Source organism: Gossypium hirsutum, chromosome A13, assembly GCF_007990345.1.
Source record: "Gossypium hirsutum isolate 1008001.06 chromosome A13, Gossypium_hirsutum_v2.1, whole genome shotgun sequence".
Classification (NCBI taxonomy): Eukaryota; Viridiplantae; Streptophyta; class Magnoliopsida; order Malvales; family Malvaceae; genus Gossypium; species Gossypium hirsutum.
Genome location: NC_053436.1, coordinates 73693270 through 73764316, shown reverse-complemented (window position 1 = coordinate 73764316; position 71047 = coordinate 73693270). Strand labels below are relative to the sequence as shown.

Genomic DNA, 71047 nt, shown 5'->3' with positions numbered 1-71047 from the left:
GCCTGCGATGATCTGGGTGATAAAGCTAATGTCTGGCTATTTTGTAATGTTGTAATTTTTTTATTTCCATTTTTATGAAGTGAAAATTTTTTTGAGTTCAATTATCAATATCACTATGTTCTATCTCTTGGCAAACTTAAGAAAATTCTTGACTTAAGCAAATTTTAGAACTGAAAGCAAACTTTCAAACTCAAGCAAAATTTTAGACCTAAGAAAAACTTTGAATTCACAGAAGTTTTAAGGACTTAGGCTATTTTTGAACCACTTTTAAACTTATGCCACGAGCCTTAACTCTGTGAGCTATTGTAAATCTACTAACTATTTTAGAGGTTATAGTCATAAAGTGGCAAACCTTAAGATTACAGCCGGAAGTTTGAGCTCGCGCTAATTGTTTAGAGGCTATGATATCAAACCTATGAGCCTTAGAATGACAACGAGCCTTAAAATAACAGCTGGGAGCTTTTAACTCTCGCTAACTATTTAAAAGCTGCAGTATTAAACCTACGAGCCTGAAAATAACAACTGGGAGCTTTTAACTCTCGCTAACTATTTAGAGGCTGAAGTACTAAACCTGTGAGCCTTGGAGTGATACTTAGGAGCTTTTAACTCTCGCTAATTATTTGAAGGTCGTAATATTAAACCTACGAGCCTTAGATTGACAATTGGGAGCTTTTAACTCTCACTAACTATTTGGAGGCTGCAGTATCAAATCTACGAACCTTAGAGTGACAATTGGGAGCTTTTATCACTAGCTAACTGTTTGGAGGTTGCGGTATTAAACCTACAATCTTTAGAATGATAAATACAAATATTATTTAAGAAAACATTTTTATTCAAAGATGAAGGGATTATACATAATACTTCTTAAGATGTCGGCCATTCCATGTTCATGATACAAGCATGCCTTCCATCCTTGCTAACTTATATCCTCTGCAATCAATTTTTCTATGGCTTTATATGGTCTCTCCCAATTTGGAGCCATTTTTCCTTACTACGAAGTGTAAACTAGCCTTTGTACTTCTTAAGACGAGATCACCCACTTGGAACTATTGTTTTTAACATTGGAATTGTAGTAGCGAGCCACTTGTTGAGCGCGTGTCGTGTTTTTTACTTTAGTTGTTTCCTTAACCTCATCAATTAGACCAAGGTTGAGCCTGACAGCCTTATGATTAGCTTCCTCATTAAAGTGTTGTGTATTATGCGACCTCATTCCAATCTCTACAGGGATCACAGCTTCTACACCATAAATAAGAAATAAAGTTATTTCTCCCGTTGTAGTGTGGGGTGTAGTTCGTAGAGCCCATAAAATTCTAGGTAGTTCCTTTAACCAAGCACATTTGGCTTCTCCCACCTTCTTCTTTAAAGCTATCAAAATCTTCTTGTTCATAGCTTCAACTTGTTCCTTGGTTTGAGGTGTTTTTACAGAGCTTTGAGCAATGGAAATATGAAGATTAGCACAAAATTTCTTAAAATTCCCTTGGAATTGTGTACCATTTTTCGTGATTATCAAGCGTGGTACACTAAATCTATACACAATTAACTTTCAAAACAAATATTCTATTTGCCTCTCGGTGATGAATGCCAGAGCCTCAGCTTCGATCCATTTTGTGAAGTAATATATCGTGACTACTATGAATTTCTTTTATGTTGTGGCTATAGGGAAAGGGCCAAGGATGTAAACTCCCCAAGTTTCAAATGGCCAAGGGTTAACATGATCTGAAGGGGTTCTGTTGGCTGTTGTTGTACCTAGGCATGCCTTTGGCAAAAATCGTATGTGTGAACTAGCTCGTGTGCATCTTTCTGGAGTGTGGGCCAATAATATCCCCGTCTAATGATTTGTTTAGCAATTAATACCCTAGTGTTCGCTACAAATACCTTCATGTATCTCTCTCGTAACATACTCAACCTCCGATGGTGCCAAGCATTGCAGTAGTGGCTGTGGGAATTGTAACACCCCTAACCCATATCTATCGCCGAAATAAAGTTACAGAGCATTATTGGACTTATTACTTAAACAAAAATACATTTCTCATGCATTTTTCATATCCAAATAAAAGTTATTTGCAATCAATCATATTGTCCTTAATACAAGCCTTTGAGGCCTAAAACAAGCATTTGAAGTAGTTCGGAACTAAACCGAGAACTCAGAGAAATTTTGGGAAAACATAGAAAATTTTCAAAGTACAGGGGACACACGCCAGTGTCACAGGCCGTGTGGACATTCGAAATGGAATCACATGGCCGTGTCCCATCCCGTGTCCTAGCTTATGTAACTCTCTAACTTAGGTCACATGGCCAACCACACGCCCGTGTCATAGGCCGTGTGGACATTAGAAATGGAATCACATGGCCATGTCTCAGCCCGTGTCCTACCCCGTGTAACTCTCTGACTTAGGTCACATGGCCAACCACACACCCGTGTACCCTTCGAAATGGCCTCACACGCCCATATGCCAGGTCGTGTGCTAGGCCGTGTGAAAACAGGAGGGTATACTGGCTTATGCCACACGGCCAAGTCACACGCTCATATGCTAGTTAGTGTGAAGCTACAGACTTAGTTTCTAATTAAGTAATCGGGGACACAAGGCCGTGTCACCTTGCCGTGTGTCACACACGGCTGAGACAAACGCTCGCGTCTCTGCCCGTGTGGATAAAAATAGGTTCTGTTTCAAGCCACATTTCTCACCCAAAATGTTGTCAACCTAGGTTCAACAATGCACACACAACTAATACATAAATAGGCACTTATAACCAACCAATTTCAAGCCAAAATCATATACTACCAATACCAACAACCAAAATGCTCATAAGCATCCCAAATGGCCATTCAAATTCATACCAATTTCACATCCAAAAATCACCTAAATGATCAAACTTACCTATTAGACTTTGTGCCTAAATCAACATGCATACCACATTCTCAAATTCCATCATTTGTACTTAGAATATGAATTATCAACAAGGCATTCACATAGCAATTATAAACCAAGTATCAAAGGCCATTTACACATATATGCATAACCAAGTATACCAAAATAAGCCAAATCACATGGTTATACATATAACCAAAACATACATCATTTACAAGCCAAATCAATTGCCTATATACATTACAAACATATAGGCCATATTTAACCACAACACCTATATATGCCATATAACCAAGAACACAAGTTCAAAAGTACCAAAACAACTGCTGGATAGTGTGATGAGATCTCCGACAACTCCCAATCCGAGCAAGCTTTGAAATCACTATAAAACACGGAAAAGTCAATAGAGTAAGATATTAAGCTTAGTAAGCTTGTATAACTAATAAGTATAACTTACCATTCATTCACAATTTAAGTAATCTAAACATAATATAATTCAACTTAACTTAATTAGAAGGTTAACATATATTTATCTACATAATAAATCATGAAACTCACAAATTTTATTGATTCAATGCTTATATGGTTTACGTACATACCTGCACTGTTACGTTTCAATCTCTTACCCTTTCATATCTTCAATATACCCGTTGAACCATTTGGAATAATATTGGATACTCCGGAATCTCGCACCCTAAGTGCCAATACATAGTCGAAACCATCTCAATCTCATATCTCATAGACAAATGCTCATCTCGAGCTATCACTGGGTCTGCTCACACAAGCTGACAGTTAAGACATAGTTGCACGGTGTTGTTCACACAAGCTGACGATAATCTAAAACACGATAGAAAACTCAGCCACCAGTAGAACGTATGGACCAGCACCCAAAACACAATAACCCCTAATGACATGTCATTTGTATTCTATCTATTCCTAAGGTTCAACCGGGATTTCACTCGTTGCCAAATCTTTAGCGAACATTTTCGTGAAGTCTTATTTATCAATAATGCAATAATAAAGCATTTAAAGCACAAGTACATTCATGCTTATTAACATACGATCTTACCTCGATCACAAAAACGAGGAATAGGATCGACTAATCCAAAACTTTAATTTTCCCTCGATCTAGATCCGTAAGTTGCTTTTATTGATCTTTATTATCAAATTTAACTCATTCAAAATGTATTCTATTCAATTTAATCCAACATTCATATTATGACAAATTTATACTTTTACCTCTAAACTTTAGACTTCTTTACAATTTAGTCTCTAGCTCACATAAACACAAATTCATGCAATTTAACCCACACCCATGCTAGTCGAATTTCACCAATACTCATAGCAGCCCACACATTTCATTATTTCACACTTTTATCACACTATTTATTATATTTCACAATTTAATCCCTAATTTACAATTTCATTAAAAATTACTTAAAAAATATTGTTTATCTAAAAACAATCATTGCTTTTCTACCATCAAGCATCAAAACACATACACATTCATCAATGGTAAAACCCTAGACTTTTAACAGTTTCATAAATTAATCCCTGGGCTAGCTAGATAAAGCTTCAACAATTCCGAAAACATAGAAATCATTAAAAACAAGACAAAAATCAATCTCCAATTAAGCCTCAAAGTAACCGAACCCTAGTTGAACAAAAATGGCTTCCTTCCCTTGGTTATTCGATTGAAGATGATGAATAAAAAGATGATAATTGGTTTGTTTCATTTATTTAATCTTTATTAATTAATTTACTTTTATAACCTTTTAAAATATTACAAATTTCAAATAAACCAATATCATAAATGTCCACTAAAACTAATGGTATAATTACCACTTAAGGACCTCCACTTTAAATTTTTATAGCTATTAAACACCTTTAGCTAATAGAACTCAACTTTTACACTTTACGCGATTTAGTCCTTTTTATCAAATTGAGCATGCAAATGATTAAATTTATTAACAAAATTTTCATACAATCATACTATCATGCTGTAGACCTCAAAATAATAATAAAATAAATATTTCAACATCAAATTTATGGTCCCAAAACCACTGTTCCGATTTGACTAAAAACGGATTGTTACAAGAATCATTTTTTGTATAGTACACCCTCTAAAAGGGTATACCTAGCAATTGTAGAGCACAAATAAATCATTTTAAAGTGCTATGCAATCAAGTAGTTTGATGGCTAATCATTTGTTATTTTGTTATCTAATTTGTGAATTGAAATTATTGAGATATGTGTGACATGTAACATAGATATACATACCTCGCAGCTTTACGTTACAATTTTGTGAACTCTTTTTTATCTGGGCAGTCATTTATCCCCTACAATATGTGAACTATAGGAGTTACCATGTGTCTTCTTGATCTTTAGCACATACTTGGAGTGTATTGTAACTTGGGGATTCCCAGTGCTCCAACAAAATCTTTCCCCTTTGCTCGATGATAATGAATGTTACCAGCTTGGAAAAAGTGTCTACTCACGTGTTATCTCTCTTTGGGACTCGCTTTACTTGTATTTTATCAAACCCTGCTAGTAACTGGGTTGCAATTCCATGGTACTTCTTCAATCCTAACTCATTGACTTCATACTCGTCGTTCAACTGTTTAGAAACTAATTGGAAATCTGTATGAACTATAAGCTGTCTCATTCCAAGCTAACGAGCTAACTGTAATCCTGATGACAATGCCTCATACTCTGCTGCATTATTAGATGTTTAAAATCTAAAAGAGAGTTCATATTGCCACTCGTTTCCTTCAGGGTCCACTATGAGTACTTCTACACCTGATCCAATTTTTTCCATAGATCTATCAATGTATACCAACCAATCTTTTGATTTTTCAGTGGTCATAATTTCCTTCTGTTACGGACTAACTACTATGTTGTATGCCAATGCAAAAAAAATTTCAATACAAATTGGAAATTTGTCGCAAGCTACTATAGAGATGATGTAGTAGACCAAGAACTATCATTAACATTTGCAGTGGATTAGAGTTTAAATATATTATTTTTCCTTACGTAATATAGATTTTTCATTTATAAGCTGGGTTACCTGAGGAATTGGCAGGTGGCTCAAAAGAACATTCGACCATGAAATCAACTAGCACTTGCCCTTTTATTGTTGTTCGTGGAGCGAACTCCAAATTCAGCTAGCTCAATACTCCATTTTGTTACCCTTCTTGAGGCGTCTACCTTGGACAACATTTCTTTAATAGGCTGATTAGTCACAACAACGATTGGATGGGCCTAGAAATACGACCGCAACTTGTGAGCTACAACAATCAAAGAAAAAATATACTTTCCTATTTTCAAGTACCTCAGCTCGTCGTTTTGGAGTACTTTGCTGATGTAACACACTAGAAATTAGTGAATACCTTTTGATCTGATTAACACTGCAGCAAATGTCTCCTTTGAAGTAGCCAAATATAGATAGAGGGTTTCTCTTACCCGAGTGACTTCAAAAGCGAAGGGGAGGTAAAATACAACTTCAATTCTTCAAAGGCTTCCTGACACTCCTTAGTCCACAAAAAAAAATCAGAGCTTTGGCACTTTTCAGGGTTCATGTAACATCCTATTTTCGGTAAAATCAGAACAGTGGTTTTGGGACCATAGATCCGAGTCTGAAAAGAAAAATTATTTTAACATTATTTTATGACCTACAGTACAATAATAATGTCATGTAAAAATTTCGTAAAGAAATTTTACTGATTACATGTCTAATTTGATAAAGGACCAAATTACACAAAGTGCAAAAGTTGAGTTCTAATAGTTAAAAGGATTAAATAGCCATGGAATTCAAAAATTGAGGTCTTTATATGATAATTAAACCATTAAAAAATGCTTAGTTGTTAAAGATGATGATTCATCCATCGAAAATTAATTAAAGAAAAGGGCAAAATTAGAAAGATGGAAAATGAAGATGATAAATAATAAAATAAAGAAATATCATCATTTTATAATCATCTTTCCTAAATGAAATATGGAAACCCTAGCTATGGAGAATGGAAGAAAGAGAAAACTTATTTGGCCAAATTAGGTAAGTATTCAAGTCTCGTTTTTTTAGTAATTTTTATATTTTTGAGATCGGGAGAACTTAATCTAGTTATTTTGGGGGTCAATTTGTAAAGTTATCAAAGTATAAAAGTTTTTCCATGGATGAGTATGCTGCAAAGATATTTATGGTAGAAAATGAAAGGTTGTTGATAGATAAACGACTTTTGTAAAGGAAATTTTCATGAAAATGTGATTTAGGGACTAAATTGTAAATATGTAAAAGTCACGAAAAAATTCTAAATTTTTTTGACATATATGGGATGTAAATGTTACACGTAAAATATGTCTAGGCTTGGAATAAGGATTAAATTGTATGAATTCCATTTTCCGAGCCTAAGGATGAAATCGTCATTAATTAAAAGTTTAGGGGCAAAATGGTAATTTTGCCTAAGATGTGAATTGGACTGAATTGAGTATGAATTGTATTAAATTTTTGTTAAATTCATTCATATAGATCCGGATAGACCAAATTCGGAGTTAGAATGAGGAAAATAGAAAATGTCATATTTCTCTATTTTTATGTACATGAACATTTGTCGAGGTAAGTTCGTGTAACTAAATTGTGTATATTTATATGCTTGTATTGAATGTATTTATGTGAATTGTATAAATGTTATAAATATATGAAATGATCATGTATTCGACAATGTTAGAAAAATGTCAAATCTCGTGTGAATAGATGAAAGTTAATGGATACAGGATTTCTCCATATTAGTTGCGCTCCAGCATATGTTGCAGACACACCACTAATCTTACAAGCTTCCCGTTGTAAGCCCTCTCAATCTTCCCGTTATATGGTTTTTGCTAGCTTCCCTATAATAGCTCTTCGGAGTGTCCTGATAGGTTGTGATCCTACATTTGTTGTGGACACACCTTAGCTTTTATGACCATCCCGATTATAGGCTCTTCATGAGCTTCCCATTAATTGGCTCTTTGTGAGCTTATCGATAGTGCTCGCTTAAACTTCCTGATATTGGCTATGCGGAGCTTCCCGATACATGGCTCTTTACGAGCTTCCTAATAGGCTCTTCGTGAGTTTCTCGATCTGGTTCTTTGTGAACTTTCTGATTATGGCTCTTATGAGCTTCCAGTTATATACCCCGGATAAGCTTCCCGATAGGCTCTTTATGAGCTTCCCGAAATAGTTCTGTGTGAGCTTCCCGTTACAAGGCTCGAGAGTGTGCTTCCTAATTATGGGCCCTAAATGGGTACCCCTGAATATGAATTGACGGATCCTTATTTGTACACCTCAAGTGTTCTACTTGTATATCCATCGATATTTCGAATAAATTCAACGAGTAAAATCCTGGCATGAGAAAATCTGAATACAAAATGAATTATTACACGTATCTGCCGGAAATACATGAAAATGATGAAACATGATATATGGAAATATGAGATGATGATATATGTGAACATGGAATTTGTTTGATGAATATGTTAATCCATGATTATAGATTTGTACACCTTGAGTATATTACTCGTGTGACACTGACTATAATATCCCGAATTAGGGCCTAATGAAATAGTGGTTTCGTGACCACAAATCCGAGATAGAAATAATTATTTTATGATTATGTTGGGGTCTATGATATGATTGCATGATTGTGTGAAAATTTCGTGAAGAAATTCTATGCATAAAGTGTTTAATTTGAAGTTAAGGACTAAATTGAATAAGTTACAAAACTTGCATTCTAGAAGTTTCTAGTATGAAATTGCTTTAAAATATTAATTAGGAGGTCTTAAATAGCAATTTGACCAATTTCAAAGTTTATGGACAAATATTGGACATGAATGAAATTTTTGGAAAGTTTAGTAGTAAGGGCATTTTGGTCATTATGTTTGATGGAAGATTTGATGATAAGATTTATATGATACTATTTTCTACTTCTACTGGTTAAAGTTCTGAATTGCAAATATGCAATTTACATTGTCTCTACCACAGTTGTTTCTACTGTGTATATACGACATTACTCTTCTGGATTTTTTCTGAGATATCATCAATTTCTTTATTATTCAAACATGGTTTATCTGTGAAAGATATTCATTAGCTGGAGGTAATTGCATTTATTATTATTATAAGTCTTGACTCGATCATGGGAGTTTAGTAATATGAATCTTAGATTATAGAAATTATATTACCGCACTGATTACTATTGGGACTACTTTCGGTTTTTCTCTTTTATTTTGGAAAGTACTATTGATGTTGAGGTATTGTTTTATCTATACTGTTGAAATGTCAGATCTATTATGGCATTATGGTTTTAATCTATCTGATGATTGTGGCTTCAGAATAATTTAAAGTTTCGATGTTAATAATTAAAACTTTTATATTGATGACACGGTTATTACAGAAAGATATAAGATTTGAATGGTTTGTTAAGTGTTAACAAAACTTTAACCAGATAAAAGTCCTATTGACTGAAGCATCAATTCTGGTTCAACCTGAATCGGGTAAGGAATTTATAATTTATAGTGATGTATCATTGAATGGGTTAGACTGTGTTTTGATGCACAAAGGCGAAGTAATAGCCTATACTTCTAGACAGCTAAAACTGTATAAAAAGATTTACCCAATACATGATTTAAGATTTACAACTATTGTATTTTCATGGAAAATTTGGCGACATTATCAGTTGGTGAAAATTGTTGCATATTTACTGATTGTAAAAGTTTAAATTATTTGATGTTGCAAAAGGATTTGAATTTGAGACAGAGTGGATAGCTAGATGTAATGCCCCAAATTTGGGCCTAGTAGTATTGGGCCTTGAGTATGGGTCCGTAAGGAGGTTGTATATAAGCATTTAATTGTGCAAGGAAATGACACAATTAAATGTCTGCTTCGGTGGTTAATGGCTCTGAGAAGTGTTGGAAACATATTGGGTTCAAACCTAGGCTTTTGCAAAAATTTTTGTTTTAAGTGAATAAAACCCTGGGTGCTTGGATGAAGGCCTTTTAAATTATTGTGGTAAATAAATGACACAAGGAAGCATGTAGTCTAGTGGTTGTGGCGTCATTAGGGTTGCAAGGGAGCCTGGGTTCAAGTCTTGGCTCTTGCAATTTATTTTGGTTTTTCTTTTAAAGGAACCTGAACTTTGGCCTATAAATCTTATAATTAATTGAGGCTAAAATGGTGACACAAAGAGCATTATGGTGTAGTGGCAAGGTGGCGTGTTGTGTAACTGTGAGGTCTAAGGTTTAAGTCTTGGGATGCGCAAATTTATTTTGCTGTTTGAGCTATGTAGTAGGTATTGAACTAGATCTCTGTGGTTGAAGTGATCATATAAAAATAAGGAATTTTCCTAATGGTTGAAAGTAATCCCACATCGGGAAGCTAACATGGGAATTGGTGAGAAGCTTACTTTAAATAGAGCGAACCAGATGAGTTGGTGAGGAAAAAAGTGATTAAGACTCAATGCAGGATGTGCCAAGGTTAGTGATTGTGGACTTCGGTGCGCTCTCATAAACAGATGTGTATTTATGCCCTTCTTTGTTGGAAGTCGGCAAAAGTTGAAAAGCTGAAACCTCGGTATTCGGGGCCTCACGAACGTGCGAACGCACGAGGGGCGAACCAAGCCCACAAATCATGAGCGATAGATTGTAGAGGCCGCCACGAGCGTTCTCATGTGTTGGGGCTGTTCTGGGCCTCGATGGGCCCGATGGATCCGTGAGCCTACTTGTGTAAAATTTATTGTTAAGTGGGATGTAGATAGACTTGTCATGTTGGGCCCAATGGGCTTGTGGGCCCCACACGGATTGAATTTGTAACTTGTGATAGTTATTGGACTAGGCTATGTAGGTCACATAGCCGTAACTGAAATTGGGCTAAATGGGCCACACGAGCGTGTGGGCGCACTTGGGTTGTTATGCCTATTTAAGTTACTTAACTCGCTCGAGGCGATGGTGAACCTTCTGTTGGGTCATTAAGACCCCAGTTTGTAAAATCACCGAAATACCCTTGTAGTGCAAAATAACCATAATACCCCTATATGGTAGAATGACGATTATGCCCTTATATTTCGTATGACTGATGTGCCTATGATTTAAATATATGATTGTGCTGAGTATGACTTTGCATGCATGTAATATTTATGACATGACATATTGCATGGGGTTGGGTTATTATGGACGGAAGTGTACGGCCTACAGCCGTCCTGTATAAGGCTTTCAGCCTTTCTGTGATACTTATGGCTTATAGTCGTTCTGTTAACTAGCAGCGTTGCTGCGATATTTACAGCCTTTAGCCGTCCTGTCTACGATGTTGACTCGTCCTGTCTATGACATTGAGTCATCCTATCTACGACGTTGAGTCGTCCTGTCTACGGCGTTAAGCTGTCCTATTGACTTAGTATCGCAACCAGTACTAAGCTTGGTGTGTTGGCTGGGTGGGTCGATTTTATCCCCACATGGTGAGTTGGTTGGTACGGATGGTGTGTTGGTTGGACTGGGCTGGGAATCTGTCTGCATATCTGCATCTGATACTAATTCTGTACTGGGCTTAGGCCAACCTGATTCTGTTAATAGGCTAGGCCCAACTATTACTAATTTTGAGAATGGGCTAGGCCCAATTGATTCTGATGAGGGCTGAGACCCAAGTGAAATTGTACTGGGCTTTGGCCCACACACATTGTTCTGTTACTGTAATGGGCTCCAGCCCAGACTGATTTTGAATTCTGTCTGTTTACTAACTGTTTTAGTTTAAGAGGGGATTACACACTGAGTTTTCATAAACTCACCCCATTTATTAACTATGCAAGTAATCCCCAATATTAGGAGGATCGGTGCTACGAGGGACTCGGAGCTGGCCACACAACTGCTATTGTTTTCGATTTTCTTTTAAGTTTATCTATATACAAGTACTTATATTTGATCTGGGTTGTAACAAGGCCTCTTTTAATTTCTGGTTCTAAATTTGGAATTTTATATATTGTTTTATAACTGCTGAGTAGAACACGGTTTTTCTTTCCAAAACAATAACAATTTTTCAAAATATCACGTTTTCGTAAAACTTTAAACTAAGCTTCCACAGCAAATAAAGTTTTAAAGGTAATAATATTTTACAAGAATATGACTTTTAATAAACCAACGGAAACTGAGGTTTTCACAAAGTTTTAAAATGGCTAGAGGTTCTAAATAACAAGAAAGGTTTTCAATGAGAACATGGTTTTCAAAAACCACTTCAATGTGACACGCCAAATTTTGGCCATAACGTTTAGGCCGGGTTTGGGGTGTTACACTAGAGCTTATGATTTCATAAGTGATTTTTATTTGGGAAAAGCAAGTGTAATTGCTGACACTTTGAGTAGAAAATCTTTGTTTTCTTTACAAGTAATGAATACCCGATTATTATTATCTGATGATGGCTCAATTTTTAGCTAAGCTTAAAGCTAAATTGATGTTTCTACAACAGATCTGTGAAGCTTAGAAAAGTGATAATAAGTTGCAACTTAAACGGATACAGAGTGAGTCAACTTTTGATTTAGAATTTCAGAATGGATCTAATAGTTGTCTGTTATTCAGAGGTAGAGCCTATATACTAAAGGATTCAGAGCTTGTATAGAAAATTTTGCACGAAGCTTATAATAGTAATATGTTTTTCATCTAGAGAATTATAAAATGTATAATGATTCAAAAAAGATATGTTGACAACCTGGACTGAAATGTGATATTTTTGAATTTGTATTTAAATGCTAGACATGTCAGCAAGCTAAAGCTGAATATCAAGTACTGATACCTTCAAGACTGTTATAGCTAGTGACAATACCAGAACAGAAATGGGATAAAGTTACTATGAATTTTATACTGGGATTACCCCTGTCTCTAAAACAATAAAGATGCTACTTAGTTAATCGTTGATCATTTGACGAAGCCTGCATGTTTTATCCTGGCATGAATGGATTTCTCATTTAATAGATTGTCTGAATTATATGTTTATGAGATTGTCAAAGTACATGGCATACCAATTTCCATTATTTTTTATTGAGATCCATGGTTCACATCCCGATTCTGGAATAAGTTACAAGAAGCTCTGGGTACGCGGTTATATTTTAGTACAGCATTTAATCTTCAGATGGATGATCAATATGAATGTGTGATTTAGATTCTTGAAAATATATTTTGGTGTTGTATTTAGAATTTGAAAGCAATTAGAAAAGAAATAATTTTCGTTAGTCAAATTCGCATACAACAACAGCTATCAGTCAAGTATTAAAAATGGAACCGTACGAAGCTCTATATGATTATGAATGTAAAACTCCATAGTATTGGACTGAGCTTAATGAGAAAGAGAATACATAGAATTGATTTGATCTATAAAACTGAAGAAAAAGTGAAAGTGATCCAAGATAGTTTTAATGCAGCTTCTGATCGTCAGAGATCTTATGCGAATATTAAATGAAAAGAAATAGAGTTCCAAGCTAGCGATAAAATATCCTTGAAAATTTCACCATGGAAGAAAGTTCTCCAGTTTGGCCATAAAGACAAATTAAGTCTGCGGTATATCTGGCTATATGAGATTATTGAAAAGAATCTGACCTTTTGCATATCGATTAGCATTATTGCTAGAGTTTGATAGAATTCACAATATTGTTCATGTGTATATATTACGATGGTATCGATCATAGTTGTCATATGTTATTTCTCTAATAGATGTTGAAATTCAGCTTGACATGACTTTTGTGAGGGACTGACTGAAATTCTGACATGTAAAGTGGAAGAAATTATGAGAAAACAATATCAGAACCTTTTTACTGGTAAGATTTTCGAGGATGAAAATTTTTAAGGGGGAGAATTGTCACTATCCGTTTTCGGTAAAATAAGAACAGTGGTTTCGGGACCACAGATCCGAGTTCGGAAAGAAAAATTATTTTAATATTATTTTATAACCTACAGTACAATAATAATGTCGTGTAAAAATTTCGTAAAGAAATTTTACCGATTACATGTCTAATTTGAGCTTGTAGTTTGGCAGTGTATCCCCTGCATCTATAAAATGTCAAAACAAATGCTCGAAATTAATCACACAGCCTAGCACACTAGCGTGTGGCTTGGCCATGTGACCTTTGCACCCACACATAGCCTAGCACATAGACATGTGGCTTGTTCGTGTGACCTAAGTCAGAGAGTTACACGGTCTAAGACACGGGAGTGTCCTTGGTCGTGTGAACCTCACGGCTTGACCACACGGGCATGTAACCCCTGCACTTAGGAAAAATTTTGAGATTTTGCGAAAAATTCTCTAAGCACTCGGTTTAGTCCTGATTCGTTTCTAATACATGTTTTGGGCCTAGAGGACTCATGTAAGGAACTACATGTATGATTTTGATTAATTTCTAATATGATTGAGAAACGCTATGAAATATCTACATTTGATCTGTAAATTCTAGTAATACTTTGTAACCTTGTTCTGGTGACGGATTCGGGTTAGGGGTGTTATAGTTCAGCCTCATGTTGTGAGCCCTTAGGACCGCAAATGAATTGGATAGGCTGCACACATGTTCCCCTGTCGACCCACGTTTTACCAATATTTCATCCACATAGATCTCAAGTCCATGACCTATCTAGTTTTTGAAAACTCTGTTCATTAATCTCTAATAGGTTGCTCCCGTGTTTTTAAGGCCAAAAGGTATAAACCAATAACAAAAAAACCCTTCTTTTGTGATGAAAGTTGTTTTCTTCTAGTCACCCTGATCCAACATAATCTAATTATAGCCCGAGAAAGCATCTATGAAGCTCATGAATCTGTGACTTGTAGAGTCATCAACTAAACGATCAATCGAAGGTAGAGGAAAACTATCTTTAGGGCACACTTTGTTGAGGTTAGTGAAATCAATGCACATTCTCCATTTTTCATTTGCTTTCTTCACCATAACCATATTCAAAACCCAATCCGAAAACTCTACCTCCCTAATGAAGCCTATTGACAACAGTTTAACTACTTCTTACCCTAGTGCTTTTACTACCTATGGTGCGAATTCCCTTTTCTTCTATTTCATTGGCTTTGCTTCTAAGAAGACTTTCAACTCATGGACGATTACTTGGGGATCTACTCCCAGCGTATCCATTACCGATCAGGCAAAAATGTCTGAATTCTCCTTTAAACATCGGACCAACATGCTTTTTTCTTCTGCCACCAACGTTGACGAGATTCTGATAGTTTTTTCTTCGTTGTCATAAAACAGTTGCAAAGTTTCGGTATGCTCCATGGCCTTGGGTTTTTTGCTTCTCTCCTCGTCCTTTACATTCAAATTCTCTAAATCTAAAACCTAACTTACCAACTTTACTCCCTGCGAACTCTGCCCTTCAACCACATGCTCTCACACCTACTTAACGGACAACATATGGCACTACCTTGCAATTCGTTGATCTCATCGCAAGAACCCAACCCTAATCCTTATCGAGAACTTGATCTTCATGTAGAATGTTGCAATAACCATTTTTGCCATCCTCATTATCGACCGTCTGAAAATAGCATTGTACACCATTGGGTGATCTATAACAAAAAAATAAACATACTCCATAGTCGTGTGCTTACCATCCCCTAAGGTGACTGGCAAAGTAATCGAGCCCTTTACCTCAACGGGATGGGTCACAAAATTATACAACAGATTAGCCTTAGACAACACATGTTCCTTCTGCCTCATCTTCTAGTATGCATCCCAAGACAACACCTTAACTATACTTCCATTACCTACAAGTATCCTTTTAACTTCAAAACCTGCAATTGTCTCTGAGACAACCATCGGATCATTACCCTCTTCATCATAGACTAATTATTCATCATCATTATCGAATTCAACACTCCATCTTCCCTACGAATGCGATCTTTTAGAGTCACTGATTGACATTACACTTCTCATGTGTACCTTTCTCTTTGTGTTGGAACCAACCCACTCTTCATCCCTACCCACAATCACATGGATGATACCTTTAACTTTTTGCTTACCTTTAGGGTTACTACGCGAGCCCTGACCCTATTGGGAACCACTCTGATTCACAAACTCTATGAGCTCGCCATTTCACATTACCCCTTCTATAGCATCCTTCAGTGTGAAACAATCCTCAGTTTTGTGTCCCACATCATCGTGAATGGAACATTTTTCCCTCGAATTCAGCCTTCGACTGAGACCTCTGAGGAGCCCTGAGGGAATTGTCTTGAGCTTGATTTCTCTGCGGCCTATCACTTTTTACTTGCAATGATTGGTCAGGAGGGCCTTGCCTACTGCGAGGTCATTCTCTATTCCTAAACTATCTATTCTTCCTCTAGAAGGTGCCACACGACGCTCTTTTAATCTCCTCTGCCTTTGGGAACTTGTGAGCTCGCTCATACAAGTCAGCCAAACTTTGTGGTCTGTTATCTGTAAAGGAGTAATGTACATGATCATTTTGTACTCCCATTATAACGGCATCAATGGCCCACTGGTCCCCCAAATTCTTCGTATTGAGGGACGCTACATGGAACCTCTTCACATAATCTTGAAGGGACTCACCCTCTCTCTACTTCAGTAACATCAATCTTACAGGTGTACTCATGATTGCTTTGTGAGTCCTGAATCTTCCCAAAAACATCTGTTCTAACTGCCAGAAACTTTGAACTGAACCCTGGGGAAGGGACAGGTACTAATACTTAGCACTTCCCTTAAGCATCCTAGAAAATGCCTTACAATTTTGCTGCATCTGATGCCCCCAGTGCGTTCATGTAGTCATTGTATTGCATCAAGTGGGCTCGCGGGTCCCTCCTTCCCTCGAACATATCCTTAAGAACCTTGAAGTCACGCGAAAAATTCATCATTACAATCTTAGGGGCCAACGAATTGTTAGAACAGAACAACCAATCCATGTCTTGAGATTTAGGGTGCAATGCCCTTACATCCCTCCGCAACTCATCCATCTCGCTCTACCACTCTTTTACCTGCATGCCTAGGACATTGTCTTATGTGTTCACATTATCTCGGGAACCAAAGTTGTCAGAATGCACCTTCCTTCTCAACTCCTCGTTTTGCTTCAGCAGGTCCTGCTGAAAAGCCTGTTGCTGTTCAAACCGCGCCTCCTAAGCATCCACCTACTCCTTCATGAACTCATTTGCTCTTGAAGAGCAAAGAACTACTACTGTGGTGCCTCTTGGTTAGAAGGAAATGACAACCCTTGATTAATGGGAACATTCAAGTCTAAAGGACTAGAAACTCCTTGATAAACTGCATTGCCAAAGTTTTTAGGTCTATCGGTGAACCATCTGGCAAACAAATCAGCTCTACTGTGCTGACTGTCGGAACCTGATGCTCTAGCTTGTCTTAATGGAAGATTGAAGGGGAAATTCTCGTTTGGATGAGCCATTTCTACTCTGAAACTGAAGAAAACTAAATCAAATTTGAGAAATCTAATGATCGAAAGTCTTTCCATGCTCGGTGCACCAACTGTTGAGTAATTTTATCTTGTATCTTATTAATGGGAGCATTCGGGTATTTATAGATACTGTTACTGTTCACGACATAACCCCATTGCTCATAACTTGACTCCCACTATTCCTAGGACTGACATTCTGAGCAGACTTCAGGCATGCTGAACACGTGTTTCACTCTGGGTTGCCTGCCAAACCATGCAGTCTCCCTTCTACAAGCTCCTTGAGTATATACGAACTGAGACAACGACCTTCCCTTGGTTCGTGCAAACTCTCCTTGCAAGTTGGGTCTGCGAGCTCCCCTCGCTGTCCTCTCATGGTTTGCCTCACACTCAATCGTCTAGTGGGATCTATCCGGGTCACGGGTAGGCAATCCGGATCCTACCTAGGATTCGGGTTGGTAATCACTTATATATAACAATAGGCTTAAGTTTAGAATAGTATATGATTGTAGGTATTTATAAGCCTAAACATAATTTTTGTATTTGCCAATACTGTTGAAGAATTATTATCCTGGTTGTTGCTTTTTACTTCTTATTTCAATGATACGATGATATTTAAACATTATAGGTTGTTGATGTTTATATATCATCAAGCGAATGGTTTACTGTCATTTCCTTGTAAAACATTTGTGAGAGCGTGAGTGTTTTTTTTATTGCTTGAATTCAAATGGTGCAACTTCATCAAATTGTTCAATTCTTATACAAGATAGCAAAGTCAAAACAAATGGAGCCAAGCGGTTGCTAAAATTACCAAATAATTTCCAAGGTGAATCAAAGAATAAAAAACTAAGCAAATAAACTTTTATGCACCCTTGGATTATAAACTTGAAAATTAGAAAATATTGGAGGAACAACTTCTTGTTATCATTGTATATTGGTTGAATTTGAGATTTTTAATATTTATCAGAGGACAGTGCAATTTTATTATAATTATCTATACCTATATCACAGTTATTTTCCATGATGTTGTTTTGGAAAAGTGATGAGATTTTTTTTAAATTTTTATCTAATACATTAAATTTCTCTAGTTGGAATCCAATTCTTATTTTTATAACCTTTGAACTGTTTTTCTATTTTCTATCGTCACTAACTTTGTTTTTCTATCATTCAGGTATAGCACCGATCTAGTAAGCAGCTAACCTATTCTTTGAACCTGTAATAACCATTGCACGCCTAAAAGCATGGTTTTAGTCTCCAACAATAAGCCATCTGCGATACCAAAAAAGGAGCAAGTCTTGGCTGCTAAAAGGTGGGACTGCCCAAAGCCAGCTTTCATGTTTGAATATGCATTAATTATGAATATCCAACATAAATATTTTAAGCAAAATCAAGAAGCCCAACAACATAGTCTATAAATCTATTTCATTATCTTAATAGGAAAGCTTAATGTTGTAATACACAACAGAGGCATTCTGTATATAATTGCCACCAAACAAAGTTTACGGAAAAGGCGTATGAAAAAGTGAGAATTGGTTCCCTAGGAAGCACTTAACTCAATGCTTAAGTCGAACAATATGGTCATCTCTGACAGTGTTGCTTGAGCCACCATTTTTTCTGTTTTCTGGAATAATTTTTCGTTGGACGAGATGGTTTCATAGCAAGTATTTACAGACACAATACCTCAATACCTCAATGCCCCAACAACATTTATAGGGCTGCTTTGTGTGTATTTATAGACACATGACTGCTGGATGGTGATCTCGGTATTGGTAACGTAGTATTGATCAGTGTTACCGTTGGTAGTGTAAGACATGATGGGCTTCCGCCATCGATCCGCAACCTGATCAGTGGTATTGATTGTTTTGCTGCCACTGTATGATCTTGGAGATGCGCCTGTATGGCTGCTGCTGTATGTATAGCCACCGTAACCAGCCATTGCCTTCTCTTTCTTTGAAATCCTCGACTTTTTCCTTGCTTATCTAAGATGTTTGAATTGAAGCTCTCTTTATATAGAAAAATAAAAACTTATTCTCTTTAGCTTGACGGAAAATTCAACTTCGAAGTCTTTCGGTTTGTATATTCTCAATATTTTTTATAAGTTTTTCATTAGGGAGGATTTTTATTAAAATTTGGGTCTCAAATTTTTAAGATTTATAAATTTCTTTGTTTAAGAATTAAAATAATTAAAATTCAAGATTTTGAATTAATCCAAATTCACTATTTAGAAAATTCAAGTGTAGATGATTTAGATAATTCAAAATTAGATTTAGAAATTTAAAAAACAATTTTAAAATTTAATTATTTAGGAAGATATTGAACATAGTTATTTGAACCGAATAAGATTGGTCAATCGGATTGATTGAATCAGAAATCAATTGGAGTATCAATCCGGAGAAAGGTATTACATCAGTTTGTCTGAAAGTTGGTACAAAACGATTGAATAAAAAAACAACTATTGATCGAGCGGTTGAACCAAAATTAATAATTTATTTAATGGAACCATATGGACTAATCAAATCAGTCATACCATTCAAACATGTTGGATCAACAATCCAGTAGCTTGACTGATTCGATCACCAGTTAGTACTGAAAATTTTGATTTAGAAGGAAAAAAAATACCCTTCCCACTCTGTCATATGAATAATTTAAGATAAAATTGATTACTTTTGTGTATTCTTTCAAAGAGATTTTTTTTTTTAGAATTACGCCCTAACCAACCAAATGTAAGTTTTCATTTCATTATTTTTATAATTTTTTTAGGTTAATATATTAAAAAAAACTCTCAACTTTATCGTATTATTTATATAAGTCATTTTCTTTATACAATTTATACAAGTCATTTATACTTTGTTTACACCTGAATAAAATCATATAATTTGATTTGTACTTAAATAAGTGGACTTACTTACATATAAATTAAAAGTTAGGAGTTTGTAAATTAAAATTGTGAAAAGTTATGGTATAAATGAAATTTTTGAATATTTATATTGTACTAAATTAAATGTATGAAGCTTCGTCACTGTTTTTAGAATTAAATTGGACTGAGAATTGATCAAGGTACTAGTCCAAAATAAAGGGTCAAATCAGTTGACTTTTGAACCAGTTGAACCAATCAATCGGACTGGTCAAACTGATTTTCTCAATTTTTTATTTTTCTAATAATTCATTCAATCGAACTAGTCAAACAGGTCGAACAGAGCTAATTGATTAGTCCATTAGTCCAATTCTGAAAAGTTTGAGTTTCGTTGATGACACATTATAAGTACAATTGTTTATTTATTGTTTGAGTTTTGAAGGTAGTGTAAAAGAAGATAAAATAACAAAATTCTCATGTTTTAAAAATCAATCTTGGATATTAAAAATTTAAAGTTTTAAAATAGATTTTAAAATCCAAAATTTAACTCATATGAAATTCAACTTGAATTTGTCAAATTCAAATTCAAATTTTTATTTGTTATCCAAACAAAAAAAAGAATTTAAAATTTCAAATCTAAATCTAAATTTTTTTTTACCAAATTATGTTTTCCAAACATGCCATTAATGTATTTGATATATCATAATTTTCATATTTGTTTTTAAAATATGTGTTAAATTCCATTTTCGAATATAAATATTTGAAGAAAAATAATACGAATCAGAAGAAAGTAGAATCGAACAATGAGCACTTTGAGATTCCCCATTTTTTGTCATTGAGAAAACTGCTTAAGGAATCATATTCTTTTGGATAATGACTGGCATTAGCTGCCTGAAATATGCAAATCTAATAGGATCTTGATAAGAGTAGGTCTTTCACTGTGCAGAATATAATGTACAGTCTTCTGGGAAAAAAACCACTTCAATGTGATGTGCACAAAACAGTTAACAGTCCAATGAAATCATATTGAAATATAAATAAATTTAGTAGCAAGATAGATGTAAGAAAACTAGCACTAAGAAAAAAGATTTGGTACCAAGATATTATTTTACTTACGGGTCAATACTAGGCAATATTCAGAGATTATGCCACCAGCTGAAGATTGGATATACTCATCCACTGGCTCAACTACTTATGAATTTTGCAAAATATGCATATGTTAACTTTGTAAGCTCTACTTATCCCTAGGCTATCAAGATATTTGTTCCTAGTGTATTTTTAAAAAAGACAACCCTTGAATTCTGAAAATTATATTTATAAACTATTTATTTCAACCATAAGGTGGCGTAATATACAAATTTTTGCTTGTGTATTAAAAGACAAAAATGCCATTCGCATCATATATATTACTTTTTTTATTTTTATTTTTAAATTTAAGTAACTCAATCAAATACTTTAAACTAATATAAAGTAAAAATATTTTTATATATTGTATAATTAAATTTAAACAGAAATATTCTTATCAAATAAATAATAATTCAAACTCATATTAATAAGATCTTATACTCATACCCAAACCCGAATATACATAATATAAATAACGAAGTAAACAGTATTGCAACAAATGGAAAGTAGAGACAAACTCATCGGTCCATGTCTTTACATACTACATTGATGGGAAAATGATTCAACTTTTTACTTTACACCTACGGAATTAAAGCACCAACATAAACAAAATTTTGCTTTTCTAATTTGATTACAAATACATAAATAAAAGAATAAAAAAAAAAACAATTAGCATTACTTTAGCAAAGGCATCTATCGGCTACATGAAACCCTCTCCCCAGAGTGTAACTAACCTAACACGGTATGAAATCTACCGAATCATGCACAAAAAAGAAATAAGCATTGAGAGAAATTTTCAAGAAATATACGGATTCAATGCAAATTGATTGTCTTATTTCGAAGAATAATAAATGAAGAAAAATTCAACTTCACAATAACAGTTTCTATGACTAGATTATCATCCCCCATAAAACAAATCTACAGAGCTTCCGAAATCATTAAGCCTTAATGTTTTTTGTCCCAGAAAGTACCCGGTTTTCGTTGTCCACCCGGAATAACAAACTCTTCAGTTGATTGCATTGCCACCCTAGAACCTTTTTTTCTGCTGTATGGCGAAAGCATGCATGCATGCATGTCAAAATAAAAAATTCATCATAGCATCTGCCTATCTATGAAAACATTAATCATGACCCTCCGGAAAAAGTCTGGAGAACGCCCCCAGATTGAAACCTGTCGTCTTTCAAAATATAGAAGAATCCCACCAACACTTTCAGACCACGAAGGCTATCTCAGATGAACATAATAAGTCCCAACACTTTACCAAAGTAATAGATTTTCATCCCAATATACTGAGACCAACCTGCAGCCCAATAGATAAAGAGAGGATATAATTCAAACACTATCTTAGCTGATTTCTTGCTAAGGATATCCAATGGGTAGACATGCTCAAAGAGAAACTGTACGACGTTTCATCACAGACCAAAAAGAAACAGACACTAAATGTTAAATTGACAAAATTATGGGCAAAGAAAAAATTACCGGCATGCTTCCTCTAAACAAATAACCACCTTTTTTTTTTGCTTTCAGAAACCATGAAACAAATCCAAGAAATACAACATAATAAGCTGCCACTCACCTGCTCCCAGAAGTCCATAAGATCATCTGCCTTGTATCACTCTATAATTAAGTACCAAGTCCTCAGGTTTCTTCCATACATAAGCCCGGACAGTAGCTAAGCTCATGTCTGGAGATAATACCTAGAACACATAATAATAGCAAATCAAATAAGTGACCGGAATAATACGATTGAATAGAACAAAACAAGTTAGTCAAATTTAGTTTACTATGTTGAATTCAATCACAAACAAAGGAAGATCTAATACTGGTGCCAGAAAATGAGATCTTAGGTTGTTAGCCAATGGCATTATAACATCAAACATGCAATTGGCTTGCCTGATTATTGCATAAAATCTCGACTGAAGGTCGAGGCTTTTGCCAAGGCTTCAATCCAGACCGAAAAGATCCATCCCCAACTACTAAATGCTGCAATCGTCCTCCAAGTCCAGGCGAAAATGTCCCATCAGTATTAGCATTATCAGATGGTTTGTCAAGCTTTTCTACGACGTAATTAACAACCTACATAACCAAAACATAATGAATATACATTATAATACCTAAGAATCCATAAAATAATGATACAAAAATACAACCTAGAACCAGCTGTTTGGCATTAATATTATAAAACCAGAGAAGAAAGAATCTAACAAATCAGAGCCATCTCCTCTAACATACATGTAACCAAGTTAAAGGTCCTAATCCTATCAATGTATATGCACCTTAAACTAACATTTTCAGTAATCTAACATTGCTCTTTTGGCCATTATGCCATTCAAGTTCCAAAATATGAAAGAGATTCTACTGTATTAGCCCAAGTGATCTAAGTTTCTATACTAACAACATTTGCTATTTTCTACAAACATATTCGTGCAGACGCATATACTAAGAAAACTAAACATGCATACCTTATGTATTCTCAAGATGCGAGGTGCACTTAACTTCCCTTGTGTGAGGATCTGAACAGCTGAACCTTCACAAGGATAAAGGTAGAAGCTACACCTGCAAAAATGAAAAGTAAAACTATCAGGAGAGTGAGGAAGAAAGGAAGAAAGTAAATCCTGCTCAATACCCAAGAAGTAAAATTAATAAGTATCAATGGTTCTGAATAAAGTACAATGATGTCAAAGAAGTGTGGTTTCTTTAAGTCATAGCAAGCATATAAACAAGCAGGTCAACCAATAAGCAGTTCAATGTATGTGGCGTTCCTCGAAAACCTTAAGATTTAATTGAGTAAAGGAAAAAAAAAATTCTGCAAGAAGCAGAGGAAAGTTTAATGAGGTCACAGAAGTTACTTGGTGTTCTCGCGAGGTGGAAGCTTGTTACTCAACACACAGTCCAAAACCCAACCAGGGAAATCCTTCTCATCCTCGGTTCCATCCAATTCAGTAATTTTCTTTCTCCAAGGACCTCCTTGGGAACCCTCAGTGATAATTGAGGGAGGGGAAACTGTAGAAAACTCAAAAGAAGGATAGACCATGGAATCATTTTCAGCATTAACATCTACCTCAATTCTTGAATGAGTAAGACTTTTTGTAGTAATATCTTTTCCTGATAAAACATCTCCATTAACCGAAGCCTGGGAGCCAAGTCTTTGCCTTCTTTTAGTCATCCAATGAGCCAATAGGCCTTTAAGGGTTTCACGAGCTAGATTGACCTGGCAAAGACAAGTCAACACCAGATGCATGTACTAATCACAGCGATTATTTTCAGAGATATCCGTGTCTGAAGATTGCCACGATTAATGGAAAAATCTAATACCTTATCATCCTCAGGTTTGCCAGTTATGTTCAGATCTGCAGAGTACATTTCTGCAGAAAAGCATTGAGGGGTGTCCAAGTGAACAGACAAGCTCCCAAGCCGGGTATCCACAGAGAACCATGCAGGAATGCTTACCTAGAATGGTTTTAAACAAAAATTAAATTTAAAATCCATAAAGAAAAAAGAAAAGATGCAGTATATTCAACTACTACGATCCAATAAATAGTTATCGCACCATCTCAAACAACTGCTCCTTTTTCTCATCAAACGAAACCTGGACATTAAATTAAAGAAATGAATAAATACATACAACTAAAACATAACCTTGCATATGCAGGAGTGTCTCTACGTGTACCAAACCTGTAAATGAAAAGCAAAGTGCAAGCACTTTTCCTTGAGGGGGAAGAAAAGAAAGAAAATAGCAAAAGAATCTAGTGTACCTGTCCATAGTCTTCAATCACAACACCCTTGGTTATCTCCCAGAGCTTTACCGAACCAGCAGTATCCTGTTAAAGACATTAATATCATTTATGCAAAAATAGATCTCCCAAAATAAAATCGTAGGAACCAAAATCCATAGAAGTTGAACAAGTTTTAGGAAGAAGAATGATTCTCTCTTATTACTTCTAATCTGAATACAGCCTTTTAAAGAATAGCAGGAAAAATAAAAAAGGAAATAATCTCTAGAAATTAGCCTATCCCTAAAAATTAGTAATTTGATTATGGCTAATAGTACAAGGAAATTCCTAGCACTAATGTAGAAAATCTGCTTAATTTAAGGAATTCCAACACTCCCCCTCAAGCTGGAGTGTAGATGTGAATCAAACCCAGCTTGCCCATAATTTCTTCGAACATTTTTCTTGAAATGCAACCCCTTACCAGGAGTCCCTTTTAAGTATCTCAATATCCTGTAGGCAGCTTCCAAATGTTTCTCCCGTTGATATCTCCCCCTGTCTACTTCTTCTCCATCCTTACCAGTTCCTAATTTAAGGTTGGGTTCCATAGGAGTCTTGTCTATGTTCTTTGGAGTTTCTACAGAGTCAACATTAGAAACAAAGGCATTGTAGGATTTAGACAAGTTTCCATAGGATACAAACCGAGAAATGGGATGTTGAGTGCAGCTCCTAGTGCCCTTTCTTACTGCAATTGGAAGATGGATGGAAGATGAAGGAGGTGAAACTTCTTCCTCAGGACAGTCCTCGGGTAAAGATGGCATAGGCACTGCTGTTTTGGTCTCAGGCAGCTGATGTCTCCGAGAGTATACATGAAGTCCCTGAGTTTTTCCTTCTTGTTTTTCAGAATGAGTGGGCTGTTTTTCTTCATTAGTATGATTAATCACCCTTGTTTCTTGTTGCTGAACAGTGGAGATAGGAAAAACAGGTTCCAAAACAGGAATAACAGTGGCTGTAGGATTTTCAGCAGGTTTTGTAGTTGTGGTAGGGCTGACAGGTTCCAAAACAGGAATAACAGTGGCTGTAGGATTTTCAGCAGGTTTTGTAGTGGTGGTAGGGCTGATAGAGTCTTGAGGTATAATGAGAAGATTGCTCAAGGTCTCATCTTCACTAAGTATCTCCCCCTGAAGATGAGAGGCTGAAAAATATGGCTCGTTTTCGAAGAAAGTAACATCAAGGGACACAAACATCCGGTGTAAGGTTGGAGAGTAGCACTTGTACCCTTTTTGTGCAGGTGAGTAACCAATAAAGACACAAGTGTGAGCTCTAGGATCAAGTTTAGATTGGTTGGGTTGATGGTTGTGGACAAATGCTTTGCAACCAAATGTTTTGGTTGGGAGATTAGGAACACGAAACAAGGGAAATTTTTTTTTGAAAAGTATGAAAAGGTGTTTGAAAGTTTAATACCTTTGATGGGAGTCGGTTTATAAGATAACAAGCAGTGAGGACAGCTTCTCCCCATAAATACTTTGGTACACCCATAGTAAACATCAGGGCATGAGCCACGGCTACAAGGTGTCTGTTTTTCCTCTCAGAAACCCCATTTTGTTGAGGGGTGTTAGGACAAGAACTTTGATGTATGATTCCTTGCTCAGAAAGATAAGGACTTAGGATAGAATTAAAGTACTCTCTCCCATTATCAGTTCTAAGGGTGTGAATATTTGAATTTAACTGAGTTCGAATCATTGAATGAAAATTTTTGAAGACTCTAGAGACTTCGGATTTTTCTTTAAGGAGATAGACCCAACAAACTCTAGTGTGGTCATCAATGAAAGTTATGAACCACCTAGCCCCTGTGATGTTTTTTACTCGACTGGCTCCCCATAGATCGCTGTGGATTAAAGAGAAAGGTTGAGATTGAACATAAGGTTTCAAAGGATAAGGGACACGAATGTGTTTAGACAGTTGGCAAACTTCACAGTTCAATGAACTAATTTTCTTATTTAGAAATAGTAGAGGAAACAGTTTCTTCAAGTACATGAAATTCGGGTGTCCTAGTCTACGATGCCATAGCATGATAGGATCGTCTTTTGATGTAGATAAGGCCATCCCTTCTTGTGAACTGTTTTTGTTCCAAACATATAAGCCATCATTAACTTTAGTAGTGCCAATCATCTTTCCCGATTCCTGTTCCTGAACCACACAACCAAAAGTAGAAAATTCAGCAAGTACTTTTTCATCCTTGGTAAGCTTGCTAATTGAAAGTAAATTACAGGAAAGATTTGGAACATGTAAAACTTTATCAAGGGAAAAATTTTCAGTAAGTCTCACTGTCCCCATTCCAGCCACCGGTGAGTAAGATCCATCAGCTATGCGAATCCGAGAGTGATCATGACAAGGTAAATAGGTGTGAAACAAACTTAGATTACCTGTCATGTGGTCGGATGCACCCGAGTCTAGTATCCAGGAAGTTGTGATAGGTTCGTGTGTAGTATTTAAAGCAGTACCTTGAATAGCTAGTGACCCACTGGCTGTAGGAGTCCTGAGTAGTTTATGAAGAGCCTCAAGTTGAGTTTTGGTTAGCCTAACATTCTGAGCATCTTCTTCAGTAGTAGATATCATTGCTGCCTTGTTTTCTTTCTGTTTTTTTTTCTTCAGGATAGCCATGGAGTTTGAAGCATTTCTCCTTGGTATGCCCAACCCGATTACAGTGGCTACACCATGGCCTTTTTGAACCAGAATCAATTCCATCTTTGAACCTTTGAGATTGAGGGCCTCTTGAAATAAGAGCAGAGTTCTCGGAAGGATGATGACCAGCTACGGTCAATGGTTTTAATTCTCTTGCGTCTCCCAACATAATAAGACGCCGTTTCTCTTCCCTCCTTACTTCAGCAAATGCTTCTCCTATGGTTGGCAGTGTGGTTCTGCCTAGTATTCATCCTCGGACCTCATCAAGATCACGATTTAGTCCTACTAAGAACTCATAGAGACGTTCTTTGTTAAGATGATCCATGAACTTGGTGTGTTCCAAGCCCTCACCCCAATCAACTTCATAATACATGTCTAACTCCTGCCATAAGATCTTTAGGTTGTTGTAATATTGAGTGACTTCAAGTGTTCCTTGTCGAATATCTTTCAACTTTAATTTGATCTCGAATACTTGGGAAGTATTTCCAAGATCCGAGTAATTCTCCTTGATTGCATCCCACATTTCTTTGGCAGTTTTGAAAAAAAGATACGTTTGGCTTATATGACCTTCCATCAAATTTATAAGCCAAGCCATAACCATTGAGTTGTTAAGTTCCCAAGTTGCATAACCAGTGTCTGTTGATGCTGGTCGAGGAATTTGTCCATTAATGTACCCAAATTTTCCTTGGCCACGAAGAACCATAAGGACAGATTGTGACCATTGCAGGAAATTTTTTCCATTTAATCGATGATTTGTGATTATAAGAGAAGAGTTAAGGTCACCTTGTGGGATTCCTTGACTGTGATTTTGAGTTATTTGTGAGATCTCAGTCTCAGAGAAATTTTGGGTGTCACCCATGGGAGTACGGTTTCTAACAGAGAAAAACAGAACAAGAGAAGAGAAGAAAGAGCAGGATCAAATGGATTCCTGATGCTCTTGATACCATGAACAAGTTCTAGGAAGAAGAATGATTTTCTCTTATTACTTCTAATCTGAATACAGCCTTTTAAAGAATAGCAGGAAAAATAAAAAAGGAAATAATCTATAGAAATTAGCCTATCCCTAAAAATTAGTAATTTGATTATGGCTAATAGTACAAGGAAATTCCTAGCACTAATGTAGAAAATCTGCTTAATTTAAGGAATTCCAACAGAAGTACTAACGAATTTACCTTAGTCAATACATGCCTTCTGTTATTTAAAATCTCATAATGAACTATTGCAGGAGTTCCGGGAATGGTGAAGATGGGTTCTTTATAAACAGGAGCCTGTAAATAATTGACAACGTCAGCACAGAAATGAAGGGAGAAGGATAGAAGATAAAGTTTAAAACAAATCATAGCCAAACATCAAAGGGATATACATAACAATGCATATCATGATTAATAAAAGGACAATCTAATATTTATTCTTTTTCTTGGGGTTGGGTGAGCAAGAAACAAATGAAACAGGAACAACAATACTTCAATGTATTTAGTAATACTTGACACAAATTAATGAAAGTGAGAAAAAAAAAAGATTTATGAGAAATTTTCATGACAAACATGGTGATGTGCTGTTGTAAGCCAAAACATATACAAACATGAATACACACACACTATACTTACTGGGGTAGACCCTTCCAAGGAAACTCGTGCTCTGGAGAAGGACAGGTTTCCAGCCAAGAATGAACCACCTCTTTGAAAGACCTTCTGAGGATTTTTTCCTTCAGCAGGCCATCTATGAACCGAAGAATCTGTCGTTGCAACCCATATACTATCACCATGCAACGCCAGCTGCAAAATCGGATGCTCCTTTGTGCAAAGCAAAAGACTCTCTCTAGTTGTCAAGTCTGTCAAATATAACTGATGTATGTACAAAGCACAAATTCAGAATTAAAGCTAAATATTTACAGGTAACAGACAAGGATGTCAGAAAGTGTAAAGATTATGCTAAGAATATTTAAAATTATGGCCTTTATTTCATTACCAGACCAATTCAGAAACTTAAGCTAGAATAGGCATTTTAAAGTCTTAACATTAAGTTTCATTAAGTTAAAGTTGCAACGTTTTATTTCATTTTCTGTTCACTTCATTTTAAAATGTCAAACATATTTGAGTGGTTTCAAAAAAAAATTAGAGGAAATCGAAGAATTTGATGCAGTGAATCCATCTATTAAGTTTCTATTCATGTATAAGAGTTGTAACTGCATTAAGTCAGTTTTGGAAGTTTCTTACTCTGGATCCCATATGTTTGTATGAATAAATATTACTATCCATTAATGAGCATGGTTTACTAGACAAAAAATTTACAAGAACTTTGGCAACTGTAGTTACAAGCTTTTGCCCCAGTACAATGTTTAAGGAAATGCAACTCTATGAGCAAAGCACCTAGATCACTTATTCACCTTTCTTGCTCTGCAATTTCTAAGATTGTTTTCAGTCCATAACCTTACTCATAAAAATTAATTTTCAAATTAAACCCTTAGCCCTTAATTTACCATTCAACCTATAATGGTATCAGCACAGCACAGGATTTTGCCTACATCTAATCTATATCTATAGACCCCTAATTCTTCTCATAATTTCCCATCTTTTAATCTCAACCAAGCCTGAAATACTAATCAGCCAATTGTCCTACATTGGCATAACTATCTTGTCAAATTCTACATCAAAACATTGGCAAAAAATGATAAACATGTCCATTAAAATGGTTTGGCATGAATATCCACTTACAGAAAGATCTCTGCCACCACTATAAACATGACTAAAGGTTGGGGTGCTTGCAAGTGCCCAAACAGAATCCATATGCACAGCATATGAATGCACACAGCGTTGCTGACCAAGGTCCCATAGCCTACAAGTTAAAATTACAACTGCTTGAAAGGCATGGTCTTAAATTATTTATGGTTGAAAACGGCATGTGGTTCAACAGCAAAACAATAAACAAATTGTGTACCTGATCATCGAATCAGATGACCCCGATAAACAATATCTGAAAGATAACAAAATGTCTGTCAAACACTTAACTAATGAAATAAATAAAGCACAGAAGAGAATAAAATCAAATAACATAATTCATTAGTAGTCAATCAAGGGAAGAACCTATAAGATAAAAACAAAGACCCTGATACATTAAAAGAAGTATTCATCCCAATTTCACTTGAAAGCAGTTATAAAATGTGCACATGTGCATCCATATAAAGCCATAACAAGGTTTAGTCTCCACTGTTCAACCACCCCTTCGTTATAAAAATCTTTACCATCATAGGACCATTATTAATATATAAAAATTTTACAATCAGATGCGTTTACACCACTGCAATAGAACAGTTTGGCAGTCACAATAGAAAATAATCAGATGACAAATACGCGTCATATGACACATGCTAAAGCTATTGTAAGCTTCCAACTAACGTCAAGTTAATTCTATTTGTAACTCAGATAGCGACTGGAGCTGAATTCATTGCACCAACCTGCCAGTAGAATCCATAAGTAGAGCCCTAATGTTATCTGTATGCCCTCTTAGCTTCATAGTCTTCAATCCAGTTCTTGGGTCCCAAACTCGCACAACCTATATGAAAGTGAGGCAGGATACTAAGAGTTTCATTAAAATTTTAAAATCAAAAGGCCAAATGATAACAAATGACCAAAAGATTTTTTTTTTTCATTAAAAAAAAAAAGAAAGAAAGAGGATGAGGTAAAGATATGACCATCCTCTGCAAGATGTCATAAGGGAAGAGGAACATGTTATTATCAGAACATTTGAATTGGGTAGAAGTAAAAGCTACCTTCTCAGTTCCACCAGAGACAAGAAGGCTTCCACTATCATTAATTGCCAATGCATAGACCGACTCTTTATGGCCTTTGGCACATATGGGGACATACCCATGACACTGAGCTGTCTGAGCAGCAATGCTGTTACTTGAGCTAATTGTCCGCAAACTTGATATTGATAATGAATTTGCAGAACCATTGATACCGTTGGAACAATTATCTTCCAATACATCACTGGACTTTGAGAGAGGAGTAACTGCAGCTTCAATATCCCATACAAAAACCTCCCCACCAAGACCCCCAGAGGCAACCACATTGGTCTAAAATGTATGACACTAAAAACAAATCAGAAAGTGACCTCTATGATGATAAATATCATACTTTGAAGCACAATTTATGCTGCCAAATTAAACATGAAACTTAAATAGCAATATTGCATTAGCAGGAACCTTTCATCCATTTAGCTAATAATATCCAGAGAAACTTTAACATAGAAATTACATTTTTTTCAGCTGCAGCTAGACAAGTTACATAGTCAGAGTGTTGACGGAGAGTGCTGGTACAAATTCCATCAGACAAGCAATTCCATGTCTGGTATATCCCAAGGAAAAAGAATGTCAAAACTTAACGAAATTAGTCAAAAAGGGAACAGCCAAAGATGATGAATTAATTAACAACAAACCTTCAATGTGGTGTCTGATGAACATGAAACAAGTGTATTATCACCAGCAATTACAGTATCATTTACCTGCATAATAAGGAAATAGCTTAATTCTGAATCATAACTTACACATTACAGAGGTATATTATGCACATATTAAATGGATGGCAAATCCCACAAACTAAAGAAAAAGGAGATTAAAGAGCTTTTTGACATTTAAGCTGACTGTTGATGTAATTAAAGTGCAAAGCGAAATACTTGCTCTACCTTTTCCTTTTGGAAAGCTGGTCAGTTACTAAGCAACTATTTGTATTTGGTAATACATCAATATATGGCATCTAGTAGACCAAAAACAGAAAATAAATTAAATTGTCACACTCTCCCAACCACATATTAGCAATCAAAAGACTATTGGTAAGGAATGAAGATCATGCTCATAGCCAAAAGCAAATTTTCATTGGCAAAAACAAAAATAAAAAATGGGTACCCAATCAACATGTGACTCAAATGTAGCAGAGCAAGTAGCAGCATCGTCATCCAGCGCCCATCTCTTAAGTGTGCCATCTCGGCTTCCAGTGAAGAGATAGTTGCACCCATCAGAGAAAGATGACTTCAGGACAGCCAAACAATTTATGCCGGCACAATGCTGCAAAACAACATGCCAAAATGAAGAAACATCAGTGCCTAGTGCCTATAACCAAAAGAAACAGATAAAAGGTTCAACTACCATCCTCAAGCTAATTACTTGCTTTTTAGAATAAAAAACAAAGGATTAGCAGAATAATCCAATTTGATTGTTAGCATGTTCTTAAATTAAGGATACAATGGACACTATCAAAAGTTAGTAATTGAGAAAAAAGGCTATTATTTTCACTTTAATTTAGCATACGTAAATCTTAAGGATAATAAGTATCCAATTAAGACAGTGGTATAATATTACCTAGAAGGAAGTTCAGGAGTTCCAACTGCAAATAGATTTAAAATATGCCAATTTTATCAACATAACAAATATATAATAAGCATTTCTTACTCAACCTTTAGGAGAACACATACGGCATGGTATTTTAAATCTACACAAGGATAAAAAAATCACACGAAGACTCAAATGGTATTTCTATGGATCATTATAAATTTGTGTGCCCCAATATAACAATACATATAAAAACAAGCATGACCTTCTAGATTAGCTACGATAGCATAACATAGAAATTAAGAAAAGGAATATAAAACCAACAAAGGAGAAACACCAATGATGCAAAATGTTGCCTTACCCTGAAAACGCAGATAAATAAATTAGAATCCTAATGGAACCTCAAATATGCAAATTCCTAAGGACTGCCAAATACATAATGAAGGAAGAAAACTTATTCACTTCAAAGATAAAGGACAATGGGATAACTAACGAAAGTATAGAAATAAATAAATAAAACGAAAAAACTTCACCTTTGTATCATCAGTGTCACTCAATACGTATCTCAGCCTCTTTTCTTTACGTGGGCGGTTAGAATTGGCATTGTTCCCCACACTGCTCACTCGATGCATTGCGGTGACCCCTAGGTAATCAGTCAAATGAAATTAAAAACTACACCTACACCACCGGATATTTCAATGCCTTTGAACACTTGAATATGTCAACACTGTACGTTAAGTTGGACTAACTTAAATTCTGCAACCAAAAATCAATTTAAAAGGCAAAAAAAAATGAAAAAATGAAAAACAAGGCTCCAAATAGTAGTGCAGTAGCAGTTTCACGGATCGTGGCCGCAAATAGCAGCGTAATTGAAAATAGCAGCCAGAACGGTACGCTATTTCCGCTGAAACCGATAGCCTTAAAAGAAATTTTGTCCCTTCTCAACAAAGTAAACAGAGAGAAGGTAACACGCAGTAGGATCGAAAACAGAAAACCAAATATAGCAGAGTGATGCGGAGACACAGAGCAGATAATTCAAAATCCTATGACTCAAGTAGAAAATCGATAATCAAGTTGAGTTTAGGGTTCCGAAAATTACCTTAGTTTAATTTGCTAGTATATGAGAAACTTGAAGGCAAGAGACAGAGCGCTCGGGGGAGGAGAAGGAGGAAGAGGAGAGGGATCAAATAGAAGAGAAAAGACAGGCTTTGTTTGGACAGAGTGGTGGTGATGACAGATTAGAGTGGGTCGGGAATTTTTGGGTTAAAAGGGTAAATTTCAATATTGATATTTGTCATTACTTATCTTTATATGGATATATGTATTGATAGTTGTCATTTTATTTTGTCATAATGGATAATTTTGTTCTTACATGCAATTTCCCTTTTTGTAGTCTAACTTTAAAATTTTCACTAATCTTAATTTTTTTTAAAATAAATTTATAATTAAATATTGGTTTTAGACTATTTGAAGGATAAAATTTAATAAAATTTATTTTTTATTTAAGTAAACTATTTCGTTACTCACATTAGAATTAAATTGTTTCTATTTTGATTATTTTAATTTTTTTTATTAATTTAGTCACTGGCGTTAATTAAATTAACCAAATTAATCATCCCACCATTAAATTCATTATTCCATCGTTAGACCCATTTATTATTTTATTCTTCTTCCTTGCCATATTCTTTTTTTCCTTTTCCATTCTATTTTTTCTTTTCATTCTCTTTCTCTACTTTTTCTCATCTTCTTCCTTAAACCCATATATTCCTTATACAAAATGGTAAGATTTTCATGTTGTAGAAGTAGATAAGACAAAGTTTTGGAAATCAAAGAGAAAATGGATGGATTCAAATTTGTAGAGCTTTTATTCCATTGATAGTGCTACTGATCTGAGCTTGGCAATATTGGCAATGGCCTGCACTACACTCAAAAGAATCCTCTAGTTAGGCAAAGCATGGCAAAACTCGTCTTTAGTCTTTCTGTTCTTATTCAGTTGTCTTTTGAGACATTGAAAGGCTTTCAGGCTTCAAATAGAACTCGATCATATCATTGTTCCAGTCGTTGCTCATTAAACGTTGTAGAAAATATGTATGTTTCAATTATGTAGTAGACATTGTATAGTTATGTTTTGTAATATACAATTTGAGCTTGGTTTTCTATTTTTGAAGATGTTTTGGACAATATTTTATTAATGTGAATATAGATCTTACATAGAAACAACTTCTTCTCCTACAATTAGTTAATTGACAGTCTGTGTATTTATATTGTGTTCGTATTATTTTTTTCGTGGCATGTTGGGTTTCAACTATCCACTGTTCATATCACTATCCTTTCATATGCATCTTCTGTACTGTAGGATTGCTTAAGACCTTTAATTTTAGCATAACTTTTTAAACTTAATGACGCTAAACAGATTCATATGGAAAATAAATTAAAAAAAATTCAATATGTTTGAAAATTGGAAAAACAAAGAACTGAAAGTGTAACCACTGAAGATTTGAATCAACTTAAGAGAAGCCTATAGAAATATGCTATCACACCTTGAAACGTTAAGTTAAAGTTGGAACAGTAATTTTGGGATCAATTTGAAAAGTTTACAAATTGAACGGACTCTAGTTGATATAAGAGAAATTGATGGATTGGCTTCGAATAGTTGGATTTTAACCTTGGTTCCGTTGAGTTTAAACTAGGAATATTTTTAGTGGGAGACATGATGATTATGGACGTGTACACTTGGCTATTAAGTTTGGGATCGGTGAAGGAATTGCGTGAGTTGGATTGTTATTCTCCGGCGCGGTTCCTTCATTTTCTATTCTTTCTTCAACTTCTTCATTGGTCTGGTTGAAGGAAAGAAAGACAAAGAGCAGTCTACATAGAGGAGAAAAGAGAAAGTTATGCATAAGTAATGGATAATTTATCAAGCTGGTAAGTTTTTGAACCTTTCTATGTCTCAGAGTTAAGTAAATGAAAGAAATTAATGATTTTAGCTATCCGTTGATTATGTTTTGTATAAGCGAAAATTTTGGATAATAATTTTATTGGCCTCTACATGCAAATAAATTTTGGTTTTTATGATGATGAAATATCTGCATTGAAGATTCTGAAATAGTTGTTATGTTTTGAAAGCTGGAGGCTTAGGTTGCAAAGGAAAAAGCAAAGAAAAAGGTTTTGGCATCAATTTACAGGTGACTTCAAGAACCCAAGCCTTAAATGGATGTTTACACTTTGGTATTATTGATAGGTCTGTAACTTCTGTCTTAAGATGAAGAATTTTATGGTTGAATGATGATATATCGAGATGAATGTTGTGTGTAGATATGAAAGTATATGGCTGGTTGTAAGTCTTTGAGGTATAAATGAGATGTTTGGCGTGATGTTTGCTGGTTATGTTAAATGAGTGTTGAGCAAATGATGTGTCATTCTATGGTTGAATGACGTGTAATCGATAAATTACTTTGTAAGGGAATATTGATGTATCGTGAAGTCTATTGTGTTGATATGAAAAAGCATGAAATATTTAGTGTAATATGTGTTATGCTGGAACAATAGTGTTGGTAAAATGCCTTTGTATAAAATGCATGTGTTTGAATTTTGCAGAGTTGTGGAGGGTTGTTTTGGCGGATGAAAGATGAAGAAATGTCATGTTGTGCATTTTATGTCACGTGTTATTTGGCTTTGCAGCGGTCTGGGTGGATAGTACAGAGAATGTATATGTATGGTTTTCAGCTTTGTGAAGGTTCGGATGGATTGTATAGAAATCTATGCACAAATGAATATGACAACCTAAAGTAGGTTCTATGTATGTATGAGACTCTACGGAGTCTAAGGCTTTGAGCCATATATGTGTAAGTAAGCCCATGTCTATAGGCTTTGAGCCATATATGTGTAAGTAAGTCCATGTCTATGGCATATGAAAGTTATGCAAGTTATGACAGTCCGTCAAGACTATCTTTTGTGTATGATTTCGAAATTAGGAATTCACTCTTAAGTATCAGCTCATATGTTATCTATTTCTAAATGTAAACCACTATGAATGGGATATCTATTCACGATCCGCTAGATTTTTCAGTTTGATTAAGATTAGTTGATTTTCTTATTAACTCAAAATGGGGGTTTTCCTTATGAATCTGCCAACATGTTTCGTAAATCATGAATTCATAGACTTGGGTCTGAAACAAGAATACATGAGGATCGTAATACATACCAGAGTTTGTCAGAATAAGCTATTAACAGCAATCCACAACTAGAACTATCCGCCAAGATCTATTTTATTTGAATCATTTATATTTATCTATGGCAAAGGCTAATATGAGAATTATCTAAGGGTTTTCTTTCATAAGTCAGTGAGTATGAATATACAAAGATTTTCTTTCAAGGAAGTAGCTACACATAAGATCGTACAAACAACTATTAAGTATAGAGTTCACAGGAATAATTCACCAAAAGTTCAAATGTTGAACTGCATTCTGATATTACATCTATGAAGTCTCACCTATGGGAGATATTTATGTGCAAGTCTTCGCATAGCCGATTACAAAATCTTCTATTTTCAAGTCGTCCGTAATAGATCAAAGGCGGTAAAATAAGATGAATTGCCTTTCAGATTGTGCAAGTAATTATGTGATGGTGTATTTGAGGACAATGTACTAAGTAAAAATAAGTTGGATCATGTGAAGTAAATACCACTGTAACACCTCAAACCTGACCTGAACGTTATGGTTGGGTTGTGGAGGTTACATAATTTGTGAAAATGCTAAAGCTTAAGTTTTAATGAGAACCCACTTCCAACCTTAAGAAAATCCAATTTTATACAACTATTTGCAAACGAGCTAATTTACTGAAAACCCATGAGTAGTTTGAGGTAAAAATATGTTTAATAGCTTTTACCAAAAACGAATCCAAATTTACTTAAAATCATTTACGAGACAAAAACATTCTAGTGAATTTCGATAAAAATTTAGTAGCGGAACCCTTTTTAGCAACTTGATCTTATCTATCGCTAATTTACTATTTGTTGCCTTGATTTAATTACCAATTTAATAATTAAAACTTTCACATAAACAAAAATTGAAAATAAATTTTAAAGTCCCAAACAAATTAAAATGTCCCAAAAGTCTGAAAAAGTTAATAAAAACATAAGCCCAAAACATATTAAATCAAAACTTGAAAATCGAGCTCCAATGTTGCCATCCAATCCTAAGTCTAAGGATCACATGAAATAAAACAAGCAAACGAGTGAGCTTTACGCCCAGTGTGTAAGTTGGCTCACAAAATTTAGTATATATAATAGAAAGTATCGTGGCATATCAGATATCATAACGGAGCATAATTTATTACATATCATATCATATCAAATTTCATATTGAAACATATCTTATAACATATCATATTAAATTTCATCATATACTATCCCCATCTGCTTCACACAATCTCTATCCAACCAACCACACCAATTAAAACCATAAAAATCCATCTAATCACACTAGTACGTGGCGGTATGCCACTCATAAATATGCAACTGAGCTGCCAGACAGAAATTTGCAGTCTAGCTGCCATAATTGCATTAGAAACTACCATATAGCACTTCCTCCATCATTCCATAACCCACCCCAAAACACAAGCATGATCATAGTCATAATATCATACATACATATATCATAAATTGAATGGCATGCATACACGCATATTTTCATACTGAACATATGATAGCATATGGTTTAAACACAACATAACCTACTTAACATACCTCTAAATCTTACCCATGTATATTTACATACTAAAACTTATGTTTTTCAAAACCTATATAATGCCCACGGACCCAACATTCAAGTCCTTCAAATAGCCCCTAATCGGACCTTAAAATTGGCTAAAAATAACCACACGACCCAAAAAGGTAGCTCGTGTGGTCCATATGGCCTACCAACATGGGTTGCAAAATCACACACTGTCGTCTGATGCTGGGCAGTTTTGAAAAATAGCATTGTTCTACGATTTTTCTGAATTTTTGACGAGTTTTTCAAGTTAGATTGCACACTTGATAGTGAAATCGATCAACCTCACAGCTAGGGACTCATAATAACTACATTCAATCATCAAATTGAACCACTACTTGTCAAAAACCCATCCAAATTAACATTCTTTTCTAAAAAATTTAGTCCCTAAAATGAAATTCGTATACTTACTACTCAAAAACAGCGCCAAAGACAAGAAATACTTTATTGGAGGAATTTGATTCTCACCCCTTTCACCTAATAAAAAAACACAAGAATGCTCACCACAACTAAAGACGAAGTTTATGCATAAATACAACTCTTATCTTGTTGAAGAAACAATTTCAAAGCAAAGGAACAAAAATCATTCGACGAAACTGACTCCACACTCAAAATTACAAGCAAATAACAACATTGTGCATGAACACAAGGGAAAAATAGAATGGAAACAAGCAAGTACAGTAGAAAAGAGAAAATGAAAAAGAAAACTTCAAAGAAAGAGAAGTAAATAAGAAAAAGAGAGATGGACGTGACAAAAGAGGTTGAACGTGCAAAAAGAATAGAGTGATTTTAAGGATTTGTTTAATTTGATAGCTTAAGAAAATAAAATAAAATATCCTATAATAATCCAACCACCAGAATTTTGTAATTCAAAAATAACTCAAATACTAACAAATAACAACCAACAAAAACATTTCACTTGCTTACGCCAAGATTTGAACCCAATACCAAAGAGTGTACATAAGCTTAACCATTGAACCAATAAGCTCATTCTTGTCACAACCCAACGAGAAATATAAGATAAACCCAAAATAAAAATATTAACATAAACCCAAAATAATTACAAAAATTTGAAAAAAGGGAATCGAACTCAGGACCTAAAGCAAAATTTCAAGGAACTTAACCAACACACCATGTAACAACCCATTTTTAGTAAAAAAGGACAAGTGGTTTTGGGACCACAAATTTGACCTAAAAATATTTATTTAATTATTATTTTAATGTCTATGATATGTTAGTAGTGTCATATAAAAATTTCATTAAGAAATTTTAATGTTTGCACGTGTAATTTTGTGAAAAGGACTAAATTGAAAAGGGTGCAAAAGTACAGTGCTAGTAGTTAAAGGTATCTATTAGCTATGAAATTAATTTTTAAGGGACTTAAATGGTAATTGAACCATTATTCTTATGAGTGGACAAATATGGACACTAGTGTAGTGATTTTTAAAGGTTAAAAGAAAGGTTAATTTAGTAATTAGCATATTAATCTTAAATAAAATAAAACAAATTGGTTTCATCTTTTCTTTCTTCTTCACCGAAAAATGAAAAAAAAGGATAACCATTTTTAGGGTTCTAAGCTTTGGTATTGATTTCTTATTGCATGGTATGTATTCAAGCCCCGTTTTTAATGATTTTTATGCTTTCGGGATCGTTCTAGCTTAATCTAGCAACCTAGGGACTAATTTGCAAAAATTTCAAAGGTGTAGAGTTTTACCATGAACATATTTGTGTGGTTCTTGAAATTTATTGAAAGATTATGAGTCCTTGTTGTTAAATAAACAACATTTGTAAAGTGATTTTTGATGAAATTATCATTTAGGGACTTTTTTGTTAAAGTAATAAAATGCCATACTAAATTCGTGAAATGATTTTTTTATAGGTTGATATGAGTCCCTAGGTAAATTGGCTAGCATGATATATGGATTAAATTGCATAAATTTCAATTTACGAGTTTAAGGACTAAATTGTAAAGAAATTAAAGTAATAGGGGCAAAACTATAATTTTGTAAAAGTGTGAATTTTGGATTAAATTGAATAGTATGTATATTAAATAGATTGAATTTGCTTATTTAGATCAAGTTAAGCCTCATACGGATCTATATCGAGGAAAAGGTAAAGTCCAGAATAAGTGATCCTATCTTGATGTCTTTGTATTCGAGGTAAGTTCGTTAGTTTAAATAGTATTTTGATGTTATTTGATTTATATGCTATTATGCTATTTATCATATCATGTTACGACAGAAATTCAACGATATTACAGCGACTATTGAGCCATATTTGAACCTTAGGAATATATAGGATACAAATGACATGTCATTAGGGTTACCATGTTTCGGGTGTTGGTCCTGAATGTCCTACTGACGGTCGAGTTTCAACATTTGTTGAGGATACTCGTCAAATTGTGTGAGTAGCATCATGTAGCTACATTTCAACCATCAACTTATGTGAGCAGACCCATTTATGGCTCAAATGAGCAATGATGTAAAGGAAAAGGAAAAGGAAAATGAATTATTTCAACCATATGTTTAGCACACTTTGTGTAAGCTTCCCGCGTATCCGATATTATTTTAAGTGGTTCAACGAGCATGTAAAGGGAAGGAACGATAGGTGTTCTAATCAACTATATTATGAACCTATGGAAAGGTATGAATTGTCAATGATAAATGTATGCATATTCATGACTATAGAAAGTATGAACTTAAATGTATTATGTTCATGAAATTTATCTTATCATATGATGATTTTGTTGAGTTATGTGTTAAAGCACTAACTTGTGTTGTTGATGATGCTTAGCCTTATGCCAAGCTTATGTTGGGTTGGTTCATGTTTAATTTATAAGGTTTAGCATTGAAATGGTAAGCTTTGTTCATGATTTACGAACTTTCTAAGCATTATATGCTTACGTTATTTTCTTTCCTATGTTCTTTTAGATTATCGGAAGCTTGATTGGTTTAGAAGCTCGTTGGAGACCTATCACACTATCCAACGATTATATCAGTAGTTTTTGGTGTTTTGGCCAAGTTAATAATGTCATGTATAGGTGGACTTGTGTTTAATGATCTAGTTGTTATGCTTGGCATGTATATATGGTTTTGTGATTTGTGTGCTTTTAGCACTTTGATGCCTTGATGGTTGGTGTTATTATGGCTAAGTTGATGCATGTTGGATTAACCAATTTGGTATGTGATGGTATGTTTATAATGTGGCTAAGTTGGGTTATGCTTTGAGATGGTTATGAGCTATATGTATTGGTATGAATATATACAATTATGCTTATGATTAGGTATATTTGATTGTTGTGCTTGAGGTGCCTATATGGCATATTGGTTGGATGGTTAAATGGCTTATTGAATTTGTCTTATTATGCATAATTTGGGCATGTTTTAAGGTCTTGGTTATATATGCAAATTGCTTGTATGTTCATGCTTGAATGAGTGAAAGAAATGGCTTGAATTTTCTAACTTTTTCCTCAATGTTTCAAATGTTCCTAATTTAGTCCCAAATCGTTTCTAAAGTGTTTCCAATGCCTCAGGACTCGAATAAGGGACAATTTTCTTATGTATGAATAGGTTATGCTATGATTAATGAAATGTCTGGAAATGAATATTTTTAAGTTATGTTTTTATTGTAACCTTATTTTGGCCATGAATACAGGTTTAAAGTGTTATATTTAGTGGTATCAGAACTACGGTTTAGTTGATTCTCAAACTGAACGTAGCATGTACGAGTCTAGAAATACATGCCGTTATATAACCTGTGATAGTATGATAACTCTTAACCTGTTTTGAACTATGCTTTCGTATAGAAAATGTCGTCCAACTGAGCTGAGTCTGATGAGGTTGAAAGTAACGCATAAGCCTCCGTTCACAGGGCAGTGTCAGTATCTAAAAATTCGGGAAAGAGAGGCTAAGGAAGCCTTCTTCCAAATGATGAATGAGTGGTTTACCATGTTCATACAAATGAACTCGATGGCTCAATGACTTCTATCCTCACCTGTTCCCTAACATGTTCCTGTAGTTCCTCAAGGTTTGGTACAAATGCAAGTTGGCAAGCCTCCAATTGATAAAATCCGTAAATATGGGGCTAAAGAGTTTAGAGTTACGTCTGAAGATGATCCGTAAAGAGCTGAGTTCTGACTAGAAAATACGATCAGGGTATTTGACAAATTATCTTGTACACCAGCTGAATGCATGAAATGTACTGTTTCCTTATTGAAAGACTCAGCCTATCAATGGTAGAATACCTTGGTTTCAGTTGTTCCGAGAGAGCGAGTAGACTAGGAATTCTTTCAAATTGAGTTCTGTAAAAAGAGTTTCTCAAGCTTAAACAGGGCCGGATGGCAGTATCTGTAACAACCCATTTTTGAGTTAAATAAGAACAGTGATTTTGGGACCATAAATTTGAAGTCAAAATATTTATTTTATTACTTTATTAAAGTTTACAGTATGATAGAATTATTGTGTGAAAGTTTTGTAAAGAAATTTTATCGTTTAAATGCTCAATTTGTGAAAAAGGACTAAATCCCGTAAAATGAAAAATGCATGTTCTATTAGTTAAATGTGTCAAATAGCTTTGTTTTTTAATTATGATGGCCTTAAGTGGTAATTAGACCATTTTAATTGTAAGTGGACAAAGATGGACAAGAATTAAGTGATTTTTAAGTTATATTAATAAGGTTATTTTTGTAATTTGGTTAATAGGGGTTAATTAAATAAAAACAAAATGAAATTGTCATCCATCTTTCTCTTTTAGTCGAAAATACAAAAAAGAAGAAGTCATAGAAGTGGTTTTAGGGTTTGGCACTTGCAAAGTTAAATTGGTAATTGTTTTTAGCTCAGTTTTTAATGATTTTTATGTTTTAGGATCAACTCTAATGCCCTCAGCAGATACAACATATACAAGAAATCTGACTTCTCGAAGTCAAAATTCACATTTGCTAAACTTAGTGAATAATTGCTTTTCGTGCAAAGTTTGCAAAATAATTCTCAAATGCTCGGCATGTTTTGTCTCATCCCGTGAATAAATCAAAATATCATCAATGAATACCATGACGAATCTATCTAAATACGACCAAAAAATTCTTTTCATCAAATTCATAAATATTGTAGGTGCATTAGTCAAACTAAACGACATCACAAGAAATTCATAACGTCCATACCTAGTTCTGAACGTGATTTTTAACACATCTGAATCTTTAACTCACAACTAATAATAACCAGAATGAAGATCAATCTTTGAAAACACTGTTGCACCTTTCAACTGACCAAACAGATCACCAATAAGTGGCAATGGATACTTGTTCTTAATCGTGACTTTGTTGAGCTGGCGATAATCAATACATAATCGTATGGATCTGTCCTTTTTCTTAACAAATAGAACAGGTGCACCCCAAGAAGAAAAACTGGGTCGAGCAAAACTCCTATCTGTCAACTCTTGCAGCTGTACTTTCAACTCTTTCAACTCTGTAGGTGCCATTCTATAAGGAGCTATTGATATCGGAGATGTTCCCGGTACTAACTCAATAGCAAACTCAACCTCTTGAATCGAGGGTAATTCGGGTAACTCCTTTGGAGACACATCTGGATGCTCACGTACCAATGGAACCGATTCTAGCTTTAACTCTGAAACTCTAGAATCAAATATGTAGTCAAGATACGCGTCACAGCCTTTTCTAACATACTTATGTGCTGACGTAGCCGAAATAACATTAGACATACTATTTAGTCTATCTAATTTAATCTAAAGCTTTTCATCGTTCTGATATTTTAACACAATAAGCTTTTGTCTACAGTTCACAATGGCATAATGCAGAGTGAACCAATCCATACCCAAAAATCATGTCAAACTCATCAAAGGGCAGTAGCATTAAATCAGCCAGAAAGTTGTAACCCCGAATCATCAAAGGACAGTTTTTACGAACTTTATCAACTAACATATAGTGACCTAGGGGGTTCATTGCTTTAATCACAAACTCAGTTGACTAAACATGTAATTTCTTACTTGAGACTAGATTCGTTCATACATACGAATGTGTTGACCCCGATTCAATCTAAGCTGTAACACTAGTATCAAAGATATGTACCAGTAATAACATTTGGAGCAGAAGCGTCCTCTTTAGCATCGATCGTATAAGCTCTAGCTGGAGCTCGTGCCTCAGATCTCCGCAGTGATATACCTCTTGCAACTGTATTGCTCGGTCAAACAGTTTGAGCCTTTTCTTTGTCAGACCTCTCTGGGCAATCTCAAATAAAATGTTCGTATGAAGCACATTTAAAACATGCTCCGTCTTTCATCTTGCACTCACCAAAAGTGTCGACGTTCACATTGTTGACATTCAGGCTTGTTACTCTTAACACTGATTACGCTGGCCACGGACGTAGCCTGAGGTTTTGAACTTGCATACTATTTAACTTGGTCTTTACCAAAATAACCCACTGAAGCTAACAAACGGTTATGATATTCTTTTAAATTCTTTAACGGCAATTAATAAGATTTTCCCACTGATCTCTTACCCGAATCACGAGCCTCAAAATTAGCTTTTCTTTTAGCCTTACTCAATTCTTTAGCTTTGTATGCTTAGTCAATTAGAACAACAAATTCTTTCAATTCTGGAATCCTGACTAACAACTTTACCTCTTAATTCAGCCCATCTTCAAACCGTTCACACATGGCAATCTCAGTCGATATACATTCTCGGGCATACTTACTCAATTGAACAAACTCTCTCTCGTACTCTGATACTGTAACACCCCTAACCCGTATCCGTCACCAGAGTAGGGTTACGAGGTATTACCAAACAATTCACAACATAAAGCATTTATTCTCATAAATCATTCAACACAATCACATTGTCCCTTATAAGGGCCTACGAGGCCTTGAACATGCTTTAGAAGTGGTTCGGGACTAAACTGATAACATACAAAAATTTTGGAAACTTAGAAAAATTTCAACTATACAAGGGTCAAACGCCCGTGTGAACAGGCCGTGTACCTCACACGGCTCTGACACGCTTGTGTCTCTGGCCATGTGGAAACAGGGCATACATACTGACCTGGGTCACACGGCCAACCACATGCCCGTGTGTCTACCACTTGTGCCCTTCGAAGTGGCCACACATACTCGTATGCTAGGCCGTGCCAAACCTGTAGGGTATACTAACTTATGCAACACGGCCAAGTCACATGCCTGTATGCTAGGCCATGTGCCAATTAGGGGGTATACTGACTTGTACCACACAGCCAGTCACACGCCCGTGTGTGAGACCGTGTGGAGCATACTGACTTCAATTCAATTTCAACAGCAGGGGACACACGGTCGTGTAACATGACCGTGTGTCACACACAGCTGAAACACACGCCCGTGTCTCTGCTCGTGTGGACAAAAATCTGTCATTCGCAAGGCCAATTTGCCACCCCAATTTAAAAGTACCTACACAAAACAAAATGGTACCATTTCATTATACAATTAGACAGCCAAAATAATCAACCAAATGCACAATTCATACCTTTATAATTTCATCTATTCCAATTCTCAAATCACTACCATTTACTTAGCCAAATACATGTCAAAACAATATCAAACAATATGGTTCATTTATCATAATTCACATAACCATTTTAACTTCCATAATGTCTTGGTTACAACCATGCCAAAACAAACCAAAATAAGCCATCACTCATGGCTATATTTACACAAACCAAAACATATACCACATCTAGCCTATACATGCCATATACCATAAATGTATAATTCAAAAGTACCAACTTAGATGTTTGATAGTGCGATGATGTTCTCGACGACTCCTGGATCCGAGCTAACCTTGATTCACTATAAAACATAGAAAATAACATGAAGTAAGCTTCACAGCTTGGTAAGCTCATAAGTGAATAACTTAATTCATTGAATCAATGCAAATCAACCAATTACACATGACAAAACCATATACACATTAACTACAAACCTTTCTCATGTCTCGAAACATGATCAAATACCATCGTATCGGACTTTCACTATTTAATACTCGAATAGGTTCTGTACATACCTGTATCACCTCGTACTAACCTCTTTTTCAATGACATCATTCGTTTACCCATTAAACCATTTGGAACAGAAATCGAATACTCAGGAGTCTCGTATGATAAGTACCTATACTATGCCCGTAGCCAAATCAAGGTAACTTATCCGAAGAACTATTATCATGGCTCGAGGCCAAATCACCCGATATGCATGGCCCAAAGCCAAATCGTAAAATACGCACTCGAAGTGCTAATATCTTGGCCCGAAGCCAACTTAACGTATCACTTACTAACATGTCAATAGTATCCAAAACTATTCTTAAGGTTCACCTGAGCTTTCACACTTTTCGTTTCTATCATCGAATGCACTCGTAGAGTCGTTTTCACACTTCATACATTATCCATAATCTCGTTTTAACAATTTATGTAAAATTAAAGCATTTTAACATACATTTATAATGTAATCATCACATGCAAACTTACCTCGTATTCAAAATTGACGGATCAGGTCGACTACTCGATGACCTTGCTTTTCCCCCGATCTAATCCAGAATTCTTTCTTTCTTGATCTATATGAATTCAAAATTACTTTATTTAATCAACCATTCATTCAATTTAGTCCAAAACATACATTTAGGCCTATTTGCATATTAGCCCCTAAACTTTTACACTTTTAATAATTTAATCCTTATTTCACAAAACACAAAAATCACATAATTTCAATAAACCAAGCTTGGCCGAATTATTTATAGATCCCTAGCAGCCCATAACTTCCATTTATTTAACTTTTCAACAACTTAATTTGTACTTTTCACAATTAAATCCCTATTATGCATTTTCATTAAAAATCACTTTACAAAACATGAAAATCTATCATCAAAAATTCATGTTTCATCTTCAAAAAATTTTAGTTGTCGTAAAAGTTTTCTGGGTTTAGCCGGATATTATAGAAGATTTTTCAAGGGATTCTCGATGATTGCTACAAGATTGACGAGACTATTACAGAAAGATGTTATATTCGAATGGTCTGAGAAATGTCAGCAAAGCTTTAATAAATTAAAAGCATTGTTAACCAAGGCACTGATGTTAGTTTAGCCAAAGTTGGATACAGAATTTATGATCTATAGTGATGCATTGTTAAATGGTTTGGGCTATGTATTGATGCAAGAGGAAAAAATGATAGCATATGCTTCTAGATAGTTGAAACCACATGAAAAAAAATTGTCCGACACACGATTTAGAGCTTGTAATGATTGTATTTGCTTTGAAGATTTGGTGATACCATTTGTACGAAGAAAACTATCATGTCTTCACAGATCATTCAAGTCTGAAATACTTGATGCCATAGAAAGATTTTAATTTGAGACAACACAGATGGCTCGAGTTATTGAAAGACTATGATTTGATCCAAGAAAACGTAATGTTGTTGTTGATGCTTTGAGTAGAAAATCTTTATTTGCTTTGCAAGCGTTGAACATGCGATTGACGTTGATTGATGACGGTTTGATTTTAGCTAAGTTGAAAGCTAGATTGATATTTTTACAATAGGTTTGTGATGCTAAAAAAATGAGATGATGTGTTGTTAGCTAAATAGAAATGGATTGAGACGTCTCTTGATTCAGACTTTCAAGTTGGATATAATTATAGTTTTTATTTTAAACGCAGAATTTGCATTCTAAGAAATCTGATCATATGTAGAAGATTTTTTACGGGAAGTTCACAATAGTAGCTTGTCTATTCATCCTGGTAGCAATAAAATGTACGGTGGTTTGAAACAAATGTACAAGTGGCCAGGTATGAAATGAGAGATTTCTAAATCCGTATTGAGATGTTTAGTATGTCAGCAAGTTAAAGTCGAGAGTTAGGTACTTTTTGGTTGTTATAGCCAGTGATGATTCCAGAGTGGAAATGGAGATGCATCACGATGGATTTTGATATCAGGATGTCCTTTGTCTCTGAGAAAAAAGATGCAGTTTGGGTCATTGTTGATCGTTTAACGAAATTTGCAAATTTCATTCCAGTGCATACAAATTATTCACTCGAGAGATTAGCAGAGTTATATGTTGCTGAGATTGTCAGATTGCATGGGGTGCAAGTTTCTATTATTTCTGATAGAAATCCGCGGTTTACATATCGATTCTAGGGCAAGTTACATGAGGCTCTAGGTACTCATTTGCATTTTAGTACCGCATTTCACCCTCATATCGATGGTCAATCTGAGCAAGTGTTACTTGATGGCATGCTTCAATGCTATGTTTTAGAATTCGAAAGTAATTGGGAGAGATTTCTACTGTTGGTTGAATTCGCATACAAAAATAGTTACCAATCAAGCATAAAGATGGTACTGTATAGAGATTTATATGGTTGGAAATTTCTAACTCCTTTGTGTTGGTCTAAACTCAGTGACAAAAAGCTTCACGAGGTAAATTTGATACGTGAAACTGAAGAAAAGAGTAAAGTGATTCAAGACAGTTTGCAAGCATCTTTAGATCGATAGAAAACTTATACAGATTTGAAAAGAAAAGACATTGAGTTTCAAGTTGGTGACAATGTAACACCCTATACTCGTAACCCACGCCGGGTTGGAGTACGAGGCATTACCTAACTTTATCTCATGCATACAAACAGTCTCAAGTCACTGAGACTTGGTCCAAATTAAAACTTTTTCAACTTCTACTTTAAACTTCTTATTATGGGCCTATGAGCCCCAAATCGGCCATTAAAAACTATTCGGAACCATTCTGGGTCCTTAAACCAACCTTAAGAAATTTGCCTTAAAATAAGGCACACGCCCGTGTGGAAGGGTAACACGCCCGTGTGACCATTTCGACACGGTCGTGCTAGTGGTCCGTGTGGCTCACACGGCCTAAGCACCCTGGGACACGCCCGTGTCCCACACTCGTGTGGAATTAAATTCTATTTCACACCTACAGGGGTTTTCATATGGCTAGACACACGCCTGTGTCAATGTCCCGTATCCTTCAAACGGCCACGACACACCCGTGTCTTAACCTGTGTGCAAAAACCTGGGTATTCTGTTTCTGACGTCAGCATTCCTAAATTGTCACACTGCCAAGGCACACGCCCGTGTACTAGGTTGTGTCCTTTACACGGCTGAGACACACGGCCGTGTCTCTACTCGTGTGTTTATTACCATGCATACTGACTTGAAATTTTTACATGCAGGGGCCAGACGGCTGAACTATACGCTTATAGGCCTGACAGTGTGTCACACACGACCTAGACACACACCCGTGTGTCTACCCGTGTGGGCAATATAAGGTTATTTACCAAACCTCATTGCCACCATTGCATACCTATTTTCACGCAAATACCAGCCAATACCAAAACAATCATAATTTCCAAAATCAAATCAGCCATAATAGACATTCATTCGACCATGTAAATGCAACTTTTATAAACTCAAAATAAATATTAGCCATCATTCATGGCTTAATACTAAGTGTGGGATCTATCCCAAGCCAACATATTTGAAATCTCCAGGACTCAAAATAATAAGTTCTAATCCTATACATGTCATATTCAAAAATATAAATCCAACTATACCGAACGTTTCGGCTGATAGTGTGATCGATATCTCTGGCTTCCGGTGATCCTTGAGCTAGTTAGGCAGCACTGAAAGAAATAGAAAGGAAAGGGAGTAAGCATAAAGCTTAGTAAGTTGCATATAAATAAATATACAACAATAAGTCTACAATTTACCAACAACTTATGATACCAAAGTGGGCATAAGCATGACTTACTCTTTTCTTCATACAAATCACATAACATATACAATGAGTTCACATCTTATACGTATGTATCATTTAGGTACTTGTAATACTTACAATATGATTATACTTTTCTCATTAACTTAAATTTATAACTCTCGCTGTTGAACTATTCGGAACACTACCGAATATTCTATAGGCCTCAATCATGGGTAAAGTGCCGATGCCATGTCCTAGACATGGTCTTACACTAGTTCTCACATAACCCTACCGATGCCATGTCCCAGACATGGTCTTAAACTGACACATCTCGTAGCCGATGCATGTCCCAAACATGTCTTATAGTGGCTTACGTCCTAGGCTGATGCATGTCCCAGACATGTCTTACACTAGCACTCGTCTCAATGTCGATCCATGGTCTTACACTGGCTCTCATAATGTGGCCAATGCATGTCCCAGACATGTCTTACACTAGCTCACACAAATGACCCAAGTGATACGACATGAATATCCGATTTACTTCCTAAGGTCCCAACGGGAAATCTACTATCTCAATGATCATTACACATTCTCAATTTCGAAATTAAGCAATTCATGCCATATCTATTCAATGACAATTTAAATACGGATAGTAGCAATGTAGTTATGTTATTTACATACAACTTACCTCAGATTTCAAAATGTAACGACTATTTGGTTTAGTCGATTTGCTTGGCTTTCCCCCGGTATCGGTTCGGATTTTACAATTCTTGATCTATAACGTTTAGTCACTAATTACAATTAGGCAATTGAAAATTCACATTTTCAGTAAAATGACCATTTTGCCCCTAGACTTTGGCAAAATGACTATTTTACTCCTATCCCCGAAAATCAATTTTTGTCAAATTTCTTCACCTCTTAAGCTTAGCTGAACTCTTTTTACTCTTATAGCAACCTAAAATTCCCACTATTTCACACACTTATCACTTATTTTGCAACTTATGCAAGATAGTCCCTTTAGGTGTTTTCATGCTAACACCTTTTACAAAAGTTGTTTATAAGACAACCAATACTCATTTTCTTCCATAAAAACTCAGAAAAAAACAAAAATTATTTCATGGAAAAACCCTAAACTCTTGATCATTTTGCAAGATAGCACTCTCATTTGAAAACTTATGCTTCAAGGGTCTTAAAAGTACAAAAATATTTTTAAAAAGCCATTAAGATCACTTACTTGTGAGTGCTTCAAGTTGATGCAAATTTTTAAAGCTTAAAATCCCAAAAATGGCTGATATTTTCATCTAAGAAGAAATGGGAAATAGGTTGATATCATTTTCATTTTCTATTTTCTATTTTAGTCAAAATTGGTCACCTAATCCCACCAAAAATTGAAATTTTTGAGCACACATGTCTCCTATGGCCGGCCACCCTATTTCTAGGGGTCTAATTGGCCTTTAAAGGCCCCAAATTTAGGTTCTCTAGCTATTTAACACATTTAGCTATCAATTTAGGACTTTTACACTTTATGCGATTTAGTCCTTTTTTATAATCGGGCTCATAAACGTCAAAATTAACTCACCAAATTTTTCATGTACTAATATAAACATGCCATGACTCCAAAATAATAATAAAATAATTTCTCCAACTTCGGATTTGTAGTTCTGAGACCACTATTTTGACTAGCCCCTAAATCAGATTGTTACATTTCTCCCCCTCAGGGATTTTCGTCCTCGAAAATGTTACCAGCGAATAAGTTCGGGTACTGATCTTTCATAGTCTCCTCGAGTTCCCATGTGGCTTCCTCGACTCTATGTCTATGCCAGAAAACCTTCACAAGTGCTATATTCTTATTTCTCAACTGTTTGACTTCCTGATCCAAAATCTTAATAGGCTCCTCGCCATAAGTCATGTCCGGAATAATTTCAACCTCTGTCGATTTAATAACATGAGAAGGGTCTGATCTATATCGACGTAGCATGGACACATGAAACACATCGTGAATCTTTTCCAATTCTGGTGGCAAATCCAATTGGTAGGCAACTGGCCCTACTTTCTTGGTTACTATATAAGGTCCTATTCTACCAAATCTGAGGACTTTCCTCCATGGAGATACTTTTAAAAATACCTTATCACCGACTTGAAACTCAATTTCCTTTCATTTCAAATCCGTGTAAGATTTCTGTCTATCTGGGGCAGCCCTCAAGCAGCCACTAATCACTCTAACTTTCTTTTCAGTCTCCTTAATTAATTTGACCCCGTGAATCTGACCCACTTTAAGCTTGGTCCGATAAGGGAGTTCGGCACTTTCGCCCATATAATGCCTTATAAGGCACCATTTCCAAACTTGTCTGATAACTGTTATTATAGGCGAATTCAACCAACGGTAGATACTTTTCCCAACTACCTTGGAACTCAATGATGCAACACCGTAACATGTCCTCTAATATCTGAATTACTCTTTCTAACTGACCGTCGGTTTGCAGATGGAAAGCTGTGCTAAAATTCAACTTTGTTCCCAGAGCCTCTTGTGACTTTTTCTAAAACCTCGAGGTAAATCTTGGGTCTCTGTTTGAAACAGTCGATATGGGCACTCCGTGTAGTCTCACAATCTCAGAAACATACAAGCCGGCTAATCTCTCAAGGGAGTAATCGGTACGCACTGGTATAAAATGTGTTGACTTTGTTAACCTATCCACAATAACCCAAACAAATCCTTTTTCTTCGGGGTTACCGGCAAACCCGTCACAAAGTCCATAGTGATCTGATCGCACTTCCACTCGGGACCATGATAGGCTGAAGTAGACCTGAAGGCACTTGATGTTCAGCCTTTACTTGTTGACATACCAGGCACTTAGACACAAACTTTGAAATATCTCTTTTCATACTCGACCACCAATACATTTTCTTAAGGTCGTTGTACATTTTCACACTACCCGGGTGGATGGACAAACAACCACTATGTGCTTCTTTCAGAATCTTCTGAATAAGCTTATTGTCCTTGGGTACACAAACTCTGTCTCTGAACATTAAACATCCATCGGTACCAATACAAAAATCTGATTCAATTCCTGACTCACATTGAGTTCTCTTGGCTTGCAATTTCTCATCACCTTTTTGAGCTTCTCGGATCTCTTGAAGAAATGTTGGTCTAGCTCTCATCTCTGTTAGAATTGTACCATCATCAGACAATGTCATATTAACATTCATTGTTCTTAGCGTAAATAATGATTTTCTACTTAAAACGTCGGCGACTACATTTGCCTTTCCCGGATGGTAGTCGATAATCAATTCATAGTCCTTTATCAGCTCTAACCACCGTCGTTGCCATAAATTCAATTCTTTTTGAGTCATCAAGTACTTTAAGCTCTTATGGTTGGTGAATACCCGACATTTCTCCACATAAAACGGTGTCTTCAAATTTTCAGTATGAACACAATGGCGACCAACTCTAAATCATGCGTTAGGTAGTTTTTCTCATGTGGCTTTAGTTGTATTGAAGCGTAAGCTATGACCTTACCTTCTTGCATAAGCACGCACCCTAAACCATTTAAGGAGGCGTCGGTATATACTACAAACTCCTTGCCCGACTCCAGTTGCACTAATACTGGGGCTTCGGTCAACAAAGCCTTTAATTTCTTGAAACTCTACTGGTGCTTTTCTGTCCATTCAAATTTGACATCCTTCTGTAGTAGTCTTGTCATCGACATATAGAGAATTCGTTTACAAGCCTTCTATAGTATCCGGCCAACCCCAAAAAGCTTCGAACCTCTGTCACATTCGTCGGAGGTTTCCATTCAACAATAGCCGAGATCTTACTTAGGTCAACTCAGATCCCATCTCCTGACACAAGATGTCCTAGAAAACTGACCTCTTTAAGCCAAAATTCACTCTTACTGAACCTGGCATACAATCTCTTGTCTCTCATAGTTTGCAACACAACTCTCAGATGCTCTGTGTGCTCGCTCTCATCATGCGAATAAATCAATATGTTATCGATAAAGACGGCGACAAAACTTATCCAAATATGGTTTGAAAATGCAGTTCATCAGATCCATAAATACTACCGGGGCATTAGCCAAACCCAAAGGCATAACAAGGAATTCATAATGCTCATATCTTGTCCGAAAAACAGTCTTTGCTACATCTTGCTCTTTTACACTCAACTAGTAGTACTCGGATCTTAAATCAATCTTGGAAAATACAGTGGCCCCCTTCAACTGATCGATTCTTGGCAAAGGATATTTGTTCTTCACTGTCACCTTATTGAGCTGTCTATAGTCAATACATAATCTCATCGACCCATATTTGTTTTTCACGAAAAGTACCGGAGCACCCTATGGTGAAAAACTAGGTCTCGTAAAGCCCTTATCCATTAGCTCTTGCCACTGTGCTTTCGACTCTTTCAACTCGTTTAGAGCCATCCTATACAGAGCAATCGAGATGGGCGTCGTATCGGGAACCAACTCAATTCTAAATTTGATTTCCCTCACTAGAGGTAGTCCAGGTAATTCTTCTGGGAACACGTCTGTAAACTCACAAACCACTGGTATCAATTCAATCTTCAACTCAGACACTTGAGTATTCAACATAAAAGCTAGATAGGCCTCATATCCTTTCCTCAAATATTTCTTAGTAGTTAAAGACGATATTACTACAGGCAGATTATCTGATCCATCTGGTCCAACTCGAAGAATATTCCCATCTTCACATTTCAACTCAATAACTTTCCTCCCACAGTCTACTACAACACTATGAAAAGTCAACTAATTCATCCCAATGATTATGTCAAATTTATTAAACGGCAATAACATTAAGTTAGCTGGAAAACAATGACCTCTAATTGTCAAAGGACAATCCTTACACACTTGGTCCACTAATACGTATTTGCCTAAAGGGTTAGACACTTTGATCACAAACTCAGTGGACTCTACTAGCATGCTCATACGAGGTACCAATTCCATAGAAATATAAGAGTGGGTAGATCCTGGGTTAATTAATGCAACAACAGATATATCATGGATAGAAAAAGTACTTGTGATCACGTCGGGAGACTCTGTCTCTTCCTGAGCTTGAATAGCATAAGTCCTTGCAGGCACTATTCCCTCGGACCTCATTGCAGTGTCTCTGGGTGAAATTTTGCTATAAGCCCCACTTCCAGGGTTCTTTTGTAGTCTACCCCTCAATGGAGCCTGCTTGCCTTTACTTCTTACTTTCTCTCTCCCATCTTAGGGTAATCACGAATAAAGTGGTCTAGTGACCCACACTTGTAGCAACCCCTCTCATTTCCTCGGCACTCGCCAAAATGAGGCTTGCCACACTGTGAGCATTCTGGCCTATTTGGCTGAGCACTACTGACACTCGCGACAGAAGCGATCTGGGCTTTAGAAGTTGTGTTCTACCAGTTCTTGTTTCTATTTGAAAACCCCACCGAAACATTCGATCGGGTAGCAAACTCTTTTGATCTTTTAGACGAAAACTGATATGATTTCCCCATCTGTCTCTTCTTTGAATCTCGCGACTCAATAGCTGCTTTTCTCCTTTCTTTTACTAGCTCCTCAGCCTTGTATGCTCTCTCAACGAGTACTACAAATTCTCTTATCTCTAAGATGCCAACAAACACTCGGGTGTCTTTATTAAGTTCATCCTCAAACCTCTTACAGATGGTAGCTTCAGTGGATATGTATTCCTGCGCAATTTGCTAAGTTTCACGAACTCGCGTTCATACTCCGTCACAGTCTTATTACCTTGCTTCAACTCTAAAAATTCTTTCCTTTTTTGATCCATGAACCTTTGGCTAATATACTTTTTTCAGAACTCTTCTTGGAAAAATTCCCAAGTTACTCTTTCTCTCGATACCACAGACACAAGAGCATTCTACCACTGATATGCCAAATCTTGTAAAAGTGACACCGCACACTTCACGCATTCTTCAAGTGTGTATGATAATTCATCAAAGACCCTGATGGCATTTTCTAGACAAAATTATGCTCTCTCCGGATCATCATCTATACTAGCCCGAAATTCCTCGACCCTTTATTTTCAGATCTTGTCTACCAGAGGCTTCTCTTTTCTGAACATGTCCGCGCCTTGCGGAGCTACTGGGGCATACTGAGGAATCGGGAGAGGTGGGAGAGGTGGAGTGTTTGGGTTCGGACGAATGAACTTCGTGCACCAAGCATCCATCATCCGGAGGTAGGCTTCTCTAGCCCCTCCACCTTGGTGCATAGTCATGGGCTCACTCTCAACCGGCGCGGTCCTTTCTGCGGGAGCCGACTCATTACTTTCCACATTATCCACCGTGGCTCTATCAGGATCCATTTACTATATAAAAACATAATTTATAATCATCAGAATTTGTTACAATATCAAACTACAATTATGACATGTATAGCTAGACTCATACTCTCGCTAGGTTAGTCCTAGAACTGACTAAACTATAACTTTGATACCATTAAATGTAACACCCTATACCCGTAACCTAGGCCAGGTCAGAGTACGAGGTATTATCTAACTTTATCTCATGTATACAAACAGTCTCAAGTCACTGAGACTTGGTCCAAATTAAAAAAATTTTCAATTTCTACTTTAAACTTCTTATTATGGGCCTATGAGCCCCAAATTGACCATTAAGAACTATTCAGAACCATTCTGGGTCCTTAAACCAACCTTAAGAAATTTCCTTAAAATAGGGCACACGCCCTTGTGGAAGGGTAACACGCCCGTGTGACCATTTCGACATGGTCGTGCTAGTGGTCCCTGTGGCTCACACGGCCTAAGCACCTTGGGGCACACCCGTGTGGAATTAAATTCTACTTGACACCTACAAGGGTTTTTACATGGCCAGACACACACTCGTGTCAATGTCCTGTGTCCCTCACACGGTCACGACACGCCCGTGTCTTAACCCATGTGCAAAAACCTAGGTATTCTGTTTCTGATATCAGCATTCCTATATTGTCACACAGCCAAGGCACATGCTCGTGTACTAGGCTGTGTCGTCCACAAGGCTAAGACACACGGCCGTGTCTCTGCTCGTGTGTTTATTATCATGCATACTGACTTGAAATTTTTACGTACGGGGGTCACACGGCCAGACCATATGCCCATAGGGCTAACCGTGTGTCACACACGGCCTAGACACACTCCTGTGTGTCTACCCATGTGGGCAATATAAGGTTATTTACCAAACCTCATTGCCACCCTTGCACACCTATTTTCACGCAAATACCAGCTAATACCAAAACAAGCATAATGTCCAAAATCAAATCAGCCACAATAGACATTCATTCAACCATGTAGATGCAACTTTTATAAGCTCAAAATAAATATTAGCTATCATTCATGGCTTAATACTAAGTGTGGGATCTATCCCAAGCCAACACATTTGGCCAAATCTCCAAGACTCAAAATAATAAGTTCTAATCCTATACATGCCATATTCAAAAATATAAATCCAACTATACCGAATGTTTCAGCTGATAGTCTGATCGACACTCTGACTTCCGGTGATCCTTGAGCTAGTTAAGCGTCACTGAAAGAAATGGAAAGGAAAGGGAGTAAGCATAAAGCTTAGTAAGTTGCATATAAATAAATATACAACAATAAGTCTACAACTTACCAACATCTTATGATACCAAAGTGGGCATAAGCATGACTTACTCTTTACTTCATACAAATCACATAGCATATACAATGAGTTCACATCTTATACATATGTATCACATAGGTACATGTAATACTCACAATACTGTTATACTTTTCTCATTAACTTAAATTTATAACTCTCACCATTGAACCATTCGGAACACTACCGGATATTCCATAGGCCTCAATCATGGGTAAAGTGCCGATGCCATGTCCTAGACATGGTCTTACACTAGCTATCATCTTCGAGGCCTATGCCATGTCCCAGACATGGTCCTACACTAGCTCTCACATAACCATGCCGATTCCATGTCCCAGACATGGTCTTACACTGACACATCTCGTAGCCGATGCATGTCCCAGACATGTCTTATACTGGCTTACGTCCCTAGGCTGATGCATGTCCCAGACATGTCTCACATTAGCACTTGTCTCAATGCCGATCCATGGTCTTACACTGGCTCTCATAATGTGGCCAATGCATGTCCTAGACATGTCTTACACTAGCTCACACAAATGACCCAAGTGATACGGCATGAATATCCGGTTTACTTCCTAAGGTCCCAAGGGGAATTCTACTATCTCAATGATCATTACATATTCTCAATCTTGAAATCAACCAATTCATGCCATACCTATTTAATGACAATTTAAATATAGATAGTAGCAATGTAGTTATATTATTTACATAAAACTTACCACGGATTTCAAAATGTAGCGACAGTACGATTTAGTCGAATTGCTTGGCTTTTCCCTGGTCTTGGTTCAGATTTGACAATTCTCGATCTATATTAGCAAAATACACTCGTTTAGTCACTAATTACAATTAGGAAATTGAAAATTCACATTTTTTGTAAAATGACCATTTTGCCCCTAGACTTTGGCAAAATGACCAATTTACTCCTATGCCCGAAAATCGATTTTTATCAAATTTCTTCACCTCTTAAGCTTAGCTGAACTCTTTTTACTCTTATAGAAACCTAAAATTCCCGCTATTTCACACACTTATCACTTATTTAGCAACTTATGCAAAATAGTCCCTTTAGGTGTTTTGATGCTAACACCTTTCAAAAAAGGTGTTTATAAGACAACCAAGACTCATTTTCTTCCATAAAAAATCATTAAAAAACATAAATTATTTCATGGAAAAACCCTAAAATCTTGATCATTTTGCAAGATAGCACTCTCATTTGAAAACTCATGCTTCAAGGGTCTCAAAAGTACAAAAATATTTTAGAAAAGCCATTAGGATAACTTACTTGTGAGTGTTTCAAGTTGCTGCAAATTTTCAAAGCTTAAAACCCCAACAATGGCTGATATTTTCAGCTAAGAAGAAATGGGGAATAGGTTGATATCATTTTCTTTTTCTATTTTCTATTTTAGTCAAAATTGGTCACTCAATCCCACCAAAAATTGGAATTTTTTACCACATGTCTCCTATGGCTAGCCACCCTATTTATAAGGGTCTAATTGGAATTTAAAGGCCTCTAATTTAGGATTTTTGGCTATTTAACACATTTAGCTATCAATTTAGGACTTTTACACTTTATGCGATTTAGTCCTTTTTCACAATCGGGCTCACAAACGTTAAAATTAACTCACCAAATTTTTCATGTACTAATATAAACATGCAATGACTCAAAAATAATAAAAAAATAATTTCTCCAACTTCAGATTTGTTGTCTCGAGACCACTATTCCAACTAGGCCCTAAATCGGGCTGTTACAGACAAAGTGTTTTTGAAAGTATCGCCCTGGAAGAAATTTCTTCGATTCGATCGTAAAGGAAAGATAAGTCCGCGATTTATCGTGTTGTATGAGGTCACTAAAAGAATCGGGCTAGTAGCTTATAAATTAGCTTTGCCGTCAATGTTAGAGAAGATAAAAAATGTTTTTCACATGTTGATGTTGCAACGATATCGATCAAACCCTTCATACTTGATTTCACTAGTTGACATTGAGATTCAACCTGATATGACGTACAATGAAGAACCGATCAGAATTCTTGCTCGAGAGGTTAAAGAATTGAGAAACAAAAACATAGCTTTAGTAAAATTTCTTTGGCAACATCACAGTATTTAAGAGGCCACTTGCGAATCGAAAGAAACTATGAGAGTGCAACACCCGAACCTCTTTTCTGATAAGATTTTCGGGGACGAAAATCCTTTTAGGGGAGAGAGTTGTAACAACCCATTTTTAGTGAGAATGGAACAGTGGTTTTGAGACCGCAAATCTGATATGAAAATATTTATTTCATTGTTATTTTAATGTATACGGTATGTTAGTAGTGTCGTATAAATTTTTTGTTAAGAAATTTTAATGTTTGCATGTTTAATTTCATGAAAATGACTAAATTGAAAAAGGTGCAAAAGTGGAATGCTATTAGTTAAAGGTATCTATTAGCTATGAAATTTATTTTTAAGGGATTTAAATTGTAATTGAACCATTATTCTTATGAGTAGACAAATATGGACACTAGTGTAGTGATTTTTAAATGTTAAAAGAAAGGTTAATTTAGTAATTAGCATATTAATCTTAAATAAAATAAAACAAATTGGTTTCATCTTTTCTATGTTTCTTCTTCACCGAAAAATGAAAAAAAATGATAACCATTTTTAGGGTTCTAAGCTTCGGTATTGATTTCTTCTTGCATGGTATGTATTCAAGCTCCGTTTTTAATGATTTTTATGTTTTCGGGATTGTTCTAGCTTAATCTTGCTAGCCTAGGGACTAATTTGCAAAACTATTAAAGGTTTAGGGCTTTTCCATAAACATATTTGTATGGTTCTTGAAATTTATTGCAAGATTATGAGTCCTTATTGTTAAATAAACAACTTTTGTAAAGTGATTTTTGATGAAATTATCATTTAGGGACTTATTTGTAAAAGTAATAAAATACCATGATAAATTCATGAAATGATGTTTTGTATAGGTTGATATGAGTCCCTAGGTAAATCATCTAACATGATATGCGAATGAAATAGCATAAATTTCAGTTTACGAGCTTAAAGACTAAATTATAAAAAAGTTAAAGTGATAGGGGCAAAACTATAATTTTGCAAAAGTGTGAATTTTGGATTAAATTAAATAGTATGTATTTTAAATAGATTGATTTTTCTTATTTAGATCAAGGTAAGCCTCGTACGGATCTAGATCGAGGAAAAGATAAAATCTCGGATAAGTGATCCTATCTTGACATCTTTGTATTCGAGGTAAGTTCGTATGTTTAAATAATGTTTTAATATATTTGTATTTGTATGAATATGGTCAATTATGCTTATGGTGGTTATGAGCTATATGTATTTGTATGTATATGGTCAATTATGCTTATGATTAGGTATACTTGATTGTTGTGCTTGAGGTGCCTATATGATATATTGGTTGGATGGTTAGATGGCCTATTTAATTTGTCTTATTATGCATAATTTGGGCCTATTTTAAGTTCTTGGTTATATGTACAAGTTGCTTGTAGGTTCATGCTTGAATGGGTGAAAGAAATGGCTTGATTTTGGCCAATTTCTTATCCACACGCCCTTAGACACGGGTCAAGTGTCAAGTAAGAAATTGCCTTTCGAGTCTACTGAGTTTATGATTAAGGTAACAAACATGCTAGGTTAGTATGTGTGTGTTGATAAAGTTTGTAAAACCTGTCCTTTGATGATTCAGGGTTGCAACTTTCTGGCTATCTAATGCTATTACCCTTTGATGAGTTTGACGTGATTTTAGGTATGGATTGGTTGACTCTACATGATGTCGTTGTGAATTGTAGATGAAAGTTTATTGTGTTAAAATGTTAGAATGGTGAAAAGCTTCAGATTGAATCAGATAGACTAAATAGTATGTCTAATGTTATTTCGACTATATCAACACATAAACATGTTAGAAAAGGTTGTGACTCGTATCTTTCCTACATGTTTGATTCTAGAGTTTCTGAGTTAAAGCTAAAATCAGTTCCATTGGTACGTGAGTATCCAGATGTATTTCTAGAAGAGTTACCCGAATTACCCTCGATTCAAGAGGTTGAGTTTTCTATTGAGTTAGTACCAAGAACATCTCCGATATCGATAGCTCCTTATAGAATGACACTTACAGAGTTGAAAGAGTTGAAAGCACAGCTGCAAGAGTGTACAGATAGGGGTTTTGCTCGACCCAGTTTTTGTCATTGGGGTGCACCTGTTCTATTTGTTAAGAAAAAGGATAGATCCATGCGATTATGTATTGACTATCGCCAGCTCAACAAAGTCACGATCAAGAACAAGTATCCATTGCCGCGTATTGACCATCTGTTTGATCAATTGAAAGGTGCAACATTGTTTTCAAAGATTGATCTTCATTCTGGTTATCATCAGTTGCAAGTTAAAGACTCAGATGAGCTGAAAACCGCGTTCAGGACCAGTTATGGACATTATGAATTTCTTTATCCTCTCACAGATTTTCTATCAAAGCTTTCACATCTATGTTGTGTCGAGTACTAAAAGAATTAAAGGAATTCAGAGAGCCTACAACAATAGCAACAACAGAGTTAGCCCTACTAGGAACTAAAGCTTTACTGAAAGACTCACATTTATCAATCGCCAACGATGAAGACCAATTATGGGGACGTATGTTACAAGCAATGTAATAGAAGTTGGTAGGTTCCCTTCTTTTTCTTACCAACACCAAGGCTAACTCATTACTGGCCCTATAAGGCCATTCTTCATTGGCAGGACTCTTCAGGGATCCGCATCCAACATCATGTTTATTTTTTGAAAACCATTGGGGCTTTGCCATTTCAAATAGTATCAAAAAATATTCTTAACCGTTAACAACTTTTTCAGCTTCAATGTACAGCCAAAGTTTAACCGGTTATATTGCACCACAAAAATTTTAAAATTCAAATTTTACCGTTGGAGACAAGTAAACTCTCTAGGTTGGACCATTGGATGGGGAAGTTGAATTCACCATCAAGCTTGCTCCTTACCCAGATGAATTTGTGGCGATTCAGATGGAGATTTGAAGCCCAGTTTTTGAGAATGGGTTTACGACCCTTGCGAGTACTAAAATGGACCATTCCAACTGGGGCCCCCTAGATGATGACCTTTAGTTGATAAATATGTTGGAATATGCCAATAAAGGGTGGCTCACATCATTTGTTGTAGTCGTTAAAATAGGTCAGAGGTGTCCGCATTGAGAGACCAGCAAGTTGCCCCGGTGCAATCCCATAGCCCTTTAGCACTACACAGAAAAATGGATGAAAATAAAGATGGAAAATTATCTCTACAAGATACAGATAAAGAATAAACCAATCGTTGGAATCACTCAATCAACACTCCCTTTTGACAGCCATTGACCCTACATCTTATACCTATCCTGACCATAGCCATTCGAATAAAAATAAAGCAAAGAAGATGAAGAATGTAGGATTACCCGAGGAAATGGTTGAGTTCTGGAAGGAACAACAAAAATGCTCCAGTGAAAAGATGTAGAAGAACAAAAGAAGAAGACAAATCAGAAGTAAAGAAATTATGGATTCTAAAAGAACTTGAGTGACAAAAAGATTTAGGGAAAAACAATTTTAGTAAGCGATAATTCCACTTTTCTACATTTAGTTATAAAGCCAATCGTCTACAAGAAGTTTAATGTTTAAAAGAATTGTAATAAAATGTTCAATTCCTCTAATTCATGCTCGAGAATTGTTAGTTTCTTATAAGGGTTTTTCTTAAACCCTTGCTATTCAAAAATACGTGAATATTTGCCAGTATTAATCATGTAAGCCAATATCTGCCAATCTAGATTTGCCTAGCATGTACCCACCAATTATTTTTGCAAGGCAACTATTTGTTAAGGCTAAATATTTTGACACTCAGCAAGATTATGAATAATACGCCCAGATTGTCTGTCTGTCTGTAGGTGAAAAGCTATGCTAAAATTAAGTCGCGTATCAAGAGATTCATGCAACTGTTTCCAAAATCTTGATGTGAACAACAGATCTCGATCAGAGATTATCGACATAGAGACCCCGTGCAATCTTACAATTTCTTGAATATAAACTTCAGCAAGCTTTTGAAATGACCAATCAATCCTGACCGCAATGTAATGAGCCGATTTCATAAGTCGATCAACAATCACCCATACGACATTTTTCTTACTTGCTGGAAAAGGTAACCCCGTTACAAAATCCATCGCGATGTGATCCCATTTCCATTTAGGAATAGAAATAGGCTGAAGTAAACCAGTGGGAACCTGATGTTCTGCCTCGCTAAAAAGTTAAGCATTTAGCCACATACTCGACCACGTCTCTTTTTATTCCTAACCACTAATAAGGTTCTCACATATCGCGATACATTTTTGTTCCTCCAGGTTGCAAAGCAAAAAGACTACAATGAGCTTCACGAAGTATCAACTCTTTCAATTATGAAACATTCGAAACGAAAATTTGGTTATGAAATCTCAAGCAACCACAATCATCAATGCTGAAATTTTCTGATATACCATTCTGAACAATTTCTCTTTTCTTCGCCAACTTGTCATCATCTAACTGAGCTGACTTGATTCGATCAAACATCACCGGTTTGATCTTTAACTCGGCCAATAAGCTTATATTGTTATTGATACTGAGTTGAGCAAACATTGCTCGCAATTCAACCACTACTGTTCTACTCAACGCATCAGCTACAACATTAGCTATACCAGGGTGGTAATCAATAACGCAATCAAAATCTGTTAGAAGCTCTACCCAATGATGCTGTCTCAAATTCAACTCCTTTTGAAATAGGAGGTATTTGATACTCTTATGATCGGTATAAATATGACGCTTTTCACCGTATAGTAGTGTCTCTAGATCTTTAGAGCAAAAACCACATTAGCTAGCTCTAAATCGTGGATAATTATGTTCATTTGTCTTTAGCTGATGAGATGCATAAGTGATCACTTTCTCATCTTGCATCAAAACACAACTGACACCGTTCAAAGAAGCATCACTATAGACCACAAAATCCTTTCTCGATTCTGGTAGAGTCAAAACTGGCGCTTCAGTCAACATCTGCTTCAATGTCTCAAAACTTTCTTAACACTGATTGTATTGAACATTCTTATGCAACAACTTTGTCATCGACAAAGCTATCTTCAAAAATCCATTTACAAATCTTTGATAATAACCAGCTAGTCCAAGAAAACTACGAACCTCTGACACATTCCTCTGTGCTTTCCACTGAACAATTACCTCTGTATTTTTTGAATCAACTCTAATTCCATCTACTGAGATAACCTGACCCAAAAATACAACCTCTGATAACCAAAATTCAAACTTACTAAGCTTTCCATATAACTGTTTCTCTCGTAACACTTGCAAAACAATTCTGAGGTGTTGCTCATGCTCAGATTTGAATTTCGAATAGATCAAAATATCATCAATAAAACTACCAAAAATTGATCCAAATACAGTTGGAAAATACGATTCATGAGATCCATGAATGTTGCCAGAGCGTTTCATCAACCCAAAAGGCATCATTAAGAATTCATAATGGCCATAATGCGTACGAAATGTTGTCTTCGGTACTTCACTATCTTTCACTTTCAACTGATACTAACCATATCTCAAATCGATCTTTGAAAAGACAGAAGCTCCTTTTAGTTAATCGAATAAGTCATCAATACAAGGTAGAGGGTATCAATTCTTAATCTTCAACTTATTCAATTGCCGATAGTTAATACAAAACTGTATCGAACCATCTTTCTTTTTGACAAAAAGCACTGGAGCTCTCCAAGGCGATATACTAGGGCGTATAAAGCCGCGATTCAACAAGTCTTGCAATTGTACTTTTAATTCTTTCAACTCCATGGGTGCCATACGATAGGGGGGCATTGACACCGGAGCCATACTAGGAAACACTTCAATTGTGAACTCAACCTTTTGATCTAGTGGTAATCCCGGTAATTCCCCGAAAAACACATTAGGGAATTCGCCAACAGTTCTACTTTTATTGCACCGACTATCACCAGAATTCGAAATGATAACATAGGCTAGAAAAGCTTCATAGCCTTGATTGAGATGTTTATCAGCTCAAATTGCTGAAATGATACGAGTTGAACCACTCGTTCGAACACCATTCACCTCAATCATACTACCACCTTCACTCTGAACAACAAACTTCTTTTTACAGCAATCCAGAATCACCCCATGTTCCGTAAGCCAATCCATACCCAAAATCATATCAAAATTGCTAAACGACATTATCAACAAATCAACAGGGAAGGTTATATTTTGTATCACTAATAGACATCTCCTACACACATTATCCACTAACACATATTGTTCCAATAAACTAGACACCACTATCGATACTCTAGACGTCTCAGATTTTAAACTTCCCGACTCAACCAATTTAGTATTAACATATGACTGTGAAGATCTTGGATCTATCAAAGCATAAATAGGTTCTAAATGTAATAAAAAGATACCTATCACAACGTCATTAGCATCGCCATCCTCACAAGTCCGCACAATATAAGCTCAGGAAAACGCTCTGACCTCTAATTGATGAGTAACAGCATCATTTCTCTTCTATCATCCCCTCTCAAAAATGAACCACTTGACTCGACCTGCGACCCTTAGGAGCAGGCATAGATCTCTAATCAGTAACAGGTACAGCTTTCTCATTTTTCGGACACTCTTTAGCAAAATGTTCCATAAATTTACAATAAGAACAACCTCGAGTTAACTTCCAGCATTCACCACGATGCTTTTTCCCACTGTGCTCACAATTCAGAATATCAGTATCCCTAGATGGACCTCACACACTACACAGTCAGTTGTCTACCACGATTTTTATTAGCTTTATCTAACTTAAAAATTGACCTCTAGCTACCATGAAATTCTTTTGATCTCTTCAGTTGTGGATTTGAACTAGTAGCTCTAGTTTGCTTTCCAACTGTATGGGTATTTTCAGTCTTTTTATCAAAACCCAGAACTTGTTCTACCATTCTCACCCATTCAACTAACTCTGCAAACTCAATAATTCTATGTGATATTAATTGAACTCGTAACTCATCACGTAGACCATGCAAAAATGACTTGCAGCTATCAATTTCAATCGGCATAAACTCAACAGCGTACCAACTAAGTCGCAAAAATTCCCATTCATAATCAACCACAGACATTCCACCTTGCTTCAGCATCAAAAACTCTTGTTTTCTATCTTCGATATATAGTTCGCCTACATATTTCTTTTGAAATTCCTTTTGAAAGAATTCCCAATTTGCCTAATCTGTAGATACATGGCGTGTCACTGACTACCACTAGGTATATCCTTTTCTTTGCAACAGGGAAACAACATATGTTACACTTTCATGCTAGTTGCATTCAAGTTACCGCCAGATGCGTTTAGTAGATTCAATCCAAACTTTAGTTGCAGAAGGACCAACTCCTTTCAATCCTAAAAATTCAGTTGCACCGTATCTACACAACTTTTTGATTGAAGCTTGACGAACAGGAAATGCAAATACCGTAGCGGATGTGGTTTCCGCCACACGCTAAAGAACATCAACGATAGCTCTAAGTAACTGTGAAACACCTCTTTCCTCAATATTACCTCACTCAACGTTAGGTTGTTGAGTACTAACTAGATTAACACTTGGTGTTACCGATTCGGTTCCTTTTAACTCATTGGAGACATTATCTCCGGTATACATATTTTGATCAATATTGTTATTATAATCATCCGACATTTTCAACTATAAAACAAAAATAAATATATCAAGCATCCAAATCCTGACTCAATTTGACTCAATTATGGTATGTACCTCTAGACTCAATTTCAAGCTCGATTTAGTTTAAGAATTGGCTAAACTTGCTAGATCTGATACCACTAAATGTAACACTCTTAACCCGTATCCGTTGTCAAAATAGGGTTTCAAAGTATTACCGTGTAATCATAATCTAATCATTCATTTCAAACATGCCAAAACAATCATCCTAAGTACCTAACCAATACACCCTCATTGGTACCGCATTTATATCATTAAAACATATCATCAATGCATCATTCAAATTAAAATTATAAACATGCCAAAATCTATCTATTTGGCCTAGATCATATCTACCTAAAACATTAACTTAAATTCACAAGCACATATCAAGCATTGCTTCAATTCACCATACCATAGTATGAATTCAAACAAAAACACATGTTTACATAAATACCAAACCAACATTACACTTATAACCTCATTTACGATCCATCCACAAAATAACTATAAACTAGACATCCTAGGTACATACCGACACAAAAGATAAACTTCACCACATTTGAGTTCAGGTTCGTTTCTGGATGCTGAATCAGTGATCAAAAGAGAAGTACCTAACCTGCGCACGAAAAACAAAACCGTAAGCTGAGTAAAACTCAGTGATATTTCTGTATTCCAAACATTTAAAGATAAGAGAATACAAAATGCACAATTTAGTTATAAACACATATTAATGACTAAGATCACAACTATCATATGCCAACCTTTTGAGTTCATACATATTAGCACATCATTACATACTATATTCAATTTACACATGCTATCATATTTTATTTGATTAACAATGTCCCAATTCACACAATTGCTATATAAATAGCTATTCACATATCAAACCACATTTTATTTAAACAATAGCATTATCAATTCCATATTCAATTCATGAGTATATAACTCATATATTCCATGTGTTTACGACATATTTCACATTCCATTTTCAATTCAGTAAATCACTTCCATTTCTCATACCATGCTATTTCAATATCAATTATAGAACTTTATTATTTATTTACCCCTATTAACACGAATCAGACTCTAACGGATATACGGATCCAACCAACACACCAGTTTGGCACCCAGTACCTCATCAGATAAATCCAAAGTAGTAACTGTGTAACAACCCGGTTTTAGTTAAATCAGAATAGTGGTTTCGGGACCACAAATTTGAGATTGTAAAATTATTTTAATATTATTTTTGGTGTTTATAGCATGAAATTATATATGTGTGAAAATTTTGTAAGCTAATTTTATCGTTTAATAGCTTAATTTGAGAAAAAAAAGGACTAAATCACATAAAATGCAAAAGTGACATTTTATATGTTAACTGTGTTTAATTGCTATGGTTGATTAAATGTGAGATCCTTATGTTGATATTAGACCATTGATAGTGGAATTTGACATAAATGGGCATTAATTGAATGTTTTAAATGGTTTTTAATTAAGGTTAATTTAGTAATTTGGTTATTAATGTTAATATTAATAAAACAAATCAAAAATAAAACCTTATTATCATTTTCCACCACCGATTATTGAAGAAGAAGAAGAAGTTATTTTTGGTGTTTTAGGGTTCGACTAGCATGTAGCTTGATTAAGGTATGTTTTGAGCTCAGTTTTTGATGATTTCTATGTTTTGTGATTGTTGCTTCATGTTCTAGCTAGCCTGTACCCTAATTTTTGAATTTGTTGGTGATTTTGTAAAATTCCATTGATGATAGCTTGATGTTTTTGAATGTTGATGATGGAAAATGAATAATTGTTGATAGATTTTAATGTTTTGCAAAGTGATTTTTGACAAAAATGTCAAATAAGGATTAAATTGTGAATTTTGCAAATTGAAGGGTTGAAATGTGAAATAAAAGAAAGTTTTGGGCTACTAGGGTCCCTATGAAATTCAGCTAGCATGTAATTGGATTTAATTTTGTGAATTTTGTGTATTTTTGAAATAGGGACTAAATTGTAAGAAATGTGAAAGTTTAGGGCCAAAGTGCAAATTGGCTAAAATATGTGTCTGTGGGTGAAATTGATTGAGTTGGTGATTAAATGGGTTAATTTTGAATACATATAGATCAAGAAAGAAATAATTCAGATTTAGATCGGGAAAATCGAAAGTTATCGAGTAATTGATCCAATTCGTCAATTCTGAGTACAAGGTAAGTTCGTATGTGGTAATTTCATTATAATTACATATTAAATGCTTTGATATCGCATAAACTGTGATAATGAGATTACAGACAGTGTTGAATAGTGAAAACGACTCTACTAGTGTATTCGATGATAGAAACGAGAGGTGTGAAAGCTTGGTTGAACCTTAGGAATAGAATTGGATATTTGTGAAATGTTATAAGTTGATATACTGATTTGGCTTCAGGCCATGCATATTTGATGAGTTGGCTTCGGGCCACAATATCAGCACTTCGGGTGCGAATAATACCTTGATTTGGCTATGGGTATGGTATAGGTACTCTGAGATAAGTTACCTTGATTTGGCTACGGGCCATGGTATAGGTACTTATCGATTGAGATCTTGAGTATCCGGCTTCTAATCCAAATGGTTCAAAGGGTAATGAATGATGTAGTTGAGATAGAGGTTAATATGAGGTGGCACAGGTACGTATGGAACTTATTCAAATATTACATTGAGAAAGTTCAATGAGATTATATTGGATCATGTTCTGAGACATGAGAAAGGTTTGTAGTTAATGTGATTTTGATTTGGTAATGTGAAAATGGTTGAATTACATTTATTTGATGAATTGAGCTAATCACTTATGAGCTTACTAAGCTATGAAGCTTATTGTGTGTTATTTGTCTATGTTTTATAGATTATCAAAGCTAACTTGGACTCGGGGATCGTCAGGAAGCGTCATCACACTATCGATCATTTTGTTGGTACTTTTGAAGCTTTGTATATATGGTATATGGCATGTATAGGCTTGTATCATCTTGGTTTATTATGAGTTATGATTTTAGCCATGAGATTTGGCTTGTAAATATTGGTGTATATGGCCATATAAGTTGGCTTGAATTATATGTTTGGTAAGTGATATATGTGATGTATATAATGCCTTATATGTTGGCTTGTTTTGGTATGTTTTCCATAGTTGTTGATATAGCCAAATGGTTGTTTATTTGGTTAATTAGTAGTTGATGTA

General features: G+C 35.6%; 1 protein-coding gene across 4 annotated transcripts; it reads right to left on the bottom strand.

Moving 5' to 3' along the window:
- Positions 1–22067: 22067 nt before the first annotated feature.
- On the bottom strand, positions 22068–34254 carry LOC107893602 (WD repeat-containing protein 48). Of its 4 annotated transcripts, none has more exons than XM_016818634.2 (19): positions 34076–34254; positions 33510–33619; positions 32554–32712; positions 32088–32153; positions 31907–31996; positions 31420–31725; positions 31105–31202; positions 30588–30623; positions 30365–30485; positions 29258–29494; positions 28823–28918; positions 25011–25076; positions 24806–24844; positions 24571–24705; positions 24105–24466; positions 23718–23811; positions 23149–23331; positions 22832–22952; positions 22068–22555 (listed from the first exon to the last, which is right to left on the bottom strand). In XM_016818634.2, exons 2-18 carry the CDS (start codon positions 33606–33608, stop codon positions 22854–22856), a joined length of 2286 nt encoding a protein of 761 aa, XP_016674123.1. In that variant the 5' UTR covers positions 33609–33619; positions 34076–34254; the 3' UTR covers positions 22068–22555; positions 22832–22853. The 4 variants fall into 4 exon arrangements, with proteins under 4 accessions (XP_016674123.1, XP_016674124.1, XP_016674125.1 ...); XM_016818635.2 differs by having other exon boundaries at positions 33510–33732; positions 34076–34251; XM_016818636.2 differs by lacking the exon at positions 24806–24844 and having other exon boundaries at positions 34076–34251.
- Positions 34255–71047: the final 36793 nt, after the last annotated feature.

What these genes read in the sequence shown, in the direction of transcription:
- LOC107893602 (XM_016818634.2), bottom strand. Translation starts at nt 33,608, where the DNA reads ATGCATCGAGTGAGCAGTGTGGGGAACAATGCCAATTCTAACCGCCCA. An exon ending in GCAAACCTGAGGATGATAAG is followed by an intron (nt 24,467 to 24,570) that starts GTATTAGATTTT and finishes TGTCTTTGCCAG; the next exon opens with GTCAATCTAGCTCGTGAAAC. An exon ending in GCATCTTGAGAATACATAAG is followed by an intron (nt 23,332 to 23,717) that starts GTATGCATGTTT and finishes TTGGTTATGTAG; the next exon opens with GTTGTTAATTACGTCGTAGA.